Source organism: Spermophilus citellus (genome assembly GCF_964194105.1).
Source record: "Spermophilus citellus genome assembly, contig: SCAFFOLD_142, whole genome shotgun sequence".
In the NCBI taxonomy this organism is placed as follows: domain Eukaryota; kingdom Metazoa; phylum Chordata; class Mammalia; order Rodentia; family Sciuridae; genus Spermophilus; species Spermophilus citellus.
In genome coordinates, this window is record NW_027672820.1 from 232 (window position 1) to 72,320 (window position 72,089).

General features: G+C 38.2%; 2 protein-coding genes across 2 annotated transcripts; one reads left to right on the forward strand and one right to left on the reverse strand.

Annotated features, from left to right (window-relative positions):
- Positions 1-2,031: 2,031 nt before the first annotated feature.
- On the reverse strand, positions 2,032-27,418 carry LOC308640555 (DNA excision repair protein ERCC-8-like; the record flags this gene model as incomplete). The annotated part of the gene is made up of 10 exons (XM_081312421.1): positions 2,032-2,206; positions 7,371-7,451; positions 12,371-12,568; positions 18,753-18,877; positions 20,254-20,354; positions 21,893-21,959; positions 23,084-23,152; positions 25,032-25,113; positions 25,803-25,815; positions 27,375-27,418. 10 exons carry the CDS (start codon positions 27,416-27,418, stop codon positions 2,138-2,140), a joined length of 849 nt encoding a protein of 282 aa, XP_081168547.1. The 3' UTR covers positions 2,032-2,137.
- Positions 27,419-48,828: 21,410 nt separating this feature from the next.
- LOC308640552 (A-kinase anchor protein 9-like) lies at positions 48,829-62,391 on the forward strand. The gene is made up of 6 exons (XM_081312419.1): positions 48,829-49,309; positions 52,207-52,452; positions 52,975-53,019; positions 60,581-60,634; positions 61,011-61,184; positions 62,136-62,391. Exons 1-6 carry the CDS (start codon positions 49,262-49,264, stop codon positions 62,331-62,333), a joined length of 765 nt encoding a protein of 254 aa, XP_081168545.1. The 5' UTR covers positions 48,829-49,261; the 3' UTR covers positions 62,334-62,391.
- The last annotated feature ends 9,698 nt before the right edge of the window (positions 62,392-72,089 follow it).

The window sequence follows — 72,089 nt, forward strand, 5'->3', positions numbered from 1 at the left end:
CTAAGGACATGACCCCTGGGATCTTCTTTCCTCAATGAGGTGCCACCATCTAAAGTTTTTATTCCTTCCATCAAATATGAATCAGTGGCTTAATCACAGATGAGGCCAGAGCCCTCACAATCCAATCAATTCTCAAAAGCCCCACCTGTGAACAATGCTGCGCCAGGGACCAAGCCTTCAACACATGAGTTTTTGGGGGACAGTTTATACCCAAACCACAACACCACCTAAGGAAAATATGGTGCAGTTCATAATCTATACTGTTCTCAAGAATGACTGGAAAAAAACTGTGGCATAATCACAAGATGGAACATTATGCAGTTAGTAACAAGAATGGCTTCTTTATACAAAGATGGCATGGAGGGATGTATGAGTTGTATCTAAAAAAAAAAAAGAAAAAGAACTATGTCTATCTCATTTTTATAAAATTAAAAATACAAACCCACATTTCTCTTTAGGTCTATATAAGATTGTAATATGAAAGAACACACACCAGGTTAATAACCTGGATTGTGGCAAGAGGGGTAAGAGATGAAGAAAGAAGTACTCTAGTTAGAAGAAAGGAGTTTTCTATGATAACACTGGCATGCTGAACATCCGACTATGTAAAACTGTCATAGAGAGATGCATGGAGAATAGCTATCAAAATGTTAGTGATGGTTACCTTAGAGTATTGATTCCAGGTGGCCATTACTTTCTTTCTTTCTTTTTTTTGTTGTTATCAATGAATCTTTATTTTATTAATATGTGGTGTTGAGAATCAAACCCAGTGCCTCACAAGTACTTTACCCCAGGCCCCCATTACATTCTTTTTTTGGTTTTTATGTTGTCTGAATTATTTACAATGAATACATATATTTAGATAACTAGAAAGAAGCAATACAATTCTTTACAGTTTAGAAGACTTCTTTTTTCTTTTTTTAAGAGAGAGGTGTGAGAGAGAGAGAGAATTTTTTTTAATATTTATTTTTTAGTTTTTGGCAGACACAACATCTTTGTTTGTATGTGGTGCTGAGGATCGAACCCGGGCCGCACGCACACCAGGAGAGCGCGCTACCACTTGAGCCACACCCCCAGCCCCAAGACTTATTTTTTCTTAAAATTAAAAAAAGATCCTATTTTAATACCTTTCTCAAAGGTCAAAAGCATCCCCATCAGGAGGGGAAAAAAGTGAGAGTAGAATACTCTGGGTTTCAGAAAACTCTTGTTATGGAAAATATTTGACCAGAAAGGTCTGACATGAGGTCTAACAGTTATATACTTTAAAAACTCAACACACTGAAAAATAATCATGAACTTAGTATCCAAGTTCACAAAAACCTCTTTTTCTAGTCTCCTGCTGGTTAAAGAATCAGGAAGAAAGAAAATATAAGATTAGCTTCTTAGAGGCTAGGGATGGTCATTGATAAAGTACTTAACCAACATGTGTGAGTCCTTGGGTTTAATCCCCAGCAAAATTTTTTTAAAAAAGAAAAGTTAGCTTCATAATAATCATTTGTGGGTTGACACAGGAAGAAGGGAGAATAAAATAGAAATTTTATGATAACATTTTATGTTTAAGCCAGATTCCCTCCTGGGACATTTTTTTGCTTGGATGAATGAGGGAGGACATGGTAAATCTTAGCTAGTTTCATAGAAAGGAGTTTAAGCTTGAGCGTACAAGCTGCTTCTGACTTCAAGCAAACATGAGATGTCACCAGTTAAAAGCCTACTGTGATGTACTGTTTGGATGGCAGGAGATAATAAGTCCAAAACTGTTTAACATAAAGCTAGATGATCCACAGTTAAATAAAATCATAGCAAAATAAGAATATATCAATAAGAAAAAAATTTACACAGGTTTGACAATCTGTTACAATCTCACCTGAGATACAACTTCTGCTATTGTATTGTAGCAACAGTGGCTGCTCCTGGCCACAGCAACTGAGATTAAATAGCCAAATTCTGATTAAATAAACAGGTATGGAAGACTGTTTCGGGACTTTATACAAATAGTAAACTCATTTTAAAAAATGAGGAAAAACTATCATCCAAATTTGAAGCTAATTTAATTGTCAGTAACTGAACAGTTTAAAAAAATCTCACACAAACAGTGGTGTTTTAAAAGTTTCATCAGTAGAGACAAAAACGTTGATATTCATCCTTCCTCATCACTGCTGCTCCAGGCATCTTCAAAAGCTGGATTTAACTGCGATTTGGTTGTAGTCTAAACAAAGAAAAAGAAAGAGGAAGATATTGTTTTTTCCACTGCATAATTTTAGGCTCAGATGAACAGCAATTAGATTATTTTGAAAGAAACTGTATAATTGCTAATTTCAAAACAAAAGTAACATATGAAATGCCCCCCAATACAATAAGATAATGTAACTCCATTTAAAACAGATATATCAGCCAGGTGTGGTGCTTCATGCCTGTAATTCCAGCAACTCGGAAAGCTGAGGCAGGAGGATCACTCGTTCAAAGCCATCCTCAGTAAAAGTGAGGCCCTGTCTCTAAATAAAATACAAAATAGGGCTGAGGATGTGGTCCAGTGGTTGAGTGCCCCTGAGTTCAATCCCCAGTACCCACCCCCTAAAAAACAGATATATGGGACATTATCCAAATAATCTGAATTTCTCTGAAAGTGATCACCTCCAAATACATATATATATATATGCATTATAATATATATATATGTATATATATATATATATACATATATATATATTATAATGATGCTATTATTCAAGGTATTTCTGCAACTCTTAAGAATTATCTGCAGAAAGTTGAACATTGACTTCCATGGGGTGAAGACTGGACTCCAGGTCTACAGTTTAACTTGACATTACTATATATTAATACTGCCAACTTTTTACTGTTTGGATGGGCTTGACATTCATAAATAAACAAACATCCACATATGAGGAATAAGCTGTTCATCAAGCTGAATAATACCATTTTTAGTCCAAAGGTTATTAAATGGTGAGGTTTGTTTATTTGTATATGGTTAGAAATACATGCAATATTCATCAAAAATGGTAATATGTCTGTAATTATCACATAGGATTTCCTGGAAGATTTCTCTAAAGAGTAACAAGGATTTGAAAAGTCTTTACTTAAAATAACAAGAAAACATTACAGTATTCTCATAAGTTTAGTGCCATACCTAATAAAGGTAATCAGCATCTTGAGAAATTTTAATTATCTGTGAATTATCAAATCAACTCCTTTGGGAAACTAGTGTGGCTACCTTCTTATTATCTAGCAAATAACTAGAAGACTTTTAAGTTTTTTTTTAAGTTTCTTGACATATGAATCAGATCTGCTGCTTACTCTGCAGCTTTTACATTTGCTATGGTTTGTTCAGATCCAAATTCCAATAACATATTAGTGCCAAGAGTACTGTTAATTTAACAACTTATGTTTGGTGAACAAGACGACTTAGAATCTTATAATGAAAAGAATAGAAAAAGCCAATAGTCCAAATAAATTTCCAGGATGGCTGGAAAGCAATATATTAACTTAGCTATTCTTTTTTAGTTGTTACAGCAATCAGACTGCATTGCTAACCCTATTTTGCTATGGTAAACAAAAGAACACTAGAAATACATTTTATTACTAAAACAATCACAAATAAGATGTCATACTTGCAGTTAAAAGCTCCAATAAAAATGTAGATGGACTTAGTACACATTACCATTTGAGATTCCCAAAGAGTAATATGTATATTAAATCCACCCACATTTTTATTACATGTTTTATTACATATTTTATTTTACTACAACTTTATGTGTAACCACCTTCAATTTCTTCAGTTTTCTCTACAACATCTCCTCCTAGTGGACATCCAATCTAAGCTTGAACAGAGTCATCTCTATCTCACCAGGTTGGTTGTACTTGTCAGAGTTGTTAGTGCTATGGGAATGAAGAAGGGGCATCTACTCTAGAGTCCAAATAATGGAAAGGAGAAATGAGACCAAAATAAACATTTGTCAGGATTATATTTTGATACTTTCAAATTTCTGAGTGATAATTACTGGAAAATTTCAGGGTTTTCTGTGTCAGTAAGTATTATGTATCTACATAAGATAGATGTGAAACAGTTCTATATTATGTGACTGTCAAACTAAAGTAGGAGTCTTGATGAGAAGTCAGATTTAAGCTGTACCTGTCCTATGAATCTCCAGAAGGAAAAAGTGATTAGGAGTTCAGATAAGCTTAACTTGACCATAACCAAGTAGGAAGTGGGAGAGGAGCAGATTCCTCAGGATTTAATAAAACAGCCTGACAATTAAGTAACAAAAATTATGCTTGAAGACCATAAAACCTGACTGACCCTATCACTCAATACCCTTCAGTTTCTTTAAATAGAATTAAAGTCTTCCTCTATTTTGGATATTGGGAGAAGTAACCCAAGGGATTATATTTTGGTTAATGAAGAAATAAAATCTCATCAGAAGTATAAAATTTGAAAGGAAACCTAAGAACAACTTTGGCAATTCTGATATTTGAAAATGTCATAAACTTGGGGCTGGGGTTGTGGCTCAGTGGTAAGAGCGCTTGCATTGCATGTGTGAGGCACTGGGTCAGATCCTCAGCACCACATACCTACATAAAATGAAGGTGTTGTGTTATGTACAGCTAAATTTTTTTAAAAAAATGTCATAAACTTGTCCCATAATACACTGGCAGAACTCGGAAACAAATGGCAAAACTGGAATTCAAACCCAGGTTTACCTAAAACTAAAAACCTAGTACATATGTGCATATGTATCGGTGTGAATTGTTTTGTATTATTCTACACTGCTCCCCTGTGAATCTACAATACTCATTTATTTGATAGTCAAGATGAAAACACTTTTGAATATGAGTTAAATGGTAAGAAAAAAGGTTTTTGTGTAGACGAACTTTTCTACTGGAATTTGCATCATGGTCATATTCATATTCTACCTACATTCACAGGAATCTTTCAAACTAAATTTTTATGGAAATAACCTTAGCACATACTACTTTATACTAATATGAGAATGACTGCTATTCTAAAGTGAAAGCATATAAATAGATATTTTAAAAGATAAGGCTTAGCCAGACACAGCAGCATACACCTGTAATCTCAGCGGCTTGGGAGGCTGAGGCAGGAGGATCAGGAGTCTAAAGCCAGCCTCAGCAAAATCAAGTTGCTAAGCAACTCATTAAGACCCTATCTCTAAATGAGTGCCCCTAAGTTCAAACCCTGGATCCCCACCCCACCCCACTCTCGCCAAAAACATATAAGGCTGTACAGCTCTAAGAGTTGAATATAAAGCTCAGCTTGTTTTCAGTGTTCTTCTAATTGTTTTGCTTAATTTTCATACATAAAAGCAAGTCTTTTAGATGAGCTTAAATTGTCAGTATAACTACAAAACAAGGAAATGAAGAAACCATCAAAGTTACAAATTATCTTTATAATAAGCAATTTAGATTTACTTTAATATTCTTTTATTTATGTCATAATAGATTTTCTTTAAATTTATTTTTATTATTTTGATTTGGTGATTATATACTTCCTAACATGGCTTGTAGTGTTATAATTTTGATTTAATGTGTACTGTAATTCCCACAGAGCAGATACAACACTTAATAATAAAAAATAAATGGCTAACTAAATTTTTTGACCATATTAAGCTTTCTACAGAATATTCAGCCATCAAAAACAGTTGTTGCTAAAATCAATCAAGCCACAATGAACCAAATTAGACATGTGATGAATTCTGGAAACATTCATATGGCATTTGGCCAGATGCTCAAAGATTTGTCAATATGTATTTTTTTCTCCCTTTCATTTGGATTAGGCCAAAAGAAAACAATTCACAGTTCAGAGGCTTTATGCCACAGTAAACCATAGCAACTACAAATTTAGGCATGAAATATATTCTGTCAACAGCTGTTAGCTAGATGCTATTAACTATCCCTGTTAAATTTTTATTTCATGTGGCTTTTGACATAGTCCTATATTCATAAAGGAACTAAACATATGAAAAATGTTTTTAGAATATCAATGGTTTTATCAATAACTTCCTTCCACCTCTATTTAAGATACTTTGTTTTTACTATCATTTGGGTTAAGATCACCTTAATGTATTTCTAAATGTATTTGTACTGCCAGTTTAAAAAATTATATAAGCATTCTTTTAGACACCAAACTTTTAAAAAAATATTTATTTTTTAGTTGTCAATACCTTTATTTTAATTTGTTTTCATGTGGTGCTGAGGATCGAACCCAGGGCCTCACACGTGCTAGACAAGTGGTCTACTACTGAGCCACAACCCCAGCCCCTAGACACCAAACTTTTTATATCCTAGAAATTAATATAAATGGAAATTATTAATAGTACTGATTAGAATAATCTTTGAAGAAAGAGAAAGCATCTTTAGACAACTTTTATTTTACTACAGCTTGACATACAGTAAAAATAATAATAATTTTGAAAAAAGAAGCTACTAAAGGGTAGGGATCATGTCTTACTCATCTTTGTTTACCCATTATACTTTTAAGGCTCTTTATTCATGCTGTCCTATTTATTCTAATTTACACTCTAAGATAGGTACAGTTAGATTATAAAATATTAGAAGTTTAAATTGGTAAAATCTAGCAGCATGAAATTGAGACTTAATTATGTCATACATGGTAACTCAAGAGGTTCCAGGAATGTTAGCCTAAGAAATAATCATAAATATCTGTAGTAGAGGCTGAGAGAGGACAATTGCAAGTTTGAGGCAAGTCTGGGCAACTTAGTGGGACCTATCTCAAAATGAAAATAAAAGGATGAAAGGGCTGGGGATGTTGCTCAGTGGTAAAGTACCCCTAGGTTCAACCCCCAATATAAGGAAGGAAGAAAAGAAGAATAAAAAATTTGTGAATAGATATTTACCTTGATGCTGTTTATAAACAATAGATATAAATATTTAAATTTGTGGTATACAGATGATGCAACACTATATCATTAAAGATACAGTTTAAAATAGATACCAAGTTATATGTCCAATAATGATATTAACTGTGTTTAAAAAAAAAAGCAGTGTCTAGGAGGGTATCTCAGTGGTAGAACAGTTAGTTGCCTGGAAAGCTTGGGGTCCTTGGCTAAAAATAAGAAGAAAGAAATATATGCATAGGAAAAAACCAAGAATGAAGTAAATAAAAAAAAATACTATGATTTAATCCAACCTGAGAAATTTAATATTCTTCTTATGATATTTTTTTCCTAAATTTTTCAAATGTGTTATATCAAGTTATTTTTATAATCAGAAAACAGCAAGAAATACTTTAAAAAAGCTCTCTTGTATAAACTAATAAAACTTTATTTCTTATGATTTAGGAATAACTATATACCATTTGTACAAATAATATTTACCTCATCATCATCAGGAACTGGTTCATATAAGGATGGTACCCAAGCAAGAATATTGCAGTCTCTGCTACCACTATAAAGTTCCTACAGCAAAGAAAGCAAAGACGTACCAATTTGAAATTAACGATATCAGTTTTAAAAATGATTAATTCCTAAACTAATCAGATCATTTCTATTTCTATGACTTAAACTATGCTAATGCCCGTTTTTTTCTTTTTCTTTTTAAGATGCAGTAAAGTTTTGTTTTGTATTTAAAATACTATTGGGGCTGGAGTTTTGGCACAGGGACAGAGCACATGCCTAGCGTGTGTGAGGCACTGGGTTTGATCCTCAGCACTATATAAAAATAAATAAATAAAATAAAGGTATGCTATCTCCAAAAATTTTTTTTGAAAAAAGAAAAAAAATACTATCAAGTTTTGTTTGAGCTTATTAATGGGGTGAAAATTTTACAAGTACATTCAATGTCTTAGCAGTTTTATTAATCATAGTATCCATATATTTCAAGTGTCATAACAGAGAAAGAAAAAAATAGAATAAAGGGCTTGTCTTTCTCTGTCAAAAGCAGGTGTTTTGTTGTTGTTCTTGTTCTGTTTGTTTTTTCCAGTACTGGGGAGTGAACCCAGGGCCTTGTATATGCTAGGCAAGTGTTCTATCACTTAACCAAATTCTCAATAATAACTGCATTTTAATAACGATTTCAATGAAGAAACCATAAGAATTTCTACTAAAATAGACCAAGAGTTTACAAAAAAGTTTTGTAGCTTCTTTCTGTCTGGTTGCCTGCTATTCAACACAACAGCTTAAAGACCCATACCTTGCCTGTTGAGATGATTACTTCATAAAAGGAAGCTTGGCTTAATGTATACTCTATGTTAATGTCTTTATGGACAAGTTATTAGCTCTTATCTGAACAATGATCACTCCCTTCCCTAACAAAACTGAAGAAATGTTGCATTGGCTATTACTGAAAACATTCCAATGGGATAGTGAAATAAATACTTTCTATACAGGGGATATAAACTGGTACAATAATTGAGAGAATGGATTCTCAGTATATAGCCCAAGCTTTTGTGTGCATTTCTGAGGTTATGCCAGAGTCACAAATAAAATTTAAGGCTATCATCCAATTATGAAGTCAAACAACAAGTCCTGGCGAGGATGTGGGGAAAAGGGTACTCTTGTACATTGCTGGTGGGACTGCAAATTGGTGCTGCCAATTTGGAAAGCAGTATGGAGATTCCTGGGAAAGCTGGGAATGGAACCACCATTTGACCCAGCTATTGCCCTTCTCGGACTATTCCCTGAAGACCTTAAAAGAGCGTACTACAGGGATACTGCCACATCAATGCTCATAGCAGCACAATTCACAATAGCTAGACTGTGGAACCAACCTAGATGCCCTTCAATAGATGAATAGATAAAAAAAAGTGGCATTTATACACAATGGAGTATTACGCAGCACTAAAAATGACAAAATCATGGAATTTGCAGGGAAATGGATGGCACTAGAGCAGATTATGCTCAGTGAAGCTAGCCAATCCCTAAAAAACAAATGCCAAATGTCTTCTTTGATATAACGAGAGCAACTAAGAACAGAGCAGGGAGGAAGAGCAGGAGGAAAAGATTAACATTAAACAGAGACATGAGGTGGGAGGGAAAGGGACAGAAAAGGGAAATTGCATGGAAATGGAAGGAGACCCTCACTGTCATACAAAATTACATATAAGAGGTTGTGTGGGGAATGGGGAAAAAAAACAAGGAGAGAAATGAATTACAGTAGATGGGGTAGAGAGAGAAGATGGTAGGGGAGGGGAGGGGGGTAGTAGAGGATAGGAAAGGTAGCAGAATACAACAGTTACTAATATGGCATTATGTAAAAATGTGGATGTGTAACCGATGTGATTCTGTAATCTGTATTTGGGGTAAAAATGGGAGTTCATAACCCACTTGAATCTAATGTATGAAATATGATATGTCAAGAGCTTTGTAATGTTTTGAACAACCAATAAAAAAAAACTCAAAAAAATAATAAAAAAAATTTAAGGCTATCATCCAAATACAACTTATAACAAAAATAGAAATATTCATGAAGGAACAGAAAAATGATTATTAGCAAATTAACATTGCATTTATATGAGAAAATATTATTTGTTGTCAAAGAACATTTAATGACATTGGAAAATATTCATCAAGAGAAAAGAAAAGGATTTAAACCAAATACTCAAAATGTAAAGGGGAAAAACCAGGATATAAAACAGTAGGTCAATAATAATAAAAAATACTGTGCAAAGGAGAATGGGCTTAAAAAAATGGCTAAAAAGGCAACAAAATGTAGGTGGTTACAAAACTCTTAATGACTAAATGGCATTTTTCTCCCCTCACAACTGTGTTTCTGTAGATCGGAATAAATAATCCTAACAATAGGCATTTTCCCTTGCTTTAGAATGCAATTATTTATTATTCCACATCTTAAAAACATTTGAAGCATCGTATAATTGGTATTGTTTAAGAGAAGATTTTGAGTAAAGAAAAAAAATAATATGAAGTTTTTTAATGAGAAATGTAGACATATAAAATATCAAATCAGTTAAACAATATCAAATTTCCTAAATAAAATGGCAGACTGAGACATAAAAGAAATCCCACAAAGGACTTAAAATCAGCATACTACAGGGCTGGGGTTGTGGCTCAGTGGTAAAGTGCTTGCCTAGCATGTGTGAGGCATTGGGTTCGATCCTCAGCACCACATAAAAATAAATAAAGGTACATTGTGTACATTTACAACTAAAATAAATAGATAAAAATCAGCATGCTATAGTGATGCAGCCACATCAATGTTTACAGTAGCTCAATTCATATTAGCTAAGCTATGGAACCAACCTAGGTGCCCTCCAAATGTGGTTTATATATATTTTCAAAGTGAAATATTACTCAGCCATAAAGAAGAATGAAATTATGGCAATTGCCAGTAAAGATGGATCTGGAGACTATGATGCTAAATGAAATAAGCCAAACCCAAAAAACCAAAGGCCAAACATTCTCTGATACGTAGATGCTAACACACAATAAGGGGCAGGGGAAAATAGAAGTTCATTGGATCAGACAAAGGGGAATGAAGGAAAGAGAGGGAATGGGATAGGAAAGACAGAAGAATAAACTGGACACAATTTTCCTACGTTCATATATGAATACATGGTCATTCCACATCATGTACAACCACAGAATGAAAAGTTATATACCATGCGTGTATAGTATGTCAAAATACATTCAACTGTCATGTATAACTAAAAAGAATAAATAAAAAAAAGATATCCCATATATGTTCCAAAAAAAAAAACAGCTTGGAAAAGACAGCACTTATGAATGGTTAATAAAGAGCACTTGGATGGAGAGATCAGAATTGAGCCCTGAGGTTTTTAGGATAAATGTAAAGATTCATTTGGGAAATTTGATTTAAAAATATCAAAAATTATGTTACAAGTTCAGGACAAGTAATTTTTTTCCAAAACCATAAGAGAGTAAATTGTTAACATAAGTTTCTGTTGACTTTGAATAATTTAGTATATATTTTCTGTGAAAAAGGACGTTTATATATAGTTACAATGTAACCCATAAAATCAGAAAATCAACATTGCTATTTTACTAGCATCTAATTCTTAAGTCCCATTTAAGTGTTACCATTTGTATTAATAATGTCCTTTTTAGTAAAAGGATCCAGTTAAAAATCAAGTGCTGCACTTGGTCTCAAGTTTTCAATCTGGAATAGTTCTTTGATTTCTTTGGCTTTCCTGACCTAGACAATTTTGAAAACACAAACTAGTTACTTAGTAGAATGTCCTTCAAATTTGGATTGTGTTAATGTTTCCTCATGATTAAAACTGAATGATGCAAGTTTGCCAGGAATTTCATAGATGTGATGACTCATAATTAGAATGTTAACTTTGATCATTTGATTAAGGAAAAATATTCCAGGCTTCTTCAAAGTAAAATTACATTTTACCTTTGTACATAATATTTTGTAGGCTAGCACTTAGGCTATGTAAATATCCCTTTCCTTACCAAATTTTCAACCTAATCTACTTGTTGATATCAGTATAACTTCAGAGATTTCCATTTTTGCCAATAGGTTATAATCCATTGCTATAATTATTCATTTTAATGTTAAGTTTATCTTGTCATATTGGTATGTTTATGGTAGAATTAATATAACGTTTTCCAGATAGTAAGTTTTACATATTTAATTTGCTAAAAGGAATTCTGCTGCTAAATGGATGCAAAAGTACTACCCTCTTTGTTTTTAAGATTTATAATTATTTTCATTTTCAGCATAATAGTAGGTGATTTAGAATAAAAAGTGGGGAGCTTCCTGATATAGTGTTTTTTATTTTTCTTTATTGTCAATGGATCTTTATTTTGCTTATTTATTTACTTAATATTTTATTTTTTAGTTGTAGTTGTACACAACACCTTTTATTCTATTTATTTTTATGTGGTGCTGAGGATCGAACCCAGGGCCTCGCACGTGCTAGGCAAGCACTCTACCCACTGCTCAGCCACAACCCCAGCTAACTTAAAGGCAGGCTGTTATTAGCCATTGGTAGAAAATAAGGAAGAAATAAAATTTCAGACATACCCACACGTACATAAACCAAGATACACTACAATTTAAGTTAAATACCTATACTTATTCATTTATTTTACACAAAAGATTGAAAGAAAATATTTTATTTCATCAGAAATTTTCAATAGCTAAATGGAGCCCATATGCAAAAGAAAGACAATTTGTCCCAATTAATTGCATAGTATTATAATGATTTATACATATATTTTACACCACCTAAAAATCTAGGCTGCATTATTTTCTATTAAATAAATCTTAGTTCAAAGGTGGATTATAAATACAAACCTTCAGAATGAAATCACAATGTAACTTTTATATGCTACTAATCTAGCAAGCTAGCCACTTGAACATCTTAAATTCCCTTAAGTATCATTCTTACCTGGAAATTAGATTGAAATACACAGCAGTCAACATTTTTATAATGTCCCTTAAGCATAGTTATCTGTTCTCCTGAGTAAACTGTATAAACAGCAATGGTGCTACCATATGGCACAAAAACAAATTCTGAACTGCAGCCGCAGGAGACAGTGAATTTCAATCCTTTTCTGCTGTCGTTACAAACTTTTCCATAATTTACCTGCAGGATGGATTAAAATCATAAAGTTAATTATTTCTTAAATCTAAATTAATAAGGACAATGAAGACTGGGAGAAATACTTTCTCCAAATACTATGACATAACATTATAACACTGTATAGAAAGAGCTCTTAAATTTAAAAATGCTTAATATTCTAAGAGAAATGAGGGCCAATGACATGAATGTATATTTCACGTAAGAGGACTATAAATAGTGAAAAAAATCCAGAAGGGCAAATGTTCACATTTTAGTCTTGACAAAAATAAAAAGGCAAATTAAGGCAAACTTGAAGAATTACACTATTTGGCAATTTGTTTTTTTCTTTTTGTGGTGCTGGGGACTGAACCCAGGACCTTGTGCATGCTAGGTAAGTTCTCTACCACTGAGCTACATCCTCAGACCCTGGTTTAGCAAAAATTTTAAGAAACAGACACACAATACTGGCACAAATGAGGTAAACATTATAATTTGGTTTTCCTTTTAAAAAGTCAAGGGTTTATTATGCAACAAAATACAAAGATATTCTTTGTTTTTTGGGAGGGATGGGTTATATATAACCTTCTACTGTTTTCATTTTAAAAGAACTTAAATTGTGGTCAAACAAAAATAAAGAATTTGCTATCTCAATCATTTTAAGCATACAGTTAATGGCATTAAATATATTCACATTGTTGGGCAACCATCCCCAAAGTCCATCTTTAAAACTTTTCCCATCTTGCAAAACTACCTATTAAACAACAAAGATATGTTTACTCCTTGACCTAGTAATTTCTCCTGGGAATTTATCTTAAGGAAATAATTAAAAAGGCAAAAAATAATATGGCCAAGGGAATTGAATGCAGCATTATCTAGAATGGTGAAATAATTGAGAATGATGTATATTACTAATATAATATTAACTCTACAGCTTATGTAAATCATAATTATGAAAACTATATCGGAAATAAGGGTAAAGGCTAAATACATAAAACCACAGAACAAAATAGTATGTATAATTATAATTTCAGCTTTGTACAACCAATATGTATTTGCGATAAAAATTTAAATTCTGTTCTTGTACTCAAAAGGGGTAGTCTGCAAGCTCAGTGGCACAAGAATCACCTGAGCAGTTAGACTTACAGTCTTCCAGGCCCCATCCCAACCTTACTGAAGAAGAATTTTCATTTTAACAAATTCCCCAGGTGCCTGAGATGCCTTGGGCTAAAGAAGTCTGACAGGTTCACTTTCTGCTAATAATTAAAACCAATATCTAATCATTTGGGAATTATGAGTATGCAGATCATCAAAATCTCCGTTTTTTGTCACGGGTAATAGGAAATTTAAATGGTAATTTACTCTTTTCTCTTTCTCTAAAGTTTGGGTAGAGGTGTGTATGCGTGTGTGTTGTGCATGTGTGCGCATGTACGTGCTTGTCTGTGTGAATATATGTGTACATAAAAACAGAAATACTGAGGCTCAAATGGATACATGCTGATAAGCTGTGGATCTAACAGCTTATTGTCCCTTTAGAATAACATCTAATGGAAGTGAGCATATGCATTTAGATACCCCAAGGCAGCAGTTTTATAACTGGGTTAAACATTAAACTTATATTCAGCAGACTTGAGCTTTAAAGTCCATCATTTTTTTGATCCCTTATCAGTAATGATTTAGCCTTTGAGTTTTATTCTTCTAATCGGTCAAGTGGAAATAACACAATTTACCACAGAGTTATTATGAAAGAGCAAGTGAAATAATGCATATGAGAGTACCTGAGGCATAAAAGTAGTCAGTAAGTGCCTGGACTTATTAACTCCTATAAATGTTTAAAAGTATAACATTCTCTCACTTGCATATTCACATTGTTGGGCAACCATGTGCAAAAATTTGCAGAATGATATGGAGACAAGATTTAAAAAACACTACTTCTCAACTAGTGAACACTGGAAAAATTATCAACTGTTAGACTACAATGGCTTTATTTATTTATGAGAATACCTAGTTACAAAACCTATACTCTTTCAATTATACCACATTTCTTCCCAAATTTTAATTGAAACTTGTTGAATAAGTTATGAATATAGAACTAGCTTATTAAATTTTGTCTTTGTCTTTAGGCCTTCCTACTCCAACTTATCCTTCACTTTAACATCACATTAATCCTTCTAAATCACTGCTGTGATCAAATCATCTATGAACTCAAAAACTATCACTATCTTTTCAATGTCTATAGAATGAAGTTCAAATTACAGAGTAAGGAAGGGAGGGATTAACCATTTATTAAGTGTTTACTATGTGTAATATATCGGGCTAGGTAATTATCTAAGATCCTCAATAAATATAAATGCTAACCATAAAAGTAATGTGTGGTAAATGGCATGTTATAATATGAAAGTATCAAAGAAGGCTACTTTGGGCTATGATGTCTTAAAGGTGATATTTAAGGCAGAATTAAAAAGATTTTGATAGATTTCGTAGATTTGGGATAGAAAATATGAATCCCTTTTGTTGCACCAAGAAAGAGATCCATCTATTTAATAAGGGAAAACCTAAAGCAATGTAGATTCTATCACAAGGCAGCTCATTTTATTGTCAAATAACTATCAGCATAATTAATAATAATCACAGATAGCATTTACTCAATGTCAATATCTGCTGTACCAGATAATGTGCTAAGTGTTTTACATGTATTATTTCACACAGTTTTCAAAACAATGCTACAAGATGGGTGGCATTATTATACAAAAAGAAAATTCTTAGAAAGGCTAAGTAATATGATCAAGATCTCTTGGCTAGAAAATGATAGAATCAGAAGCTCGATCTAGACTACACCAATCAAAAACAACTGTGCCCTGTGCATTATTTTTCTTTGATTCCATGAAGTGATGATCATAGTACACTGTAATACAAGTGAGCATAAGGTAATTTTGGGGGCATTAAGCTCGAATAGGAGAGTTAAAGAGATGAATCTCTTGGGCTGGGGATGTGGCTTAAGTGGTAACACGCTTGCCTAGCATGCGTGAGGCACTGGGTTCGATTCTCAGCACCACATAGAAACAAAATAAAAATATTGTGTTCACCTAAAACTAAAAAGTAAATATTTTTTTTTTAAAAAAAAGAGACGAATCTTAAAAGCTGAGGAGCAGCTAGAACAGGAAGGAGAAAGGGTATTCTAAAGCAAAGGCAGCAGTCCCTACAGCAGAATGTAAGGGTGAAAGAGTATGGTATATTTAAAGTGATTCAGTCTGGCTAAAGACCAGGAAAAACGGGAAAGTGAAGCTATTGAGCTAGAAGGCACAGCTTATGAAGGCCTTGTACACAAAAGGTAAAGTCATTCAGTTTTAATAATCTGAAAACAGAGGTTTCAAAGACAGACTTCCACTGGGAGATGAATTTAGGAATAGTTAGAAGGACATTAGAGTAATTAGAAAGACTAGCCCAGTAGTGAGACTGGAAAGAGAGACAGATATGGAAAAAAAAAAAAAAATATATATATATATATATATATATATATATATATAAAAGGAGGAGTAAAATTTGTGTTTGATTTAATAGCTGATCCACTGACAGGGAAGAATATTAGATGGGTTTCTAGTTTCCTGGTGTTATCAATCACAAGATGAATGATAATGCTAGTAACTAAAGCAAGAGAAATATCAGAAGGTCTACTTGGAATTTTTTCTCTTGTTTTGGCAAAAGCTGCTTCCCTGTGAACTTTCCCTGTAATACTTGTTCTAAACTCTATGGCAATGGTCTCCAGAGTGCAGTTCACAAATCTCAGGGAGTGTGCAATATGATCCATTAAGGTGTGAAAAATTTCTATTTCTACTTCACTTTTATCCAAAAAATAAGAAATTAAGTTTTATCAAGTTTAATATATAGACATACTAGCATTTTAATATAATTTATAATTATATATACATTGGAAGTGTGTATTTACACTTTCTCTAAACTAAAAAGGGTACTACTAATAAGGCAAAAACACACAATAAAAATAGTTAATATTTATGATATATGCCTTTATTTGGCAGGTAGATACTACTTTTTTGCATACTTCTGTTTTCCCCTTATCATTGCTTTTTTAGACTGATGATATTCTCAATTTACAAAATGAGGACACTAAAACCCTGACAATAGTCTCAAACAAATTGCCTAACATCCTCAATTACTAAATAGTAGGACTAAAACTTGGTATTTGTTCTGATATCCCTTCAAAAACTTTAAGGCAGCATGTTTCCCCCTAGAGTTACTTTTTCTGAGATCAATGTTCCAAGTTTCTCTAAATGCCCTCTATAGGTGAGTTTTTGGGCCCTGATCATCTGCTTTGATCAAGTCCATTTAAAAATGTATTGCTTAGTCCAAACACACTATTCTAGATGTGTACTTATTGGCAAAACCCCTGCAGTATGTAAATATCACCTTCAAGGAGAGAAAAATGGAATACATCTGCATTAACAATGTAAATACATTCAGTAACATTTATATTTATTCACATTAAACACTGACACTTTTCTAGGATACTTTTCTAGAATTATCTTGTCACTATTTGAATCAAAATCCTTTAGTGGCTTTCCATCTCACCCAGAGAAAAACCTATGCTCTTATACAGGCCTCTAAGGTGATATTTAAGGCAGAATTGAAACGGCTCCTCCTCAGGCATCCTGTTCTTTTTTGTTCCTTTTTTTTCCTGTTATTCTTCCTCCATTGCAACAAAAGAGCCTCTTAGCTATTCCCTGAGCTTCTCATGCATGATTTCACCTCAGACTTTGTTACTTTCCTTGTTCCTCTGCCTAGAATGCCCTCTATCCCATGTAACTGATGGGTTATTTTCTCTAGGTCAAATGTCACCTTCTCAGTGAGACCTACCCTGGTTGTCCTATGAAATATAGCAACTTCAACTTCCCAATATTTCCTATGCTCCTTTCCTTATTTTGCTTTTCTTTACGGTGCTCACACTATTTAAATAGTTTATCCATCTCTCCCATCTACTAATTGATTGATGTCTTTCATCTTCTCTCTGAGAATAGGCCTTTTCTGTTTTATCCACTACTATATAATACTGCCTGGTAAATAAGTTGTTTTTTTTTTCTACTTATAAATGGAAGATTCTAACTTTTTTTTTCCTACTTACAAATCACAAGGCTTGGGTTTCTATGAAGAGAATCATAAAGCGGAGAGAGGAGTTGGGGGTGGCACTCAGAGATAAGAGCACATGCCCTTCATACATAAGGCCCCGAGTTTCATTCCCAGCATGGGGGATAAAAAGACTAGCAAATCCTGAAATATTCTAGACACACTTTTGATCTTTTAGTAGTTTTAGTATTAATAATCAAAGTGACACCTAGGGTATTTTAAAGAGAATTATTAGCTAGAAAGGATGAGTAAAGAAAGGACTATGAATAATACCTACACACATGCATTAAGGAGTCTAGATATAATAGGGATTATGTTAAGTGTAGAATTTAGAGTCAAACTGTTCCTTTCTAGGTATGCAAACCTAGGCAAGTTACATAACCATTATATGCATCATTTACCTCAAGTGTAAACGGGTATTGTAACAGTTCCTATCATTACAATATTGATACAATGTTAAATATATATTCCTGCATATGTATTAAATGCTAATTATTATCAGCACTGTAAATCTGGCATATAAACTCAATGAAAGCATAAACTTTTCATAGTTTATTCTGAAAGGTATTAAACCATCGGCTTATCTGATAAAGACTATAACACATAAAAACAAGTACTACAAATTAACTGCTACATGAGAATCTAGGACTTACAAAACACATTTATTCCACTATTTTCTAGTATTAACTAAAGTACTATATATTCTGGTATAATACTCACTTTGAGTTTTATTTACAAGTCATTTATAGTATAAAACAGAAATATTTAACTTCATACCTTTTACTTTTACCAATAATTCTCAATCTTTTATTCTCCAACATACATGAGCAATACAGCACACTCCCATTAGGAGCAGTGTCACAGGAGAACAATAATTCTCTAAGTAGGGGGAGAATAGCAACGGTTGGGTAAAGGTGGGTTTTCAGGATTTGAAAATTACGAGTTTGCATAGTGGGAAAATATATTTGTCTAAAAAACAGCTATTTTTCAAACTCAAGAAATGGAGGTAAATCTATAGAAAAATATAAAGTATATCTCACAGATCCAAAAAAGATATATAAAAATCTCTTACTAGTGTGTTTTCTCCATTGGAACTATTCCAGAGCCTCATTCGATTATCTGTACCAACAGTGAGGAGGTGAAGCCCATCACTTGTAAAACATAAGCCATTAACTTTCCCGTTATGAGCAGTGTTTGCTGCAATGAAAAATACAGTTCGGTTCTTTTCCTGTATTTGGCATATATTTAATGTGAAAGATAAAATTATTTAAACATATTAAGGAAAACTACCTGAGTTACTTAAATTATATATAAATTGATTACATTTAAAATTAACTAACACTTCAGATTATTTGAATATGATAGGCCACATGAATCAGAATGATAAAAATATAGGAAAATCAAAGGGAGAAATATCTTGCCAAGTATAATTATTTTCAGCAAGTAACTATACTATTCAAATTCAACTAAATGCATAGCTTAACACTAAAACTTTAATCACCTTTCATCCCTCTTACATATTATTTTCATTTCTAATAAAAAAATCATTCATAGACTCTTAAAAATCATTAAAAAGAAAAGTTTAATGGAAACAGCTGGGCATGGTGGCACTCACCTTTAATCCAGCTTGGAAGCTGAGGCAAGAGGACTGCAAGTTCAAAGCCAGCCTCAGAAACTTAGCAAGGGCCTAAAAGAGATTCTGTCTCAAAATAAAAAATAAAAATAAAAGGAACTTGGATGTGATTCAGTAGTTAAGAGCTGCCTCAGGGCTCAATCCTGCTAAAAAAATAAGAATAAAAAAGTTCCATAGAAAGAATAACTGATCATTTCAAATCAAAATTTATTACCACTTTCAAAATTAGTTTGAGAAAGCACAATTCCTAATAGTCTGTTACCACAATGTTTCATGTACTTCATCCTAATATACTTCCAGTCCAGAATTAATTCTGAGTGAAAGTTTTTATATAGAGTTAAATTCTAATATAAAAATACAGTTGAGGGCTAAGCCTGTAGCTCAGAGGCAGAGCCCTTGTCTAGCATGTGTGAAGCACTGGGTTTGAGCCTTAGCATCACATAAAAATAAATAAAAGCATTCTGTCCAATTACAACTACAAAAAAAATTAAAAGAAAAAATATAGTTGAGATACATTGTCACAGGGATTGCAGCTGACTCACATTTAATACAACTTGCAGTTTTTATGTTGACACAATGGCACAAATGCTACTGATTCAGTAATTTATTGTAGTTTCCTACTTGCCATTTAATTTGTATAGCTAGTCTCAATGGGGGTAAAAATCAGTAAAGCAAATTAATCTAGAAAAGCTTCTTTTTGAAAGTTTGGAGGCAAGAGAAAATGCCAAAATTATTTTATTTTTGAGAAAGACAATGGACAACCATAATTTAGTTTAAGTAATTTAAAACATGATTCATGGTAAATATCTTCCAAAAAAAATCATAGTTTATGATATATATCATATATTTACCAACATATATTTATTATTTGGCTTCAATTTAAAACCTTAGTATAAAAATTATTATTATCTTATTTCTGTATTATTATAATCTTAATTACCTGATTCAGCAGCTTGTGACTTTTTCCCATTATGCTGATCAAGATTAATCAAACATCCTGAAGCTCTCCTCACATCCCATAGTTTTACTCTACTGTCAGCACTGGAAAGAAATAAACGTTACTGAATACACGCAGCTAGAATAGTAATTGTACACCTCATGCACATTTCTAGCACTGACACATAGTTTTCATTATATTAACATGAATGTATTTGTACAATTGGATTGTTATTCTTTTGCCTTTTTAGCAAATAATCAATACATAATAGTAGCATGAAGATGAGAAACACAGCAAAAGAAAGGACAAAAATTGTGCTTTTATGCTGTTTTTAACTATAGGAGCATCTTCCCTACAAGGTCCTTGCAAGTTTGTTACTACATCTTTTCTATTATTGTTATTCAAATACTACCTAGACAATAAAGCAGTTAACTAATTTCACTTTCAGAATCTATGTGGGATAAATTAGGTGATTTTCCTTTTTATATAAAACTTGAGAATAAGGTGAATAATGAGAACAATGTATTTTCATTTTTTTTAGTTATATATAACACTAGGATTCATTTTGACAAAATTATAAAAGCATGGAATATAATTTGTTCTAATTCAGTCCCCAGTACTGCCCTTTCTCTTCCCTCCCCCGCCTTCCCTTCCCTTTACTCTACTGATCTTTCTGCTATTCCTTCCTTCCGCCCTTCCTCTCTCCCTTCCTTTCAAAATATCCCTTCTAGCCAGAAAGGGGCACACCTAGAGGCTGGAACAGAAGGATTGTGAGTTCAAAGCCATCTTCAGCAAAGGCTAGGCGCTAAGCAATTCAGTGAGACCCTGTTATATAAAATACAAAATAGGGATGGGGTTGTGGCTCAGTGGACAGAGTGCCCCTGAGTTCAATCCCTAGTATGTGCCCTCCCTCCCTGCCCAAATCCCTTCATTTCTATTTCTACCTATTTCTCTCTGCTGGTACTTTCTTCCCATAATATTAAATATTCAATATTCTTCCCTTCAACAAACAACCCACTAAATCTTTTGACCCTTTCACAGTCAAAAGTTTCTGCTTTCCTTTCCTATATTACACCTACCAAAGATGTACCTGTACTAAAGCATCTTTCCAAATGTCCTATGATCACTTATTTTCCCCTCGTTAGATTCTTAGCTCCAGAAAGTCTTAGTTACCTCTGTGGCACTAGAACTATGTTTGGCACATGGTAGGTAGCCATCAAATGCTGGTAAGTTGAATCAATGAATAAATAGATGTTTTGTATTAGAGTTGAAATAATTCTAGGTTAAAGAAGATGAATAAAAATGCCACTATTAAATTAATATAGTGTTGTACTTTTGTGTGCAAAAATGATACCACACAACTATTTCATTAGTAGTGCTAGTTGATTTAGATTATTATATAGTTTGTGTTTTCTCTATTCTAAAAGACAAATACCCTCAAGATGGTTAGTTAGGATTAGGATTACAATGAAAAATTTCTTTACTGATATGAATTAAAAATCTGAAAAAGCATTTCATTTTTAAGGGCTAATTAATGAGTACATATGCTAAATAAAATGTGTATCCTACATAAATATATTTTTTAAAATGCTAATTATTAATTACTAACATAAACACCAAAATCAAATAAGTTGCATTTTACCTTGCAGTAGCCAAGATATACTCATAACGTGGTGACCAGGAAACTGCCAAGATTTCCTGTCTGTGACCTGCAAACATAACTATATGAAAAGTCTTATACAATATTCAAAAATCAGAAGATAAAGTGTCAATAATTGCCTGATTCTGAAGAAACTAATCATAAATATTAGGAGTGAATGGATACTCTTATTAGTTTTCACATTTATAATAATCTATGTTTAAATGTTACATATTATTTAATATAAAAGGACTGGTTTTGCTTTGGAAAGAACAAAGCAAGTGAATCTTTTATTAAAAAAAAATACAGTTGTTAGCCTATGTCAGTCAATTCATACAACTCAAGCTTAATTACTTAGTTCTATGATAAAAAGCCACACAATAAAACATAAGACAAACATTTCAAAGGAATACAAATATTTCCTAATTGCTCATAAAGTTGTAACAAAAAAAAAATGTGATTGTAAGCAAGCAAGTGTATACATTTTTTTTCCAGAAAGCACAATTTTTTTCTAGGTTCACAGGGTGATTTCAACATTTTAGCTCACTATTATCACCTAAATGAATTATTCAAATCTGACATATTCATCTGCCAAGCTTACCTCAATAGAAATTCATAATAATATAAAAAATGCTAAACATCCCACCAAATTTTCTTGATATATTTAGTATCCTTTCCTCAGAGATGAATAAAAATATACATTTCTGGATTATATTTCATGTTTTCATTGTTTAGAATTCAAATCTAATACTGATGAAAAAGTAGCAAAAAATTTCAATCAATATACTTTTTTCAAAGAAGTTTAATTTTTTCTAAAATATTTTTGAAGAAAAAATACACTTAATTAAGAACAATGTTTACTCATTAGATGAAACAATATTAGGCAATGCTAATGACACAAATTACTGACATAAGTTTAATCAGCAGTTTATTGTTTTAAATGTAGAAGTAATATAAGGTTTTGAGTTAGACCTATTTTCCCTATCCTTTGAGCTTCCCCTATGGCCACTTGTCAATAGTTCAGTTTTATAAGAACAATGCACAGAAGGATCCTTATTTCACTGTTGACTTTTAACAACTAGTACAAAATACATCACTCATGTCACTTACAAAGAATACATTGTTAGTAATGTTTCTTTTTACTGAATGGTTTACTCAAAGTAATAGTTGTTTCAAATTAAGAAAAAAAAATACCCTGTAGAATATGAGAACAGGATCCAGACTTTAAGTCACAAAGTTTTACTTTGGGTCCTCTAGTACCAACTGTAAAAACAAACAAAAAAATGGTTTAATATAATGCTATTATAAATCATCATCAAAAGGAAACAACGACATTAACAGGAATCATGACATTTTCATTGTATCCATGCATAGATATAAAAATGTATGCCAAATATACATTTCAAATCATCCCGAATGCTTGTAATTAGAAAAAATATTTTATAGTTATACTTTAGTAGAAAGAGAACTCTATTAGTGCATCATTTTAAAGTTTAAACTAATTACAGATTTGCAGAAAGCTGCAAAACTATTATAAAGAGGCCTGTGTACCCTTTACCCAGATTCCTCAAATCACTTAGTTGACTAAAGTACAATGTCAAAATCAGAAAATTTATCTGGAAATTTAAATGTGTGTGTATAATTCTATCCCATATTTCCCACATCAGATCATTTATTTTAATAGCTTACTTTTTCCAAGTTAACGATATACTTCGAATTGTAACAGATTCACAGAAAATGTGGACAGAGACTGAATCTCAAAGACAAATTAGTGCCTAGCTCTTCTTTATAGATGAAGCATCTGAATGTCTAGAGGTGAAGAGACTTCTGTAGTTCCATAGAAATAACTGAATCATAGTAAACAGATATCCAACACTAGGAAACCTGTTTTTCTTCTATACATATGAAAACGTATAGCACGTGCTTTCATATAAATGGATTTAAAATTTTAATTTCCTTGTTTTTAAATGTCAAATTGAAAAAGTTGTCAAATTTTGTTCATGTAAAATTTTTGAGCTGGGCATGGTGGCACATGCCTATAATCCCTGCAAGTTGGGAGGGTGAGACAGGAAGATCTCAAGTTTGAAACCAGCCTTAGCAACCCAGTGGGGCCCTTAGCAATTTAGTGAGACCCTGTCTCAAAACTGAAAAAAAAAATTAGAAATGGCTGGAGATGTGGCTTAGTAGTAAAACACCCCGGGGCCCAATCTCCAGTATCAAAAAAATTAGGAAAAAAAAAATATTTGGGCTGGGGCTATAGCTCAGTGGTAGAGCATTTGCCTTGCACATATGAGGCACTGGGTTCAATCCTTAGCACCATAAAAAAATAAATAAATAAAGGCATTATGTTCATATACAACTAAAAAAATAATTTGAGACTTTAATGACTTAAAAGCAACTTTTTTAAATATTTATTTTTTAGTTATAGGTGGACACAGTATCTTTACTTTATTTTTATGTGGTACTGAGGATCAAACCAAGTGCCTCATGCATGCTAGGCAAGCACTCTACCTCTGAGCCACAACCGCAGCATCTTTTAGGGAACAAAAAAATATGACTTTTTTTTTTTTGGTAGTACTGGGGATAGAACCTAGGAACATTCTAGCACTGAGCTGCAACCCCAGCCCTTTTTATTTTGAGACAGGGTCTTCCTAAGCTGCCAAGGCTGGCCTTGAATTTGTGATCCTCCTGCCTTAGCCTCCCTAGTTCTTGGGATTACAGTCATACAACACTGTGCCCATTCAGAAATAGGCTTTCTTAATCTTTGCATCTCGCCCTTAGCAAGTGCTTGACTTCACATTATCTACTGAACCAAACATAAATAGTAACATACTTAAAAAAAAGAAACTGTGTGGCTGGGAACTGTGACACATGCCTATGATTTCAGCAACTCAGGAAGCTGAGGTAGACTGGCAAGTTTTAGGCCAGCCTCTGCAATTTAGGGAGGCCCTGTCTCAAAATATAAAAATAAAAAGGGCTGGGGATATACCTCAGTAGTACTATACCCCTAGTTCAATCCCCAATAGTGCAATGGGGAAAAAAAGAACTGTCATCATCTGGGTTAAAATGTCTATCACAGCTAAGTAGATAAAAAAGGGAGAAAACTAAGTATGTTAAAAGACAAAAGAACATACATACAAACCTGCTACCAAAGAGTGCTTGGTCGCAACTGGAGACATATGATGACTATAAACTGTTTCTTCAAAATTAAATACATCTGCAGTCTGATAAAAAAAAGGATATTTAAAAAGTATAAGTTGTAATGATAAAATCTAAGGAACAGGGATGGGGTTGTAGCTCAGTGGTGGAGTGCTTGTCTTGCATGTATGAGGCATTGGGTTCAATCCTCAGCACCATATACAAATAAATTTTTTTTTAAAAAGGCCTTGTGTTCATTTAAAAATAAAAAAAACAATTTTTCAAAAATCAAAGGAACAAATTTTCTTTTTTTCCACATTTTAGCAATTTTTAAATTGACTATTAGCAATTTATTTAGCTTAAACATACAATAAATCCTAGAAATTAAAAAAAGACAGCTACCTGGCTCACCATCTTCCTCTCTACTCACTCTAAGGACTTTCGGTATCCACATGGATGACCTCACCAGCCATCTGCCTTTCAGTACCCTATGGCCTTAGCCACCTCAGGACATGCTGTTCTATAATTTCTCCACCTCTGAAATCATTTATTTCAGTTATCCATGACAATAATCACTCTGAATTTTTTCCTTAACTCTTACATTTTAATTAACACTAGGACTCTTATCAGCAGCTCATCCTGTCCCCTTGTTTTCCTTTCCAGCTTGGATTCCAAAGTGTAACACCCTACCAGTATCTTCCATTCTTTGCTGTTAGCTTTCCATTTGTCAAGATGCCTCTGAATAATTCCAAATGTCAACCTTTTCTGAACCTACATCCAAGGTAATCCTATAAAGGGGTTGACAAACGTTTTCTGTAAAGGATAAGACAGTAAAAATTTTAGGCTTTGAGGACCACATAGTTATCTGGGCCATAGTTATGGTAAAGCATCTATAGACAACTAATGAGAATGTTTATGTTCCAGTAATATTTTATTTATAAAAAGAGGCCACTAGTAAGACTTGCTATAGTCACAGACTTGGCCAATCCCTGTTCTACCTTAGTAAGATGAAGAATATCTTACAGTTAGCAAACTGGTTATCACTATATAAGACTATTCATTTCAACAGGACTTTTAATCATGACTGTAAGTCCTACTAGTCACTATTTCAGTAGTATTCGCCATAATATTCTGCAGCTATTTCAAACTTGATTCACTCCCCACTCATTCACTGCAGGTGATCTGATTTTTCAATTCAAATAGAAAATAGGAGCCACTCAATCAGAATGGCTTACCAACAAAACTACAAAACAATAACCCTGCTTCTACCTACCCTTTTTCCTTTTCACTCTTGTTATGCAAAAATGATTCCTCTCCATTCCAAAAGTTAATTTCCCTACTTCTGTTCAGACCCTCTTCAGCAGACAGAAATCTCACTCTACAGATTACCTCCCAGGTAGCTATGAATTCTCTCCTTACTGGCTCACTCCAAATAGCACTGAAAGTTCAAATCTCTTATTTTCACACTTCCCCAAGATAAAAAAAAAAAAAATTAAAACCCCAAATACCTTTCACCTTACATTCCCCTTAGTCTTCTTTCCTCCTCTGCAACATCTAAACTTTGGCTATCTTTAATTCCTTACCTTTTATGTACTTCTCAATTCACTGAAATCTTATTTTCAATAGTAGAAGTTTCACTACTGTATTCACACTACTACTCCAATATCATGGGTTATACGTAGACACAATATCTTTATTTTATTTTACCTAATTTGTCTGCAACATTCAACACAACTGACTACTCCACAGTCTTTAAAACAATCTCTTGGGCTAGGGTTGTGGTTCAGTGGTAGAGCGCTCTCCTAGCATATGTGAGCCACTGGGTTCCATCCTCAGCACCACGTAAAATAAAAGAAATATATATATAAATCTCTTTCACTGGTGTCATATGCTCATAAGCTGTTAATTTTACTCTTTGGCTATTCCTTTCATTGCTTTTGCAGGCTTTGTTGTTCCTTTTTTTGTCCTATTAATTCTGAGTTCTGGTCGTGAGCTCTTCCAACTTCATTTCATTAAAAGAAAGCCTTATCTCTGCATTTTCATATAAACATTAGAATTAGCTACTCAATTTCCAAGATTTTGATTGGAATCTTATTCAGAGCATTCAGTCATCTGTAAAATCACATACTTCCACTGCTGGAAGGGATAGTAGCAATCTATATATTCAACACCTTTAAAATGAGGTACAAAGGATTATGAAATTTGCTTAGTGTTAAATACATACAGAGTGGCAAAGTTAGGAGCAGAAGTCAAGTGCAAGTAACAGTGCTGTTTCTGGAAGGAACACAGAAACCATTTTTTTTCCAATTTTTGTGCGTAAAGGCAGATGGGTGGAGGGGGCTCTTACCTCCAGCGCTTCAAAAGGGACAAAGCTGGTCCTGGAAAACCCATCGATGATGTCCTCTTTGGCCAAGGTGGACTCGCTACGCTTCCTCGGCGGGGGTCTGGGCAGGACCGGGCGGAAAACCGGGCTTCCCATTGTCTTCCTTGTGGGAGCAGGTCGACAAAGCGAGAGAGGGCGCCCGAGTCCAGCCGGCCCCGCCGCCCGCCAAGCCGGCCCCCAGACCAACCCGGGAGCGCATCTCCCGGTCTCGCTGCGACCGTGACCGCAGCTTTTTGCGGAGTCCAAGGCCCCAATCCGGTCCATCCATGGCTCTACCACGTCGGGGTCCCCGCGCTTGCCGCCCGCGCGCCACAGGCTCTGGGAGCGGTTGGTCGCACAAAAAAATTGACACGGAGCCCTCCCTCCCGCAGCACAGCGTCCCTCCCCCCGCGCAGACGCTTGCCGCCGCACCCGCCGGGGAGCCCGCAAAGGTCGCAGCAAAGTAGGGACGCGGAACTTCGCCCGCAACGGCGCGGGAGAACGCCCCGCCGCTGCTCACGCAGGAACTCACCGCCGGGCAGCAAGAGGTCCAAGCCGAGCAGCCAGCAGCCACCGGGGCGGGCAGCGGCCAACAGGATCACGTGGGCGGCTGGGGGCCCGCAGCGCTCCCGAGCCCAGGTCATGCGCGCTGGGGCGGCCGGGCCTGCGCACTGGGGGTAGCGGGGCGCCGCGCGGGGGGCGGGGGCGAGGACCGCGCGGGGGCTGCCCTCCGGAGCGCCCCACCGGGCGCCCCCGACCTTCCTCGCGCACCGTGCGTCTTCCCGGGACACTTGCTCCTCGACCCGCCCGAGGAGCCCCAAGGCGTTTCCCCCAGGCGACCCTTGGGGTCGGAGGAGGAGGCTGGGGCGGGGATGCCGCGGGGCGCTCGGGCCTGGGCGTGACCAGGCGCCGCAGAGGGAGCGGGCATCAGGTCGCGCGAGGCCCCCGCGGCGCTCCTGCAAACTTTTCCCCACGTGGCGCCACCGCGCTAGGCCGAGCCTCTCCGCGCCGGGCGGCCTCCAGTACGGCCAGGGGGCGGGCAGCCGCGAACTTGACCCATGGGAGCCGCTGCCGCCGTGGGCTTTCACCGCGTCCCTGCGCAAGAAAGCAGCTGGTGCTTGTGGAGAGTTGTCCTGAGGAGCCCAGGGATGCAGGGCCACCGCCCTCCAATGGGTTGGGATCCCGCGGGCCATCACCAGCCCCTTGGCACCTCATTGTCCGTGCGAGCAGAACCCCACCGCCTGTCACCCTATCGCCCTGGACAGCCCACTCGGGGAGGAAGGGAAGGGAAGTGACCGGGTCTCCAGGCTCTGTGTAGGACCCTTCTTAATTTAGAATTCCGACTTATGTGTTCATTAGTTCTATGGGAAAGAGGTGGAAGGAAACAGCAGAGGACCGAGTTTTCTGGATACACCCCGGACTGACTGGCTGCTTTTCTTTTTCCTTTATCCCCCACGCTGCCCCTCCCTATCCCATTTCAGTTTTACCTACCATAACACACTTTGATTTGTAAACATATCACATGCCTGAGAGAGCTAATGCAAAGGGCATGCTACATTTCTTCAGAGAATTTATTTAAAATAGCTTCATAGATAAAGAAATTTGGAAATTTAATGATCACGAAGTTAACACTAACACTTATATTTAAATTAAGAGCTAAGAACGTTTGTGTTTACTATAAACTGAACATTTAATGGCACATAGAAAATGTAATATTCAATTAAAACCTAAGTTGTCCTTGTTGGACATATTTATTTCGAAGTCCAACACTGAATGGCTGTTCACTTTTCTCTATTGCCAATTTGTCTGCTTCAGTAGGTTCTGGATCTGGAATTTCAAATCTAAGAAGAAAACCAAAAGGAAAGGAATTTGTTGATACATAAATTTTAAAAAAAACATTTTAAATACAACAGAGAAAACTAATCAACTGAAGATTCCAGTTTCCTATCATTTTATAGAACATACAAATTCTATAAAACCTTTTCTACAGTACTGCATACATAGAACTACAAAAAAAAATTGCCTTCAGCTATATGATCCTTAATTAAGAGAAGCAAGGGCTGCCATCCAATTATTTTTCTCTTCTTCAGACTTAGCAGCAAATATGATACTGTTGTCATTTGGGGGTACTAATGCAAAGGCATGTCTGCCCCACAAGTATCTTCCTTATCACAGATTTCTACTCTCCACATAAAAGAAAACTTTTCTTTTAATCTATAGTCTGCACTACTGTACCCTGGAAGCTGGTCTGGCCATGATTAAGTTTACTTCTGATCATTAAGCCATCAAAGAAAAAAATATGTCTTTCTTCTTAGCACCAATTCTTGTCATTTGTCCTTCCATTAGGAATTCATTGAAGCACTCTGCAATATCTTTGCTTATCCATCCATCTATTTTTCCCAATTTCTGTCATTTTTCTGTTGGTCCAGTTCTTCCTAATTAATTGATGATTATAAAAAGGGCAAACTGGATCCCTAATTTTTTTTAAAAAAGATAAGAATTTAAGTTTAATCAATAATTGCACAATCCCAATTCCTAATTGCCTCAAGGGCAAACTTTCAAATCAAGTTGCAAAAATATTGCATTGGGCTAATGGTGTTATTCAGTGGTACAAAACAAGTTATCAGTATAAATAAAACCATGGGTATAATCCACAGACTTTTAAAAGAAAAAATAAATAACAAAATACTAAAGTTTATAAACAAAATTTATGTTCTTTTAACTTTGTCACTAATACATATATGCCCTGTTTCATTGCTGTGAAAAAGAACTACTACAGACTCTATATTTCAAAATTCCTATTACCCTAAGTAGTAAAATTACAAAGAAAATTAAACTCTTGTATTTATTATAAAAATAATTAAACACATTTTAGTTGTATTAGCTGTGAAAGAGCTAATAAAAAGTAAAACAAACAGAAAATTGAAAGAAAAGCACGACTTTTAAAATTGCAAATTTCATTATAATTTATATTTTTTGAGAAAACCAAGCACCAAATACAATGAAGCATGAAGAAATATTCATTGTTTCATCAGTTTGGAATTAAGAAGATTGGTGTCTAGATGAATACAGTTTTTACATTATGTCCATTCTACGTTGAAGATTCATGAGAGAAGTAACAGCTTGGTTCAAATCTTCTCTGTCTTCTGGCTCCTCACCACATGCTTCCAATTGCTAAGAATATCCAAAAAGATAAATTAAAACTGCATTGTTTAATTCTTGCCTCAATTTTTTACTAGAGAAAGCATAATCAAGCATTTAAATCTTTAAATACAGTTTAAATACATTTAATAAAACAGTTATTTTACACTACTCTGTTGACTTTATTATCCCTTAAACCAATCCTCTTTCTACAAATACAATATACATGTAAATTATTACTAGCAAAACAAACAGTAAAAAACTGAATATCATTTAAACATCTTCTAGATTTACAAAAATAATTTAAAATATCTAAAACAAGAAAACTATGTTACTTTTATTTCTTAGTAACTGTGACTGCATGAAACAGGATAAACTCCTACAAATGATTTCATATTCTTTTAAGGATAACATACTTGAGTTTCAGCAATTTCAAATAATTTACATATCTTTTTTTTACAACAAAATAAAGTAGAAAACCTTTACCACTTCAAATCTTCAGAAACTTTTCTGCATACAGAGTCCATAAAGGATTCTCCTAAAATTTTTATAAGAAAAAATAAAACCAGTATAGTCAGTATCAAGAAACCATGAAAATAAATATTCTATGTTATAATCCTGAGAAATCATAGTTAAAAATCAGTTTGTTAGTCTGCAAATCTCTGGTTTTATTTCATTTTCCAAAACTTCTCTTGTATCTCCCTCTCAAAAAGAAAGAAATTTTATTTTTTCTAAATAAATTACATTGGACTATGCTTCTATATTTCAGCTCTTTTGACAGAAAAATTCAAAGTGGAATAATGCATAAATATCATATAAAATTATATAAAGGTATGTTTATGCAAGAACAAATGTAACAAATTATTATCACTTCTTTCAGAAAAAAATAAAACTTAAATCTATTTAATGATTTTAAGTGTCTAGAAAATGTGTGCAAAGTTTATATTTTCCCCATATTTCAATCAATATCTCAAAAGCATCCAGGGATATTTTTTCTCAGTAAGGAAATGGTGAAATATTATTTGAGAACTTGGTCCATTAACTTTAATTCATCTCCTAATAATTATTCTATGTATGAAACACAGAGGCACTTACCTGGAGAAGTTTTGCTATTAAGAGATTAGCAATAAAAATAATTTAAGTGACTACCCCATTCCTATGATCAAACCCAGAGGCTTGATGCATGCCAACCAAGTGGTTTTATCAGAGTTAACAAGAGTTAAAAATAAGAATAATTTATTTTAAATTTAAAAATGCTTAGGGAAGACTGATGCCCTTCACAAAGGTTGTACTTACCTTTTCTTCTCCAGTGAACTTTTTGAAATTTTCCTGTTATTGATCTTTCTCCTGTTTCCTAGAATACAGACATCATTGGAGATTGCTCTGTCATGGTTGGTCAGGAGTGAGCCCTCCAATATACCTGTATGAGAATCAATTAGAGTGCTTATTAAAGTGCATACTTTAATACTCTTTTACCTGAACTATTTACTTTTTCCCATTCATATCATTTTGTTCCTTTTGTTCTTTTGTCACACTGCTGGTCCATTCTTTTATCAACTTTGAAACCCTTCCTATTTTCCCTTATTTTTTTGCATACAATTCTTAATTCGCCTTTATACCACCATTTATCATATCTCTGTTTGTATATAAGGTATGTCAACACCAAATTCACATCTTCATACAAGTATTTTGTATTTTAATGACCCTCTCCTTCCTGTTTTCTAAAGCTATAGTTAGTTGCACATAAAGCAATTTTAGGGTGCTGGTTAGGAATATAGGCTGTGGATATATGCTGTTCATTTTAAAATTTTTAATTTTTTTTTCTTTTACAAGATAAAAAAAACTAGTTACCTAAAAATACTTCTGTGCTTCATTGTCATAGTAATTATATATATATATTGCATAGTGCTGTTTTTATATATATCCATATAAAATTAATATGCATATTAATTTACAAATCCCCTATTAGATTACAAATTTCTTGAAGGGAGGGCCTGATCTATTAATTTAATGGATTTTACATAATAAAGGGTTCGGTAAATAGTGTATCAAGTAATAGGATGGTGGCAAAATTCTGTGACCATTGTGTCCAAAGTAGCAGGTTTTAGCAAGGGGCAAAGGAGGATAAGAAAAATAAAAACACACACACAGACAAATGTTTTTGAAGATAAAGCTGGGGTCAGGTGGAATGCTGCTCTCTGATGGAGAAGCAGGTCTAAAGAAATCTTCCAGCAATCTCTATTTATATATGCCTCATCAGCATCTTTCTTTGTACTCATATCTTTATATGGCTAACAATATCATGCAACTATTCACAGTTGCATTCCACAATTGCAGTGTGCAATGTTAGGAGCTTTGTGTAGTTCTCAAGAAAGTCCATTGTCTGAAGTTACTGTTAGGTGCACAGGTCCAGGTGCAGCAGACTGGTGAAACATGGAGGTTTTCTAGCAAGAGAGTTCCTCTGTTCCCAGTAGCTGTGTGTCTGAGATCAAGATTGAGGCTGGTAAGTCTCTAGGACAGAGTCTCCTCATGCAGTGTATAGCCACTGGGACTCTGGCACCTTTGCACAGAAACATTCCCAGGTAACAGGTATGCCACAGCCATGAGGTCATCAGAGACCCCAATCTCAGACACAGCTCTCCCATTCTCTGTCACTGCTCTCCACAGCAACCACTTTAAGATTGTTTTTCTGAGGCTATTTACTTAATGTAAATTTTAACAGAAGGTTATTTAATATTCTCTATTATATTTCAGAAATTCTAATAAATCATTGATTGACCAGCACCATTTTACCAGTTGGAATGAGTTGTCAGAAATGGTAATAGTGCTTTTAGATCCAACATGTGACAGACAGGTGTTGTGTAAGGTGTCTGTTCATCTTTGAATTTGATTGCTAGCAAATAATGTAAAAATTTGTGGTTTTTTTCCAAGTTTAAGTCACCATGAGTTAGTAGTTTAGGGAAATAAAACACTCTAAAAAGAAAGAGCCCAAAGTACCATCAGTCAAGGAAAGAAAAAAGGTGGCAAAGGCCTTTGGAGATTTGGGGACAGAAAGCCATGAAAAAGAATCTAAAACCAAAGGGAAAGATGACAAAGACAAAAATCTCCAGTGTTGCCCAACTAGGGATGGCTTTTTCAGTTGACAATACGATTGAGTGGCCAAGTCCTGCACATGGGACTAGGAAAAAAATCCAGTAATGCAGAAGTGACTAAAGAGCAATATATGCCTGGAAGAGAATTCAGTGTGTTTGGACTTATCCAAGAGGTCTATGCACATATTGCCAGCATCAATCAAACACTTGACTCAATTAACAGAACTTTACATATACAGTAGCAAACTGCAGTCCCTCCCAGCAGTGGTGGGCTGTCTAGTAAATCTCATGATACTGTCTCTAAGTAAAAATTAACTTACCAGTCTGCCTGACTCTCTTGATAACATGAAGAAGCTGCAGTTGCTTGATTTACAGCATAATAAACTGAGAGAAATCCCTTCAGTGGTGTATAGGTTAGATTCTCTCACCACTCTCTACCTTTGCTTTAATCGTATAACTAATGTAGAAAAGGACATAAGAAACCTGTCAAGACTCAGAGAAATTAGCATTTGAGGGAACAAAATCAGACCTGCTGAAATTGGTAAGAGGATTTGAATTATTGCTTTTGATTTTAGTATGTGTTATGATTAATAATTTTTGAGTGCTTTTCCATATCAGAGAATTCCTAATATGGGTTAGGGTTATGGCTCAGTGATCGAATGCTTGCCTAGTATACATGAGGCCCTGGGTTCAGTACTCAGTGCCATATATAAATAAAGTAATTAAGTAAAGTTATGATGTAAAAAATCTTAAACAAAAATTCTCTATACTTTTTTATAAGTTCTATTTTCCCTGTGATTTACTTAATGCTACATTACTTGAGATTATTTCATAGGCTTAAAAATAAGATAGAAAGTAGATGTAATTAGACATTTATCACAAACTGAATCTGCTCTGATTTTCATTGGAGAAAATGAATTTGAAAATGTTTGACTAATTTTAAGTTGTCATTTGTTTTTAAAGCATCTAACTATTTATACAATATATATTATGGCTCTACTTGCCTATTTTCTGACTTTCTTTTTTATCTGAAGACTTTAAATTCATATCACTTTCTACTTAGTGTATCACTGAAGGTTGTCATATTAGAGCTTTGTGAAACAGCAATGCCATAGGAAAATATATACTTTTTATTTTGAAAGTTCTTACATTTTCATTCAAAAGTCTAATATTAATATAGTACAGTGTATATCCACAATAATACAGTGTATATCCATATGTATATCCACAAGACAGTAATTAAGAAAAATAAATGTAAGTAACTAGCAGAAAAATCATTAAAGGAAAAGGAGCAGGAGGAGGAGAGGATGAGGGTAAGAATTTAGTACAGAACTGGAGCAAATCATACCCCATGCATTTGTAATCATGTCAAAAGGAATTCTAATGTATCACTAATATCTTTAATTTATTTTTCATTTTGAGTGAATTTTAGATTTACAGCAAAACTGTAAAACCAGTAGAAGGTTCTCATATATCCTGCAGTGAACTTGCCCTAATATCAACAAAAATGGTAAAAATCAAGAAATTAATATCGCTACAATCATTTTAACTTAATGATTTGTTTTATTGCACTTGCTTTTTTTATCTAATGTCCAATTTATGTTTCAAAATTCCACATTACATTTAATAGTCATGTGTCTGTAGCCTCCTCCAATCTGTGAAAATTTGAAACGATAAAAGTCTTTTAGTTGAAGAACTAAAAGTCTTTCCTTTTTTTAAATATTTTTCAGTTGTAGATGGACACAATATTTTTATTTTGTTTGTTTATATTTTTTATGTGGTGCCAGGGATCAAACCCAGTGCCTCATGCATACTAGTCAAGCATTCTACAAATGAGCCACAACCACGGCTCCTTTCTTTTTCTTTTATGACCTTGCTATGTTAAAAAGTCCTGCTCAGATATTTTGGACTGTGTCACTCATTTTTGGTTTCTGTGGTATTTTTTGTGACTACTTTGAGTATATTTGTTTCTGCTGAGAATAACATAATAGTAACTATGGTGCCCTTCTCAATGAATTATATCAGAGGATATATAATGTTGATAAGTCATATACTGGTGATTTCTTTTTTTTGGGTACTGAGATTGAAATCAGGAGCACTTTACCACTGAGCTACATCCTCAGTCCTGTTTATTATTTGAGGCTGGGTCTTGCTTACTTGCTGAGATTCTCACTAATTTACTGAAGCTGGTCTCATACTTGTGATCCTCCTGCTTCAAACTCTCAAGTTATAAGTGTGCACCACCATGCCTGGTTTATTGGTGATTCGTCTAATTCTCCACTTTAAAGTTAATAATTTTCTTTTTTAATTAATAATTGTCTTGGTTGATGTTCATTTTAGTCCATGCAAATATATTGATTTTCCTTAATCTTTTGTCCATTATTTTTAGCACTCATTGTGGTCATTTCCTGCAACAATTATTACAGTATTGTAATGGTGATTTTTTTAAAGAATTGCCTATTTCATTCATTAATGTGAATTCTGTAAGGAAGACCTCTCCTATAGCAGTTTACATATCAGTTTATACTCATTTTTTCCATTCTGTGAAATATAATTCGCTATTTATATACATTTTATCATTCAAGCTATTCTGTCTTTTGTTAGTGTAAACTCTTATGAGTCCATTCATGTGATTTTCGATGTATTATCATTTTTCAGTTGAGTTTTTTTTTTACTATTACTTACATTTATCTATTTCAATTTTAATGAGTTTTTTATTTATTTTAATTATATATGACATTAGAATGCAGTTATGTACTTTGCTATGTCATACAAAGATGTGATATAATTTCTCATTTTTCTGAGTGTACATGTTTCAGAGTTATATTGGTCATGTAATCATATATATACCTACAGTAATAATGTCTGTTTCATTCTACTATTTTTTCCTAGCTTCACATGCCCTCCCCTCTCCTCCAACCACTTCTCTCTATCTAATCTAAGGTAATACAATTCTTCCCTAGTGCCACCACCTTATTGTGAAATAACATCCACATATTAGAGAAAACATTCAGCCTTTTGTTATGTGAGTTTGTCTTATTTCGCTTAGCATGATATTCTCCAACTCCAGTCATTACTACTAAATGCCATAATCTCACTCTTCTTTAAAGCTAAGTAATATTTCATTGAAACACACACACACACACACACACACACACACACATATATATATATATATATATTACATTTTATTTATCCATTCATCTATTCAGGAACTATAGTATGCTGATTTTAAGTTCTTTGGATATAAACTAAGGAGTGGGATGGCTGGGTCAAATGCTGGTTCCATTCCCAGTTTTCTGAGGACTCTCCATACTGCTTTACATAGTGGTTGCACCAATTTTCAATTTCACCAGCAATGTATGAGTGTGGCTTTTTCACCACATCCTCACAAACATTAATTGTTGCCTGTATTCTTGATGATTGCAATTCTGACAGGAGTGAGAGGAAATCTTAGAGCAGTTTTCATTTGTATTTCTCTAATTGCTAGAGGTGTTGGAACACTTTTTCTTGTATTTGTTGATCAATTGTATTTCTTTTTCTATAAAGTATCTGTTCAGTTCCTTAGCCCATTTATTCGTTGGTTTATTTACTTTTATGGTTCTAAGTTTATTGAGTTCTTAATATATCTTAGAGATGAGGGCTTTATCAGAGGTGCATGTGGTAAAGATTTTCTCCCAGTCTGGAGGTGCTCTCCTCACTTTACTGGTTCCTTTGCTGAGAAGAAGCTTTTTAATTGGAACCCATCCCATTTATTTATTCTTGATTTTACTTCTTGCACTTTATGAGTCTTGTTAAGGAAGTCAGATCCTAGGCTGAAGTGGTGAAGATTTGTGCTTATTTTTTTTTTCTATTAGGTTCAGGGTCTCTGTTCTAGTGCCTAAAACTTTGATGCTCTTTGATTTGATTTTTGTGCAGGGTGAGAGATGTAGGTTTAATTTCATTTGGCTACATGTGGATTTCCAGTTTTGCCAGCACCATCTGTTGAAAGAATAGGCTATCTTTTTTTTTTTCCAGTGAATGTTTTGTCTAGTATGAGATAACCATATTTAAATTATGTGGGTTTGTCTCTGTGTCCTCTATTTTATACCATTGATCTACATGTCTATTTTGGTGCCAACACCATGCCATTTTTGTTACTATAGCTCTGTAGTATAGTTTAAGGTCTGGTATTATGTTGCCTCCTGTTTCAGTTTTCTCACTAAAGATTGCTTTTACTATTCTGAGTCTCTTATTTTACCAAAAAATATATAATAATTGCCATTTCTATTATAACGAAGACTGTCATAAGGATTTTAATAGAAATTGGATTATTTCTGTATGATGTTTTTGGTAGTATGGCCTTTTAAACTATTAATTCTGCCTATTGAGGAGCATCTTTCCATCTTCAGAGGTTTTCTTCAATATCTTTATTTAGGTTCTGTACTTTTTATTGTAGAGCTTTTTTACCTTTTTATTCGATTTTTTCCAGATATTTAATTTTTGAGGCTACTGTGAATGGAATCATTTACATAATTTCTTTTTCAGTGGATTCATCGATGATATATAGGAATGCATTTGATTTTTGGGTGTTGATTTTGTATCCTGATACTTTGCTGAATTCATTTATTAGTTCTAGAAGTTTTCTGGTGAAATTTTTTTGGGTATTATAAATGTCATCAGCAAATAGTGATAGTTTGAATTCTTCTTTTCCTTGTGTGTCCATTTAATTTCTTTTGCTTACCTGATTTCTCTGGCTACAATTTCAATGATTATGTTGAATAGAAGTGGTGAAAGAGGGCATTCCTGACTAGTTCCAGTTTTTAGAGGAATGCTTCCAATTTTTCTCCATTTATAGTGATGCTGGCATTGGGCTTAGTGTAGACAGCTTTTACAATGTTGAAGTATGATCCTACTATTCCTAGTTTTTCTATTGTTTTGAACATGAAATGATTCTATATTTTTCAGCATCTATAGAGAAAATTTTGTGATTCTTTTCTTTAAGTCTATTGATGTGATGTATTATATTTATTGCTTTCCATATGTTGAACCAAACTTTCATCCCTGGGATGAACACCACGTGGTCATGGTGCACTGTATTTTAGTGTGTTTTTTGTATACAATTTGTCAGGAATTTATTGAGAATTTTTGTGTCTATGTTCATCAGGGGTATTGGTCTTAAGTTTTTTCCTTGATGTGTCTTTTTTTTTAAAAGAGAGAGGAGAGAGAGAGAGAGAGAGAGAGAGAGAGAGAGAGAGAGAGATATTTTAATATTTATTTATTTATTTATTTTTTAGTTCTGGGCGGACACAACATCTTTGTTGGTATGTGGTGCTGAGGATCGAACCCTGGCCGCACGCATGCCAGGCGATCTCCCTACCGCTTGAGCCACATCCCCAGCCCTCCTTGATGTGTCTTTGTCTGCAATTGGTGTCAGAGTGATAACAGCCTCATAGAATGAGTTCAGAAGGGTTCCCTCCTTTTCTATTTCACAGAATATTTTAAGGAATATTGGTATTAGTTATTCTTGCAAGGTCTGGTGGAACTCAGCTGAGAATCTATCTGCTTTTGGGCTTTTCTTGGATGATAGGCTTTTGATGGCATCTTCTATTTCCTTGCCTAAAATTGATCTATTTAAGGGCTGAGGTTGTGGCTCAGTGGTACAGTGCTCAACTGCACATGTGAGGCACTGGGTTTGATGTTTAGCATCACATAAGTAAATAAATAAAATAAAGGCACTGTGTCCACCTACAAAACAAAATCTTAAAACTTGATATATTTTAATTGTATATGTCCACCTGATTGAGTTATGTTTGTAGAAATCATGGTTTGTAGAAATTTGTTGATGCTTGAATCAAATGTATGAAATATGATATGTCAAGAGCTTTGTAATGTTTTGAACAACTAATAATAAAAAATTAGAAAACAACAAAAAAAGATTTTCTCTTTTATTTGAAACTAAAATATATATAAATATATAAAACATTTAATTATATTACATTGAATGATTTCCAAATATTAAGCCATGTTGTGTATCTGGAATAAGTCTCACTTGATCAGGATGGAGAGATCTATAATTTCCATTTTGCTATTGCCTCTTTAATATCAAGGTAATGTGTTTGGAAATGCCCTGGGTACGCTGGGGAGCTCACACTGACACCCAGGTTAGAGGGGCCTCCCCCCTGGAGGGGGCAGTGCCCCTCTGCACTGGATGTATTGGGGAGCTCCCCCAACACCCAGGTTGGAGGGGACTCACCCCTGGAGGAGGGAGTGCCATCTATCCTGTGTGCAGAGAGGGGATCTCCCCCAAACACACATTCAGGTTAGAGGACAAGTGCCCCTGGAGGGGGGAGTGCCCACTCCCCTGGGTGTGGAGGGGTGAGATCCCCCAGGACACCAAGGTTAGAGGGGCCTCCCCCCTGGAGGGGGGAGAGCCCTGTCCCCTGGGTGCAGAGGGGGGTGAGCTACCCCCCCAACACCCAGCTAGAGGGGCCTTCCACTTGGAGGCAGGAATGTGCTCTACTTGGGTGTGGAGGTGGAGCTCCCACCTCCAGGACACCCAGGTCAGAGGGGCCTCCCTCCTGGAAGGGGGAGTGCCCTCTCCCCTAGGTGCGGGGTGGGTGGTGGGAGCTAACCCCCACCTGGACACCCAGCTCAGAGGGGCCTCCCACACAGGGGTGAGTGCCCTCTCCCCTGGGTGTGGAGGTTGGGATTTCCCCCCCCAACACCCAGGTTAGAGTGCCCTCTCCACTGGGAGCAGAAGGCGGAGCTCCCCCAAACACCCAGGTTAGAGGGGTCTCGCCCCTTGAGTCAGGAGAGCCCTCTTCCCCAGGTGTGGAGGGGAGCTCCCCCCAAAAAACCGAGGTTAGAGGGGGCTCCACACCAGGAGGGAATGCCCTCTCCCCTGGGTGCAGAGGGGGAGCTCCCCCACCCACACCCAGGTTAGTGGGGCATCACCCCAGAAGGGGGAATGTCCTCTAATTCTACCAGACTGGGGAGTGCCCTCTCCCCTAGGTGAGGGGTTAGGGGCGGGAGCTCCTCCCCCCACCCCAACACCCAGCATGGAGAGGCCTCACCCCCCCAGGGGGTAGTGCCCTCTCCCCTGGGTACAGAGGCAGGAGCTCCCCCCCACACACCCAGGTTAGAGGGGCGTCCCCCCTTGAGTCTGGAGAGCCCTCTTCCCCAGGTGTGGAGGGGAGCTCCCCCCCCAAACCGAGGTTAGAGGGGCCTCCACTCCAGGAGGGAATGCACTCTCTACTGGGTGCTGAGGTGGAGCTCCCACCCCCCCTCACAAACAGGTCAGAGTGGCCACCCTCCCAGGGTGGAGTGCACTCTCCCCTAGGTGCCCAGTGGGGGCGGGAGCTACTCCCCCCACCCTGACACCCAGGTTGGTGAAGCTTCCCCTGCGGAGGGGGGAGTGCCCTCTGTCCTGGGTGAGGGGTGGAGGGGGAGCTCAACCCCCTACTCCAACACCCAGCTTCCAGAGGCCTCCCCCAGGAGGGTTAAGGTTAGGGTTAGAATGGGGAGTGGCCCTCTTGGTGGGTGCACAAGGGAGCTCCCCTGGACACCCAGGTTAGAGGCTCCTCCCCCCTGGAGAGGGGAGTTCCCCTGTGCCCCCGGTGCACTGGGGAACTCCCCCGGACACCCAGGTTAGAGGGGACTAGCCCCTGGAGGGGGGAGTGCCCTCTCCCCTGGGTGTGGAGGGGGGGGAGCTCCCCTCCAACACCCAAGTTAGAGGGGCCTACCCCTGGAGTCAGGAGAGCCCTCTCCCCTGGGTGCCCAGGGGGAGCTCCCCCACCCACACCGAGGTTAGTGGAGCATCCACCCCAGAGAGGGAATGTCCTCTACCTCTACCAGACTGGGGAGTGCCCTCTCCCCTAGGTGAGGGGTTAGGGGCAGGAGCTCCTCCCCCCACCCCAACACCCAGGATGGAGAGGCCTCACCCCCCCAGGGGGTATTGCCCTCTCCCTTGTGTGCAGAGGGGGGAGCTCCCCCCACACACCCAGGTTAGTGGGCCCTCCCCCCTTGAGTCGGGGGAGCCCTCTTCCCCAGCTGTGGAGGGGAGCTCCCCCCCCAAATGCAGGTTACAGGGGCCTCCACACCAAGAGGGAATGCCCTCTCTCCTGGGTGCTTAGGTGGACCTCCCACCCCCCCTCGCACCCAGGTCCGAGAGGCCTCCCCCCCTAGGGTGGAGTGCCCTCTCCCCTAGGTGCGGAGTGGGGTCGGAGGCTCCACACCCCACCCTGACACCCAGGTAGGTGAAGCCTCCCCTGTGGAGGGGGGAGTGCCCTCTGCCCTGGGTGAGGGGTGGAGGGGGAGCTCAACCCCCTACTCCAACACCCAGCTTCCGGAGGCCTCCCCCAGGAGGGTAAAGGTCAGGACTAGAGTGGGGAGTGCCCCTCTGTGGTGGGTGCACAAGGCAGCTCCCCCAGACACCCAGGTTAGAGTCTCTGCCTCCTTGGAGACAGGAGTTACCCTGTGCCCTGGGTGCACTAGGGGACTCCCCCAGACACCTAGGTTAGAGGGGACTAGCCCCTGTAGGGGGGAGTGCCCTCTCCCCTGGGTGTGGAGGGGGGGAGCTCCCCTCCAACACCCAAGGTAGAGGGGACTTCCTCTGGAGTCTGGAGAGCCCTCTCCCCTGGGTGCAGAGGGGGAGCTCCCCCACCCACACCCAGGTTAGTGGGGCATCCACCCCAGAAGGGGGAATGTCCTCTACCTCTACCAGACTGGGGAGTGCCCTCTCCCCTAGGTGAGGGGTTAGGGGCGGGAGCTCCTCCCCCCACCACAACACCCAGCATGGAGAGGCCTCACCCCCCCAGGGGATAGTGCCCTCTTCCCTTGTTGGGGAGGCGGGAGCCCCCCCCCCACACCCAGGTTAGAGGGGCCTCCCCCCTTGAGATGGGAGAGCCCTCTGCCCAGGTGTGGAGGGGAGCTCCCCCCCCAAACCGAGGTTAGAGGGGCCTCCACCACAGGAGGGAATGCACTCTCTACTGGGTGCTGAGGTGGAGCTCCCACCCCCCCTCACAAACAGGTCGGAGAAGCCACCCCCCCTAGGGTGGAGTGCACTCTCCCCTAGGTGCCCAGTGGTGGCTGGAGCTTCAACCCCCACCCTTACACCCAGGTTGGTGAAGCTTCCCCTGCAGAGGGGGGAGTGCCCTCTGCCCTGGGTGAGGGGTGGAGGGGGAGCTCAACCCCCTTCTCCAACTCCCAGCTTCCATAGTCCTCCACAAAGAGGGTTAAGGTTAGGTTTAGCGTGGGGAGTGCCCCTCTGAGGTAGGTGCACAAGGCAGCTCCCCTGGACACCCAGGTTAGAGGCTCCGCCTACTAGGAGACAGGAGTTCCCCTGTGTCCTGGGTGCACTGGGGAACTCCCCTGGACACCCAGGTTAGAGGGGACTAGCCCCTGGAAGGGGGAGTGCCCTCTCCCCTGGGTGTGGAGGGGGGGGAGCTCCCCTCCAACACCCAAGTTAGAGGGGCCTTCCCCTGGAGTCGGGAGAGCCCTCTCCCCTGGGTGCCCAGGGGGAGCTCCCCCACCCACACCCAGGTTAGTGGGGCATCCACCCCAGAGAGGGAATGTCCTCTACCTCTACCAGACTGGGGAGTGCCCTCTCCCATAGGTGAGGGGTTAGGGGCGGGAGCTCCTCCCCCCACCCCAACACCCAGGATGGAGAGGCCTCACCCCCCCAGGGGGTATTGCCCTCTCCCTTGTGTGCAGAGGGGGGAGCTCCCCCCACACACCCAGGTTAGTGGGGCCTCCCCCCTTGAGTCAGGGGAGCCCTCTTCCCGAGCTGTGGAGGGGAGCTCCACCCCCAAATGCAGGTTACAGGGGCCTCCACACCAAGAGGGAATGCCCTCTCTCCTGGGTGCTTAGGTGGACCTCCCACCCCCCCTCGCACCCAGGTCCGAGAGGCCTCCCCTCCTAGGGTGGAGTGCCCTCTCCCCTAGGTGCGGAGTGGGGGCGGAGGCTCCACACCCCACCCTGACACCTAGGTAGGTGAAGCCTCCCCTGCGGAGGGGGGAGTGCCCTCTGCCCTGGTGACGGGTGGAGGGGGAGCTCAACCCCCTACTCCAACACCCCGCTTCCACAGTCCTCCCCAAGGAGGGTTAAGGTTAGGGATAGAGTGGGGAGTGCCCCTCTGTGGTAGGCGCACAAGGCAGCTCCCCTGGACACCCACGTTAGAGGCTCCGCCTCCTTGGAGACAGGAGTTCCCCTGTGCCCTGGGGAACTCCCCTGGACACCCAGGTTAGAGGAGAGTATCCCCTGGAGGGGGGAGTGCCCTCTCCCCTGGGTGTGGAGGGGGGGGAGCTCCCCTCCAACACCCAAGTTAGAGGGGCCATCCTCTGGAGTCAGGAGAGCCCTCTCCCCTGGGTGCTGATGGGGAGCTCCCCCACCCACACCCAGGTTAGTGGGGCCTCCCTCCTTGAGTCGGGAGAGCCCTCTTTCCCAGCTGTGGAGGGGAGCTCCCCCCCCAAACGCAGGTTACAGGGGCCTCCACCCCAAGAGGGAATGCCCTCTCCCCTGGGTGCTGAGGTGGAGCTCCCACCCACCCTCACACCCAGGTTGGAGAGGCCTCCCCCCCTAGGGTGGAGTGCCCTCTCCCCTAGGTGTGGAGTGAGGGCGGGAGCTCCACCCCCCACCCCTACACCCAAGTGGGTGAAGCCACCCCTGTGGAGGTTGGAGTGCCCTCTGCCCAGGGTGAGGGGTGGAGGGGGAGCTCAACCCCCTACTCCAACACCCAGCTTCCAGAGGCCTCCGCAAGGAGGGTTAAGGTTAGGGTTAGAGTGGGGAGTGCACCTCTGTGGTGGGTGCACAAGGGAGCTCCCCCAGACACCCAGGTTAGAGGTTCCTCCCCCCTGGAGAGTGGAGTTCCCCTGTGCCCTGGGTGCACTGGGGAACTCCCCCAGACACCCAGGTTATAAGGGACTAGCCGCTTGAGGCGGGAGTGCCCTCTCCCCTGGGTGTGGAGGGGGGAGCTCCCCTCCAACACCCAAGTTAGAGGGGCCTTCCCCTGGAATCTGGAGAGCCCTCTCCCCTGGGTGCTGAGGGGGAGCTCCCCCAACCACACCCAGGTTAGTGGGGCATCCACCCCAGATGGGGGAATGTCATCTACCTCTACCAGACTGGGGAGTGCCCTCTCTCCTAGGTGAGGGGTTAGGGGCGGAAGCTCCTCCCTCCACCCCAACACCCAAGATGGAGAGGCCTCACCCCCCAGGGGGTATTGCCCCCTCCCTTGTGTGCAGAGGGGGGAGCTCCCCCCCACACACCCAGGTTAGTGGGGCCTCCCTCCTTGATTCTGGAGAGCCCTCTTCCCCAGCTGTGGAGGGGAGATCCCACCCCAAAGGCAGGTTACAGGGGCCTCCACCCCAAGAGGGAATGCCATCTCTCCTGGGTGCTGAGGTGCAGCTCCCTCCCCCCCTCACACCCAGGTCTGAGAGGCCTTCCCCCCTTGGGTGGAGTGCCCTCTCCCCTAGGTGTGGAGTGAGGGCAGGACCTCCACCCCCCACTCCTCCACCCAAGTTGGTGAAGCCACCCCTGTGGAGGTTGGAGTGCCCTCTGCCCTGGGTGAGGGGTGGAGGGGGAGCTCAACCCCCTACTCCAACACCCAGCTTTCAGAGGCCTCCCCCAGGAGGGTTAAGTTTAGGGTTAGAGTGGGGAGTGCACCTCTGTGGTGGGTGCACAAGGGAGCTCCCCCAGATATCCAGGTTAGAGGCTCCTCCCCCCTGGAGAGGGGAGTTCCCCTGTGCCCCCAGTGCACTGGGGAACTCCCCCGGACACCCAGGTTAGAGGGGACTAGCCCCTGGAGGGGGGAGTGCCCTCTCCCCTGGGAGTGGAGGGGGGGTAGCTCCCCTCCAACACCCAAGTTAGAGGGGCCTTCCCCTGGAGTCAGGAGAGACCTCTCCCCTGGGTGCGGAGGGGGAGCTCCCCCACCCACACCCAGGTTAGTGGGGCATCCACCCCAGAGGGGGGAATGTCCTCTACCTCTACCAGACTGGGGAGTGCCCTCTCCCCTAGGTGAGGGGTTAGGGGCGGGAGCTCCTCCCCCCACCCCAACACCCAGCATGGAGAGGCCTCACCCCCCCAGGGGATAGTGCCCTCTCCCCTGGGTATGGAGGCAGGAGCTCCCCCCCACACACCCAGGTTAGAAGGGCCTCCCCCCTTGAGACGGGAGAGCCCTCTTCCCCAGGTGTGGAGGGGAGCTCCCCCCCCAAACCGAGGTTAGAGGGGCCTCCACCCAGGGAGGGAATGCACTCTCTACTGGGTGCTGAGGTGGAGCTCCCACCCCCCCTCACACCCAGGTTGGAGCGGCCACCTCCCCTAGGGTGGAGTGCACTCTCCCCTAGGTGCCGAGTGGGGCTGGGAGCTCCACCCCCCACCCTGACAGCCAGGTTGGTGAAGCTTCCCCTGCGGAGGGGGGAGTGACCTCTGCCCTGGGTGAGGGGTGGAGGGGGAGCTCAACCCCCTACTCCAACACCCAGCTTCCAGAGGCCTCCCCCAGGAGGGTTAAGGTTAAGGTTAGAGTGGGGAGTGCCCCTCTGTGGTGGGTGCAGAAGGGAGCTCCCCCAGACACCCAGGTTAGAGGCTCCTCCCCCCTGGAGAGGGGAGTTCCCCTGTGCCCAGGGTGCACTGGGGAACTCCCCCGGAGAAACAGGTTAGAAGGGACTAGCCCCTGGAGGGGGGAGTGCCCTCACTCCTGGGTGTGGAAGGGGGGGAGCTCCCCTCCAACACCCAAGGTAGAGGGGCTTTCCCCTGGAGTCAGGAGAGCCCTCTCCCCTGGGTGCGGAGCGGGAGCTCCCCCACCCACACCCAGGTTAGTGGGGCATCCACCCCAGAGGGGGGAATGTCCTCTACCTCTACCAGACTGGGGAGTGCCCTCTCCCCTAGGTGAGGGGTTAGGGGCGGGAGCTCCTCCCCCCACCCCAACACCCAGCATGGAGAGGCCTCACTCCCCAGGGGGTATTGCCCTCTCCCTTGTGTGCAGAGGGGGGAGCTCCCCCACACACCCAGGTTAGTGGGCCTCCCCCCTTGAGTCTGATGAGCCCTCTTCCCCAGATGTGGAGGGGAGCTCCCCCCCCAAACACGGGTTACAGTGGCCTCCACCACAAGAGGGAATGCCCTCTCTCCTGGGTGCTGAGGTGGAGCTCCCACCCCCCCTCACACCCAGGTCTGAGAGGCCTCCCCCCCTAGGGTGGAGTGCTCTCTCCCCTAGGTGTGGAGTGAGGGCAGGAGCTCCACCCCCCACCCCTCCACCCAAGTTGGTGAAGCCACCCCTGTGGAGGTTGGAGTGCCCTCTGCCCAGGGTGAGGGGTGGAGGGGGAGCTCAACCCCCTACTCCAACACCCAGCTTCCAGAGGCCTCCCGCAGGAGGGTTAAGGTTAGGGTTAGAGTGGGGAGTGCACCTCTGTGGTGGGTGCACAAGGGAGCTCCCCCAGACACCCAGGTTATAGGCTCCTCCCCCCTGGAGAGGGGAGTTCCCCTGTGCCCCCAGTGCACTGGGGAACTCCCCCAGACACCCAGGTTAGAGGGGACTAGCCCCTGGAGGGGGAGTGCCCTCTTCCCTGGGTGTGGAGGGGGGGGGAGCTCCCCTCCAACACCCAAGTTAGAGGGGCCTTCCCCTGGAGTCAGGAGAGCCCTCTCCCCTGGGTGCCGAGTGGGAGCTCCCCCACCCACACCCAGGATCGTGGCGCATCCACCCCAGAGGGGGGAATGTCCTCTACCTCTAACAGACTGCAGAGTGCCCTCTCCCCTAGGTGCAGAGTGGAGGCGGGAGCTCCACCCCCCACCCTGACACCCAGGTTGGTGAAGCCTCCCCTGCGGAGGGGGGAGTGACCTCTGCCCTGGGTGAGGGGTGGACTGGGAGCTCAACCCCCTACTCCAACACCCAGCTTCCTGGGACAGGGACCTGGCAAAGAGGGCCTGGCAAGGGACGGGGGCCTGGAGGAGGGCGATGGGAGGGCTCTCGGCGCGGGGGGTCGCGGTAAAGGCGGAGAGGGGTGAGTGCCAGGACCCAAGCAAGGGGCCCAGGCAGGGGACGGACCCTACGCAGGAGGACGCCCACACCGACCGAGCGCACCGACCCCAGGACCGCGCGCGCGAGGGGAATGCAGGGAAGGGAAGGATGGGGGCGGCGCAAGGATGAGGGGTACGGAGGGAGGCGCGGGGGACACCGAGGGCAGCGCGGTAGGGGGCCCAAGCAAGGGGCCCCCAGTGCAGACGCGACGCCAAGCCGCGCCACGCGACACGAGGAACGTGGTCAGGGGCTCAGGGGACTTGAGCGCGAAGGGTCAGGCTTGGGGAGGGCTCCGCGGGGGTAGGGGGCAGCATGCAAGGCCAGAGGGTGGGGGCGGCGGTAGGGAGGGCACGTCGCGGGGGAGAGCGGCAGCGCAAGGCCAGGCCCAATGTCCACTGCCAGGTGTCAGGGTGCGGGCAGCAAGGGGGCCCGGGGAGGGGCAGGACTGTGTTTCCCATTGGGAGTCTGCAGGGCGCACAGGCCAGACAAGGCCACTTCGCTGCCCCAGGGGACTAGTTGCTCACCAAGGGACCAGGGGACCAACTGTGGAGGGCCAACAAGGGCCAAAGGAGGGCACCGTGAGGGGGAGACATTGGGTCCCAAGCCGGGGTGCGGGGAGAGCCAGGACCCGATCCAAGAGCCCAGGCGAGGGGCAAGCAGGGGAGGGGGTGTTTCTCGGCAGGGCAAGGACACACAGAGCACCAGGGGACCAGAGGGCAGGCACAGGAGGGGGCCCAAGCAAGGGGCCTGAGAGGATGGGACAGGGACAGGGTCCTCCTGAAGAGCGGCCTGGGCTCAAGCAAGGAGCCAGGCCCTGCAACGGGAGACCAGAGTGATGGCGAGGGGTCCCGGCGGGACTCAGGGACTCAAGGGAAAGGACAGGGCCTGGGAGGGAATGCAGGGGATGGGGTGGACAGGAGGGACGGCAGAGGAGGGCACTGGACGGGTAGGGTCAGCGTGGCGGGGCGGGCTGGCCCGGGTCGGGTCGGGTCGGCGTGGCGGGCCGGGGCGGGCCGGCCCTGGTGGGGTGGGCGGGGCGGGGCGGGTCGGGTCGGCATGGCGGGGCGGGCGGGCCGGCCCGGGTCGGTCCGGTCGGCATGGCGGGGCGGGCGGGGCCGGCCTGGGGCGGGTCGGGTCGGCGTGGCGGGGCAGGCGGGGCCGGCCTGGATCGGATCGGGGCGGGGCGGGTCGGGTCGGCGTGGCGGGGCGGCACGGGCCAGCTGTGTTCTGGAAGCACTGAATCCCCTGCACGGTGGGGGTCACCTGGGAGGCTGGAGCCCCCCCCTCCCCCGCGCTAAGGACTGGGTTAGAATGTTCGGCCCCGCGAGGTGGGTGGGGAGGGGCCGCGGGCGCACCTGCCAGGCAACGAGGCGTTTGAGGCGCCTGCACACTGTGACGTGTCTTGACTCCCGCCTCACTCTGTGTTTACATGGAGAGGAAGATGGCGGTGACTGCTGCTGTACTGGTGTGGACTAGGACGACTCGCCAGTGATTGCAGCGACTGACTGGTTTTGTTCAGGCGGGGAGGCAGCTCCCGGCTGGGCTCTGCGGCCTGGATCGCGGAGCTAGCCGTCCCACCTCGGTCTGAACCGGTTTTTCCTTTCTACCCCCGACCCCCTCCCTGTTCTTTCCCTGCCTACCCCGGAGAAGCCATGGAGGACGAAGAAAGAAGGAGAAAGATAGAAGCTGGTAGAAAGAAGGTAGGAGAGCAGGGGACCGCCGGGCCAGAGGTGGGAGGCGGTGGCCGGGAAAGGGTGGGAGGAGGCCTGGGGAACGAGTTTGCGGCAGCCGGGTGCGCTGCGCTCGGGGGGAGGTGCTGCAGGGTCTGGGTTATAATCTTTTTGTTTCCATGGTTAGGCCACCAAAGTTTTTCTGTGACAGTTTATATAGCTTCTTGTTTATCATCCATGAAGGAATATTGAAAGGCTTAATGACAGCCCTGAAAAGAACAAATAGTCACCATAATTAGAATTATTTGGGATTTCTTCCATTTTCTACAGGAAAAACATAAAAATCACTTTTTATAGTTATTTTTAAATACTATAGAGATTACCAGATTACATATTTTTGTAACATTCTCTTTGAGGTATGTGCATTTTCACGTTTGTTTTTCCTCTCGTCAAAAAACACTTGTCAGTTTGGCGATTTCATTTGTTCATGTCTTTAAAATTAATGTTCTAGGATTGTGAAATACTATGAAAAAGGACCTAAAAATACATTGAAAGCAAATTAGTATAATGAAAGGTTGGATTTGGAGTCAGATACTCTAGTTCTGTTTTGTTTTGCCACTGATTATGATATTGATCAGGTAACATTGATTTTTAAAATATTTTTTATTTCTACACAATACATTTATTTTGTTTATTTACTTTTATGTGGTGCTGAGGGCCTCGCATGTGCTAGGCGAGCGCTTTACCGCTGAACCACAACCCCAGCCCCTAACAAATTGATTTTTATATATCAGCTTCTACATTTTTGTCTCAGTAAGATGTTTTCTGACCTCTCCCCACAGTCCCACAAATTGAATTTCCATTGTATGCTGTCTTTAATGCATATACTTTCTCTTCAAAGCACTTTTGATAACTTGAATGTACATATTTCTTTATTTGTTTAATATTATCTTTCTTACTGGATTACAATTCATGAGAGTTCATATGTGTTATTTATCACCGCATGCCCTGTCATAGCTCATAATAGGCAGTCAATAACTATTTGTTAAATAACTGAACTATATACTTACAACCTGACATAAATCCAATTTTTATGCTTTCCAGGCATAAAACTACAACACATCTCTTTCAGAAGGCCTTTTTAAAGAAAATCAGGAAAATACAGTTTCCTATAACACAATACACCTCTTCTCTCTCTTCTCGCTGTCCATATATGTATATATGAATGACTGTCAGGCTTAAGAAATTGTGCTTTAACCCTTATTTCTAACTCCATTTAATAATAGTTTGGCATTGTACTGTGAAGTTCTACTTTTGAGACCATGTGTTTCATTGATGTCCAGCACAGTGCCTGGCATGTAGTAAATAGTCAATGGACACACAAAAATACACAAAACAGACTTCAATTAGTCATTTATTTTTGAAGGAACATTATAAAAACTTGGCATGTTTTTATATATAACATTTTGAAAATGTATTGTTTTATTGAGAATGATCATTTATAAAATTATAAATATTGAGTTGAAGGAACTCAATATATTTATATTCAGTTGTCTATTCATGTTCTTCTGGTCAAGATAAGACATTTACTTGTGATCTGGTCTACTTTTGAAAGATAAATATGTGAACATAATATCTTTCCAGTAAATCTTGCAACTATTTCTGTGACTACACATGTTAACACTTTTATAATTGGCTTCCAAATGACAAACACAGATGGCTGTAGTCTGAATTTTCAGCATGTTTTAGAATAAATGTTTTCTCAGTAATTTAAAGTGCATCATTTCAGTATCAGATGGTTATCTAATTGATTCAGATTTTTTTGCTTATCTGCTAGCTTGCCATTTTTCAAATTTAAAATAAAACTAAATAGCTATAAATAATTGAATATGTGATACGATCTTATTCCTTTCACATTTTTATAAAACAGTAGTCTTGCCAGAAAGCTATTGTGGATATTATTTTTATGAGAAACTTTTTGTTCTGTTTTGGTTTTCTTGGTGGAGGGAGGGAGGTTATAGTGAGAAGGATTCTTTTTATGTTCTTATTCATTTATTAGCCATTTTTGTATTTGGTCTATTTAATAGTTACAGTAATTCCAATCATATATTTCCTCTTTTTAAGGAACAAAGAAATTTACTTAGTCTCATTCTTTTATCTTTCACCTTTTAAGAGTGATTCAAGTAATTTGAAAATTGTTCATTTTAATTTTGAAACCATGGAACATTTTAATAAAGTAGAATTAGATATGCCTTTTATATGATCTTGCTTAGTGTGGTGACTTTTCAATAAAAGATAAATTATCCTTTTAAAAAATTCAACATAGGGGCTGGGGATGTGGCTCAAGCCATAGCATGCTTGCCTGGCATGCGTGCGGCCCGGGTTCGATCCTCAACACCACATACAAACAAAGATGTTGTGTCTGCCGATAACTAAAAAATAAATATTAAAATATTCTCTCTCTCTCTCTCTCTCTCTCTCTCTCTGTCTCTCTCTCTTTTAAAAAAATAGATAAAAAATTCAACATACATTTATTTAATATTGCTCTAGGCTTTTAATATATAGAAGTAGGGAGGAAAAAAAGTCCTTGCCCTCATGGGGTTTACCTTCTGGTTAATTTTTCTGAAAAAATAATATAACTCATATAATGAGTAATATAGGCCTAGAACATTATCTTTTTAATTTCTAATTTCCTCTTCTTTAGACTTGACATGTTCATTTCTTACCCCTCAATATTTAATAAGTTCATTCACAAGTACCTAGTGTTACAAACTTTACAACCCGAATATTCAATCCAATAGTTATTCTGAAACTGTGAAGTCATCTATATTATTATCATCATTTTAATTTGGTGATAGTTTGATCTTTTAAAGAAAGTGATCCCAAAGAAAAATTATCATTGATGTTAATGATACTTTTTCCTGTAGCTTGCCGAGTTTCGAGAAAGAAGAGCTCGATTGGATGGACAAAACCCTCATAAGAAGCCAAAAAAGAAGAAAACCTCAAGCAATAAAAATGATGTTCATGGCTTGAATATTGATCAATCAAAGAGTGAGGAGATGTTCATAAATAGTTCTCAGGGTGTTGGATCGGCCGTGATGCCTGAATCCACAATAATGAGAACTCTAAACAATGAAGAAACGCTTAAACATGAACAAGTCTTTTCTGGTGATGTAAGTATTCATCCAGATTTTAAAACATTCTACCTCTAACTAGAAAGTAGTGGCAGTGAAAAGTCATTAGCATCCACCTGAGGGAAGCTTGACAAAGTCATTGACTTTTTAGCATCAAGAACTGATAATTCTTTTAAAGAACTTGAATTTTTCTGATGGCATGTTAAGGATTTAGTTTTATTTAAAAGAGTTACATAAATTAGAGGAATGGTGTCTTTGATGCTTTTGGCTTACAGATGACATCTACTATATATGTAAAAGTTCTTGGTACTTTTGTATTTATAACAATGCCTTGTGATAAATTTTATATGCATTATTATAAGTCATTGTAATTCATAATGAAATGAAATTTTTAAAGATTTGGATAATTTTTACTAGTTTTTTAATAGTATTTTTGTGAATTTTCTATCATTGTTACTAACAGCAATGTCTTAGTAAAGCAGGATTTGTTTTTTTTGTAAAGTATGATATTTAGCAGGGGAAAAATGTCATAATTGTAATCATGTTTTACTTTTGTTTTAGCTGGAAAGTGAGATTTCAACCACAGCAGATGATTACACTTCGGAGGTAAGACTAACATATCCCAATTAAAAATGTCATAGATAAAATTGATATTTTTTTGAAATTATTGATTGTTGGTACTTTATTTCTTATAAATTTATATGCTTCTGTATATATTTAATATAACTTAACATAATATAATATAAATGGATTGAAAAACTGAAAATCATATTTTACTGCTGTATCTTTTCCCAGTGGTTAGCTAAAGTCTTAACTGTTTGAATTGCTTAATCCTTAATTATATAGCAGCCCTATTTTGGTTTTTAGGAAAGTGAGTCTGCATTTCTAGGACCCATGACCGTTTTAAGATAGCCATTTAGCACAGTAAAAATTTTATAATTTAGTATGATTTTTATAGTAATGCTTTTTACAAATGTTTGGATACTAGTTTTATAAAATGTGTTTATTGGAATTAATGTTGCTGTAGTGTTGTGTATGTGTGCATGTGTGTACGTGTGTGTTACTGGGCATTGAACTCGGGGCCTTGTACATGCTAGGAAAGCACTTTGTCACCAAGCTACATTCCCAGCCCCTTTTCAGTTTTATTTTAAGATAGATTCTCACTAAGTTGCCCAGGCTATCTTTGAACTTGTGATCCTCCTGATGCACGGTGTGCATCACCATGCCTGACAATGATGATTTTTATTTTAGGTGATAAACTGTAAAATAGGCATTGGTCTCTTAAGAAATACCTGCCTTCTTTATATGTTTGCAATAAGTATCACTTTGTTATCTTATTCTTTTTAGATATGATTGTCATTTCTTTGCTCCCAAATTTAGAGTACATGGAAAATTATTTACTCTGAATGTTTAAGCAACTTAGTATATTTCATAAGTCTGAATTTATTGTAGGCTTCTAATAGAAAAACTAGGTTCTTTTTTTTTAAGAGAGAGAGAGAGAATGAATATGAACCTTTTTTTGTAGATGGACACAACACGATGCCTTTATTTTATTTTATTTTTTTTAATGTGGTGCTGAGAAACAAACCCAGGTCCTGCCCATGCTAGGCGAGCGCTCTACCACTGAGCCACAATCCCAGCTCGAAAAACTATGTTCTTAAATTAACATATTACAGTTTTTATTTTTGTTGTTTGGGTGTGGGTGTATGTTTGTTACTGGGGATTAAATCCAGGGATGCTCTACCACTGAGCTACATTCCCAGCTGTTTTTATCTGAAACTGACTTGCTAAGTTGCTCAGGCTAGCCTTGTACTTGCAAACCAGAATTATCTCAACTTTATCCATGGTGTGGTTGACTCTGAGGACCTGCCTTTGAACATCTCCCAAGAAAATGCTCCAGCAGAGCAAAATCTTGAAAGTCATTCACAAAGACATTGTTAAAATTTGCCTTGAGCTTTTTTCTGAGCTGGCGCAAAATAAAGAAAACTACAGGAAAAAAAAAATGTCAGAGGCATTCTCTAAAACTCTCTAAAACCTGGAAGCTCTGAGGACTCCCAATAACTACTGATGCCTTTCTGAGCTGCTTGACTATCATACCTCCCAGTCTGGAGGTGAGATCACTTTTCTGTCAAAAATGTCTGTTGCCTGAAGGAGACTCAGGTCTCATCACTGAAGAGAGCAAAGATCAGATAGCAACTCTGCTTTTGTGGAGTGGAGAAACAGGGCTTTCAGGTTGTGTATTGGTGAGTATTGCATGCTGTAGCTTGGGGGATTTGGTGGGAAGGCCTGCAACTAGCTAAAGATGAGGATGAGAAGAATGAAATGGAGGGGAGTGAGGTGAAGTTTGAGAACTCTTCTGCAAACTTATGAAAGAAATCTTAGATAAGAAGTTGAGAATCTTAGTTATGAAGGTTGTGACAATCCTCCAGTAGGCTGTCTTCAACCTGCTGCATTGTGACTAGTACTCAGGGCTGAACAGCAAACTCAGAGCAGATCATAACAGTCCAGGCACTTCAAGAGAACTCTACAGTGGGCAACATGATGACCAGAAAGTACTTGGAGATAGATCCTAACCAACTCATTGTGGGGCATTATAAATATGTTTAAACTGAATTAGAGGAGAACTAACTGAATATTTGCTGTAGAGGTATTAGATATAATTATTATACTGGATAAATAATTTATGTAATACTGATAACATGATATTTGACATGATCTTTGATGGATATTTACAAATATTCATTTTATTACACTGTTACTTCAAAATAGAAATTTTAGTGTGTACTAAAATCAGAATGTGTCATTTCTGAGTCATGAAAAACTAATTGAAATTTAGAAGTATTATAATTTGAAAATTATCACAAGTGACTTTATATCTAGAATTAGTATTCCTACATTCTTGTGGTTTTTCACCAATTGCAATAATGTGTTAACAGAAGTTGGTTTTTTGCCTTCCCTTTAGCTTTATTTCGCTGCCTACCCCGCAGAAGCCAAAGAGGACGAAGAAAGAAGGAGAAAGATAGAAGCTGGTAGAAAGAAGGTAGGAGAGCAGAGGACCGCTGGGCCAGAGGTGGGAGGCGGTGGCCTGGAAAGGGTGGGAGGAGGCCTGGGGAACGAGTTTGCGGCAGCCAGGTGCGCTGCGCTCCGAGGGAGGTGCTGCAGGGTCTGGGTTTCCTCCCCTCCCTCCTGTCCCTTTTCCTTTTAAAAAATTCAACATAGGGGCTGGGGATGTGGCTCAAGCCGTAGCGTGCTTGCCTGGCATGCGTGCGGCCTGGGTTCGATCCTCAACACCACATACAAACAAAGATGTTGTGTCTGCCGATAACTAAAAAATAAATATTAAAATATTCTCTCTCTCTCTCTCTCTCTCTCTCTCTCTCTCTCTCTCTCTCTGTCTCTCTCTCTTTTAAAAAAATAGATAAAAAATTCAACATACATTTATTTAATATTGCTCTAGGCTTTTAATATATAGAAGTAGGGAGGAAAAAAGTCCTTGCCCTCATGGGGTTTACCTTCTGGTTAATTTTTCTGAAAAAATAATATAACTCATATAATGAGTAATATAGGCCTAGAACATTATCTTTTTAATTATGTCTGTAGTAGTGATTCATTCTAAATACTATAATGGAACTACTTCTACTTTTTATTCCATATCTGTGTGCTACTTTTTGCATTTAGTAACAGATATTCTTATTTTGGAGGGTTTTTGTTGTTGTTGTTGTTGTTGTTGTTTAAATCAAACTTTCCATTCTTTATTTATTTATCTTTCATTTTGTGCTGACGGTTTAACCTGGGCCCTGTGTGCATGCTAGGCAAGCACTCTACCACTGAGCCACATCCCCAGACCTAAGTCATTCTTTCTATAATGCAAAGTTAATAATTTTTTCCTTTGTTATATATTTGACATTTGAATAAATATTAGATATAAATTATTGATATAATCTGACACTTGGAATTTTAAGCAAAATCTTCATCTTTGCCTTGATAAATTTTGCTGACTAAATATATTCTAACGCAGAAACATGATATTTCAAGAAGTTTCTGAAATTGAGTATATTAGAAATCTCATTATTAGTATTTATTTTTTGGCATTGCATTCTCTCTAAGGGATGTTTTAAAATAATGCTCCTGGATTTTTGATTCTATTTATAGATAAAGTATTTGCCAATATTCTAGTTAGTTTATTTTTAAGAATGATCTGCTATGCTTCAAGTAGTTCAAGTACATTCCAGCAGCTTAATAATGTGCAAATAGAGGCAACTGGTCTTGCACCTGTTCCTCAATGCACTGGGTAGTTACTAAATAACTGGGAAAAATGTTAAATGTGAAATATTTTTATACTTTGTAAGTATAATCATGAGCTATTTTTGACTTATGAATTAAATATCTTCATTAAGGGAATAGGACATGTTTATATGCTTTTCTTCATCTACAGCAGATAATTTAAGTATAAAATGTTATTTATAAATAATATATTTGCCACATATTTTGATAGTAACATTAGCAAGATTGCTTTAATACTTTAGATAATAAGAAATTTATTTGCTGTCTTTGTAATTGGTCTGGTTAATAGTTATGGTAATTCTAAGCATATATTTCCTCTTTTTAAGGCGGAAAGGAACTTACATGTGGTCTTCTTTTTTCTCCTCTTAAGAGTGATTCAGGAGCTCAAATTAAATTTAAGAAGTCTTTGTCAGTAGTTGCTTTATATAAAAATCAGAAAACTTAACTCTATTTAAAAAAATACAGTAATAGCTCAGCAATAGATCCTTTGCCTAGCACGTACAAGGCTGTGGGTTTGATCCCCAGTACTACATAAAAATAAATAAAATAAAGGTATTGTGTCCATCAAAAAAAAATCATAAGAATAAATAAATAAAATGTAAGTGAGCAATAGGAAAAATACCTGTAATCTGAACTCCAAATGTAAACAAAAGTTGTTAAGGTTGTAGTTTTCCAGAATTTATCTATGCCTATGAATATAATGATATTTAAATTCATACTGGATATAATCATTGAAAGCTATGAGCCTGAGACTTGCCTTATCTTTTTAAAAATGAAGTATAATTTTCCTTTCATGAAAAGAAATAGATATGCTACAATACTACTTTATACCTGCTATTATATCACAAAGTCTTTAATAGCAATTGCTTGCATTGGTATTTTTAATATAAGTTCACCATAATTAGTCTAGTGTTACCTGGTATATAATGTGTACTTCTGATTTTAGGTGGTAAGAAAATATTTTAGGTCTTAAAAAACTTTGGATAGTATTGTAAGAAAGTTTTTACCATTTTCAGTTTTCTTTCTGCTTATGATAACGAAAATCTGTTTGATGCTTGTCTGTCTTTAACAGTCTTTTATTTTGTCCATTTTTTTCATAGCCTTCAGCAACCTCTAACTAAAATTTCAAGAATAGATTTATCATTTCTTTTATTTTCAATTTATCTCTTAAAAGAAATAACAAGTGATATTAACTTTCAATTTAAAGAAAATACACTGTTTAAAATATATTAAGTAAATGATAACGTATCGATGACTAGGGTTTGGTACAAATTCTGATGATGACAGACAAATGATAAAACACTGCTGTTTAAAATTTTAAGTTACTTGTAAGTTTTTCCCACTATAAATATGGCTGCAGTGAGCATTTGTATAGCTAATAGGCTAATTATCTTTTTTGTATAAAAGATAATTATAGACGATATCTTTTGTATAAAGTAGTAGAACAGAACAAGTGTGTTTGGAGCTCCTTGTTTTTGTGTGTATTTTCATATAATCTTAAATCCAGAGATTATACTGTGAATGAGAGTCCCTCTATTCCCCTGTTCTAGTTATAGAATAGTTATTCCCCTAACTCAGCTAATTTCCTCTTCTTTAGGCAGAAGCCATGGAGGACGAAGAAAGAAGGAGAATGATAGAAGCTGGTAGAAAGAAGGTAGGAGAGCAGGGGACCGCCGGGCCACAGGTGGGAGGCGGTGGCCTGGAAAGGGTGGGAGGAGGCCTGGGGAACGAGTTTGCGGCAGCCGGGTGCGCTCAAGCCGTAGCATGCTTGCCTGGCATGCGTGCGGCCCGGGTTCGATCCTCAACACCACATACAAACAAAGATGTTGTGTCTGCCGATAACTAAAAAATAAATATTAAAATATTCTCTCTCTCTCTCTCTCTCTCTCTCTCTCTCTCTCTCTGTCTCTCTCTCTTTTAAAAAATAGATAAAAAATTCAACATACATTTATTTAATATTGCTCTAGGCTCCTAATATATAGAAGTAGGGAGGAAAAAAAGTCCTTGCCCTCATGGGGTTTACCTTCTGGTTAATTTTTCTGAAAAAATAATATAACTCATATAATGAGTAATATAGGCCTAGAACATTATCTTTTTAATTTCTAATTTCCTCTTCTTTAGACTTGACATGTTCATTTCTTACCCCTCAATATTTAATAAGTTCATTCACAAGTACCTAGTGTTACAAACTTTACAACCCGAATATTCAATCCAATAGTTATTCTGAAACTGTGAAGTCATCTATATTATTATCATCATTTTAATTTGGTGATAGTTTGATCTTTTAAAGAAAGTGATCCCAAAGAAAAATTATCATTGATGTTAATGATACTTTTTCCTGTAGCTTGCCGAGTTTCGAGAAAGAAGAGCTCGATTGGATGGACAAAACCCTCATAAGAAGCCAAAAAAGAAGAAAACCTCAAGCAATAAAAATGATGTTCATGGCTTGAATATTGATCAATCAAAGAGTGAGGAGATGTTCATAAATAGTTCTCAGGGTGTTGGATCGGCCGTGATGCCTGAATCCACAATAATGAGAACTCTAAACAATGAAGAAACGCTTAAACATGAACAAGTCTTTTCTGGTGATGTAAGTATTCATCCAGATTTTAAAACATTCTACCCCTAACTAGAAAGTAGTGGCAGTGAAAAGTCATTAGCATCCACCTGAGGGAAGCTTGACAAAGTCATTGACTTTTTAGCATCAAGAACTGATAATTCTTTTAAAGAACTTGAATTTTTCTGATGGCATGTTAAGGATTTAGTTTTATTTAAAAGAGTTACATAAATTAGAGGAATGGTGTCTTTGATGCTTTTGGCTTACAGATGACATCTACTATATATGTAAAAGTTCTTGGTACTTTTGTATTTATAACAATGCCTTGTGATAAATTTTATATGCATTATTATAAGTCATTGTAATTCATAATGAAATGAAAAGTTGGTTTTTTGCCTTCCCTTTAGCTTTATTTCTCAGAAATTATTCTTATAATAAAAGTAGAGCAATCAAACTGATTTTTAAAAAGTCTCTTAGTTAGGACCCTCTCCCCCTTTTATTTGGCAGTTGTGGGTATTGGGCCTTGCACATACTAGGCAGATGCTCTACAACTGGGCTACATCTTCAGTACTAGGATTTGTACTTTTTAAAGTGTCATGGCTCATATAGTCTTAATCCTAACTCTAGACATTCTGAGTAGTCTGTCCTACATATTTCAGTGTTAACAATTTCATTCTCCTGGGTTCTATTAACATAGAATCGTGAAGGCTTAAGATATGGGCAGGAATGTGTGCAGGAATGAAGGTGGTTTTTGTACTCTATCATCCTCCTTTCTCTTACTACAACATATCTGTGCTACAGACAAGTGGTGATATGTTAAAGAAAACCCCCTCATCTGTCTGGATGGCGTGACTAGTAGTAGTACTATCCCCAGAGGAAAGTTCTTAGGGGAGTGTTCTTTACCTCTTTATTTCCCTTGGTTTGCTTACTAGCCTTTAATTAAATTTATACCAGTAAATGGTTTTATTTGAAAATAAATAGGGCTTAATTTTAAAAATATATTTAGCTAATTTTAAGGAAGCATTTTGTAAAAGAAGATCTAGTAACTTGAAGCGTTTAGTTATCTTTCTGAAGACTAAATAGGAACTGCACTTAGAACTTCAGTTACTTAAATGAAAGTGTCTTTTGCATTGTAAGAACTTAGATGTTTGAGGAATGATTGACATTTGATATGCCTCTTAGATACTTCAGTTAAATATAATCACCATATTTGTTTTGCTATTAAGGCATTTTCCCTAGATGTAAAAGATACAGTTAGTAGAAATATTATTGTTAGGTAAATAAAATTTGGTCTATCATAATATATCAGGAAATTTTTTTATACAGGTAAATGATTGCTGTAATGTGGTGAAAACAGAAAAGCCTACCAATTTATTAATGGTACAGTATATAAAACTACTCATGATACTAATGTTTTTTATTATTTAAAACCAGTTGACTTACTAACCAAGCTTTCTCCTGTATGTAATTCTTTCTGTATGTGATTTCTAAAAGTTACTAGATCTTCTTTACTGCTTAACAAAACAAAGTTACCTCATTTTCATTATAACATTGAATTGGAACAAAATTTGCAGATATGCTGTTTAGGTGCTTTTAAGGTAATATCACATTAATAGCAAACCAGATTGCTATAGAAGTGAACTTCAAAGTGAAGAGTGATGTTTTAAAGTGGATTTTGTTATGGAATTCAATATTCGAATTCCTATCTCAGGAATGTTGCTAGTACTGAATCATTAAAAATATTGGTTTGATTTAGGAAGAAGAATTTGGTGTCGTTGATTCTTATTCTGAACAAGGCACACACTATAGTGAGACTCGCCTAGAGTTGATAGAAAACGAATTAGTTGGGAAACCTGAACATGAGCCCGAAGAACTGAACAGAGAACTGGAAGAAATGAGGGCCACCTATGGGACTGAAGGATTGCATCAGGTACATTTACCTTCTGTGGCCTTTGTTTGCTACTCACAAAAACAAAAAAGGACATTTTTTAAAAAATATTTATTTTTTAGTTTTTTTTAGGTAGACACAATATCTTTATTTTACATTTATGTGGTGCTGAGAATCGAACCCAGTGCCTCACGCATGCTAGGCGAGGCACTACCACTTGAGCCACATTCCCAGCCCTCCAGGAAATTTTAATGATAGTTTATGTATTTAATGAGAATTACAGGTGTTAACTTAAGATTATCTCATTCATGAGAAAAATGGGGTTCTTGCGCATAGTATTAAGAATCCCATTTTACAACTAGAATTCTACTAATAGGGGTAACATGTATGTTACTTTGTTTATTTAACTTAATAAGATAGAGTAAAATAACTTTAGTGATTTCAGGATAGATGTTTTTCTAATGAGCCTGAAAGAAAATTGTGGTATAAATCACATTTTTTTTTAAAAAATGATGACTTAAACCCATTAAGAATATCAGCAAGTCCCTGTAAATATTCTCTGCAGTTAGAGTGACCTCTCTTGTATTAAGTAATCAGTTATGAACTCAAGATGAAAATGGGACATTAATGAGGACGACAGAATAGATTTCAGTTTCATCCTCTCCAAAAACAAGTTTGTGGTGTTGCCTGGTAACAGATTGGGGGAGCTCCCCAATATAAAGGCATTTGCTTCTAGAATTAGATATATAGAAAAGCCAGAACAAGTGAAAATTTTTTGCATGTGCACATTAATTTCTTTGAGATTGATTTGGAAGTAAAACAAATTTCTTAAAGCTCATAGCTTTCAAATGTGGGAGATAGCATATAAATTGTAAGAATTCCACTAATGTGCTTTGAATCTCATATTTTTTAAAAAGTTGCTTGTAATAATGATAATCAGTTTTATGTAAAATATAAGCCTAGAATGTAATTCTTTTCTCTGATTTCCTTTAGTTACAAGAATTTGAAGCAGCAGTTAAACAAAGAGATGCTATTATCACACAGCTCACCGCCAATATACAACAGGCAAGAAGGGAAAGGGATGAAACGGTGAGAGAATTTTTAGCATTGACGGAGCAAAGTCAAAAATTGCAGATTCAATTCCAACAAGTAAGTATTACAAGTAGAACAAGACTTACTCGATTTTTATAACGAATTTTTAAATTTTTTCACTTTCTAGAACAAATCTGTTATAAAGCCATTTGTTTATTCGTACTGGAAAAACTAGTGAATAAGTGTTATGTTAATCAAGAATTTAATTTATACTTCTTGGGTAGTTTCTTGCTGTTATTTTCTTTGTACTTTTCCCTGTCTCTATTTAAAAATTCTAAAAAGTCTTATCAGGTGTATTTTTGCAGAAATTAACCTGCAGTTACACCCTACTTTTTCCAACCCTGGTATGGTTTTATGTTAATTAGGTTCTCAATTATAACTAGACTGACAACTGGATATATTCCATTAATCTTTAGTTGGAACTATAATCTAATTGGGGAATAATTGATTAGATGTTAGTAGCCATTCTTTAATTTGTATTCAACTAGGGTCACTTTGATCCATTTCTCTTTTGATTATGATTATGAAAAAATCCCAGGAGAAATGAATGAGATGAAAATTTGATTAAGACATTGCATTGTTTCGCTAATGGCTTTATTCAGCTTCTGTACTACTTCTTGCTTGCTTGCTTGCTGGTTGCCAAGTCAATCTGGATGTGGTTTTTGCCTTTAAATATCCTAAAATGTTGAGGCTCTAGGCTGTTTCCTGCAGAGACAACTTGTTCCTGTAGGGAGCAGTCCCAGACAGTCAGAATAAAGACTCTCCAATATGGACAAATTATAAGCTATACCAAATATCAAAATTTGCTATAAAATTGAGGTAATGATACTACTCTCCTTGAAAAAAGAAGTAGCTCAGTATAACTGAATGAAGAATGAAGAAAAAAATGTCATTGGTTCTCTTATGAAGTTTTAAACTATAATTTATTTCTCCTCTTGTTTTAGTATATGCAAAAAGTAAATTATTTTATAGTAAATTATTTTAAATTTTTCTAATATATATTCACTTTCAGAATGATTTAAGGCTACAGATGGAAGCTCAGCGCATATGCCTTTCAGTGGTTTATTCAGCTCATGTGGATCAGGTTCATGAATATATGGAAAATGAAAAAGATAAAGCTCTTTGCAGTCTTAAAGAGGAGCTTATTTCTACTCAAGAGGAAAAGATCAACGAACTTCAGAAAATATACCAGTTAGAACTACAGAATGTAAAAACACAAGAAACAGGTAAATAGTTTCTGACTTATAATTACCATGAAGCATCACTTAGAGTCCACCATTTCATAATTCTGTCCTTAGAACTCACAGGGGAAGGTGACTTGTGTATCTAAGCCCTAGTCTTATTTGTTCATATAATCATTGGATATTCATTCAAGTGCTAGAGAAAACTAAAATTACTGAGTCATTTTCCCATAGGAAATCATAATCTATTGGGAAAGCATATATAAAATAAACTGAAAATTTATGAAATATAATGAATGGAGGGAGAAAAAAGAGTCTTGTCTTTCCTGGGGAGATGACTAGGATGAGGGTATGGACAAGAGTAATTAGGTTGGAAATTTGGGGAAGGCTATGGAGTCTTAAGCATTGAGCTCTATCTAAGATTGCATCCATTTGGGAGAACTGGGAATTCAGGTCGTGTTAGATAGAAAAAACTGGAGAGATTGGAAGGAGCTTGATCAGGAAAGGTTTTATGTACCCTGATGAAACATGTTTATGTTTTATGCTATTGGTGATAAGACCTACAGCAGGATTTTAAATAGTGGGAGTAACAATAAGATTTTTATTTTAAGGTGATACCATTAGGATCAGTTGGAAAGGATGAAATTATTGATGGGAAGACCAGCCAGATTGAATTGAGTATGATAGAAAGTTAAGTTCAACACTTAGAGTTAGGTTTTAGTTTGTCGTTAATGTTAGCAGAAATTAAGGATGATACCCAAGTTTCTAGCTTAAGAAACTAGAGTATGGTTCTAGTCATAAAAAGGAACCAATTTGTGGAAAAAATAATAAATTCAGTTTTAAATATATTGAGTTAAGAATAGAATACTTACTGACTTTGAAAAATATATAGGAGTTAGTTGAAAATAGAAGTCTGAAACCTGGGAGAAAAATTTTAAGTATGAGGCAAAGATTTATAATCAACATGAATGTCAAGGACAAGAGGTCAAGGACAAGAATGAGTTATCCTGGGAAACTAGAGAGTGAGTTAAAAGACCAAGATGGCATAATGGAAAGCAACAATGTTAAGGGACCATACAATGAACCATAAACAATTAGTCACAGTTAATGTTTTTCTTTCATGAATATTTGGCCAGTTAACTAGACTTCTTGTGTTCACGGTATCTCTAGGCCTTTACTTTTGCTTTTAGGAATGAGTTTTATTATTGGAATTGCTTTGGTGAACAGAATAGAATTTCAAGCATATCAGATAATACCATGCTTTTTCACTTCAGGGGTTCTTTGAATATAGTAATATTTTAAGTTTGTATTTTTTTAATTGATATCTTCTTGAGGTAGTCTGTCCACTATTTCCCAAATTTCATGTTAACTAATGGTTCATTTAATTGGCAAAAAAGTTAGTGATTAACTATCAGCATTTTTTAGAAATAAAAATAAAAGAGGAAAGTGAAAGGTATGAACTACTCTCCTCTGGTCCCTTTTCAACACCTCTTTTGTTTCATGTTTCTGAATTGTTTTAATGATATAAAATTGTTGAATTTAGAGATACTATACCATAAGGATAGGAGAAATGATATTGAATCACACTGTTTTCTTGTTTTCATCAGTCAGAATGAGTCAAATTAAAACCTGAGTTTCACTCAAAACATTTTTCAAAGAATAAATATTTTTATACATTGAAATAAAATGATTGTTATTTCACTGAGAAGTTTGTATTGAAATGTGTATTGTCTTCTCTTCCTGTTATCTTCTCTGTAAGATACCAAAAAAATTAAACAACTTGAAGAACAAATTCAAGAATTAGAAAACTTCATATGCTTTTTGCACCAACAATTGAAAGAAACTGAAGAAAATCATAGGGCAGAAATTTATTCTCTACAGAAGAAGCTTCAAGCCATTAGTGAGGCCATGGTGGATCCAAGGTATCTATTTACTTAAAACTTCATTCAGCGGTATTTGTAGCGTAGTAACAATGATAGTATCATCTGGAATGGTTATTTTAAGAATAAAATATAACTTTAACAAAGAGATAGGATGTAACATTTTTGAGAAATAAGAGCAGGAGATAATTCTGTAACATTGAAATGTGTGAAATAAATGTTGGTATAAACCAAAGACATTTTGTTATAGGAATTTTACTTATACTCTTATAAAGATGTTATTATTAATCTATTTTCTGAATTAAAATAAGTCAGGTAGTAGACATTTACTTGTTTATTCTATGCCTAGGCTTTGATATGTTGATGTGGTGAATACTTAAATAGTCTAAGTATGATCATTCCACTATGACTTGAACATACTCCATTTGATTGTCTAATTGCTCAAATTCATCATGTCCCAAATAGAACCCTGATCTATGAGGAGAGAAGAAATGATCTTGAATTACCACTATTTATGTTTTCTTGGATCAGGATCTTCTAAAATTTGCTCCTTCTGTAGCCATCTTCATCCATCATGACTCCTTTCTGTCATAACTCTCTGCCATTCTATGAAAAAATCTTGGTTTTTTTTTAACCTTCAACGTACATCAAAACTGTGCCACTCCTTACTGCTCCACTGGTCCCTGCCATTGTTGTGTGTTTCACCTGGATTACTCAACTTCTGTTTACAGTCTGTTCTCTATATAGTCAACACAAGCGCCAGAACCTTTGCTTTTATAATTTCAGTTACATCATGTTACTCTAATCCTCTTCTGCTCTTTACAGTCTCACTAGGTCCTGAGGACCATGACATCTTTGACTTTCATTTCCTACTGTCTTTCTTATCACTTACTATTCTCAAACCATATAATCCCATGGGGTTGGGGTTGGAGCTCAGCGGTAAAGCCCTTGCCTGGCTTGTGTGAGGCCCTGGGTTTGATTCTCAGCACCACATATAAATAAACAAAGTAAAGGTCCATTGACAACTAAAAACAATTTTAAAAGATTAAAAAAAACCTCATACAACCCCACTGTGATCCTCAAATATATCACATATCAGTACGCTTCTGCTTTAGGGATTCATTGGCTTTTTCTTCTACCTAGAATGATTATTCTCCAGGTATTTGTATGCCCACACCCTCATCTCCTTTTGGATCTTTACTTAGATGTCATGTTCTTACATAAATTGAAATTGTCCCCAAAGAGTCTGTGTCTTACTTTTCTACTTCATTTTATCTTAAAATTATTTGTTTTATATGTACACATACATTATAATCACTGTGTGTGTGCATGTATGTGTATATATAAATAATGTATGTATGCACTTTATATATCCAAATGTATGTAAATTTAGAGGAAGTATTGTTTCATTTTGTTTGTCTTCAATTAAGGAATTTAAGCCTTTTTAAAAAATATTTTTATTAGTTGTCATTTTATTTATTTATTTACATGCAGTGCTAAGAATTGAACCCAGTGCCTCATACACGCTAGGCAAGTACTTTACCACTGAGCCACAACCCCAGCCTAGGAATTTAAGCTTATCTTTGTCTATTTAAGTCACTGATATATTCTAAATCCACATGATTCCTAAATACTAATCTTACCTTATTGTATAAGATTAGACATTTTAAGAAAACATTTTTACAAAGTATTGAATGCTTATATAACAATACAGAATTCAGACATACATACCAAAAGATATGTGGGTAGATAAAATTAAAATTAAACTAATTGTAAGTTAAAATTAAACTAACTAAGTTAAGAATCTTCTCTTTACTGTTGCCACACTTCATTTCCAATATAGACAATCACTGTTACTTTTGATATGTATTCTTTCAGACATTTTCCTATTTATATAGACATATATGTTAAAACAGGTTTTTAATGCAAGTGAGAATTTACAAACTTTTTTTAAACTCAGTAATATATCTTAGATATATCTTTATATACACACATACATGCGCGCATGCACACACACGTGTGTGTGTGTGTGTGTGTGTGTGTGTGTGTGTGTGTGTGTGTATATATATATATAGTATCAGGGATTGAATTCAGGGGCTCTTAATCACCAAGCCACATCCTCACCCCTCTTCTTTTTTTTCGGAACTACTGTTTTTATTTAAAATAACTCATGTTCAGATCTACCACATAGCAGTTGGGTAATGTTAGAGAAATCAAATTTAATGAACTATTATTTCTATATATGTAGTTTCAATAACTAATTATTTTTTTTTAGTTCTAGCAATTTTTTTTCTTCTAACTAGTTATCTAAGACAGTAGGATGCATTTTGACATCATACATAAATGAAGTATAACTTCTCATTCTTTGGTTGTACATGATGTAGAATATGTGATGTAATCATATATGCACCTAGGGTAATAATATCTGATTCATTCTACTATCCTTTCTTCCCTCATAACCCTTCCCCTCCCCTCATTGCCTGTTGTCTAATCCAAAGTACGTTTATTCTTCCCTATCCCCCCCACCCCATTGTGAATTAATATCCACACATCAGACAAAATATTCAGCCTTTGGTTCTTTGGGATTGGCTTATTTAGCTTAGCATGATATTCTCCAGGTCCATCCATTTGCCACCAAATGCCCTAATTTCATTCTTCTTTAAGGCTGAGTAATACTCCATTGGGGAGATATATATCACACTTTCTTTATCCATTCATCTGTTGAAGGACACCTGGGTTGGTTCCCTAGTTTAGCTATTGTTAATTTAGCTGCTATAAACATGATGTGGCTGCATCACTGTATTATGCTGATTTAAAGTCCTTTGAGTATAAACCTAGGAGTGGGATAACTGGATCAAATGGTGGTTCCATCCCAAGTTTTCTTAGGAATCTCCATGCTGCTTTCTATAGTAGTTGCACCAATTTGCAGTCCCACCAGCAATGTATGAGTGTATCTTTACCCCCACATGCTTGCCAACATTTATTGTTGCATATTTTTTCTTTCTTTTTTTTTTTTTTTGTGGTGCTGAGTATTGAACTAGGGCCTTGTGCATTCGAGGCAAGCACTCTACCAACTAAGCTATGTCCCTAGGCCTGTTGCTCATATTCTTGATAGTTGCCATTCTAACTGGAGTGAGATGGAATCTCGTTGTAGTTTTGATTTGCATTTCTCTAATTGCTAGAGATGTTGAACGTATTTTCACATATTTGTTGATCGATTGTATGTCTTCTGTGAAGTGTCTGTTCAGTTCCTTAGCCCATTTATTGATTGGTTTGTTTTTCTGGTGTTTTTATTGTTTTTTAATTTTTTTTTTTTTAGTTGTCAAACCTTTATTTTTTAAATTTATTTATATGTGGTGCTGAGAATCAAACCCTAGGTCCCTCGCACATGCCAGGCAAGCGCTGTACCACTGAACCACAACCCTAGCCCCTGGTGTTAAGTTTCTTGAGTTTTTTATATATCCTGGAGATTAATGCTCTGGGGTGTATGTGGTAAAGGTTTTCTCCCATTCTGTAGGCTCTCTCTTCATGTTCTTGATTGTTTGATGTGAAGAACCATTTTAGTTTGAATCTTTTTATTGATTCTTGCTTATAGTTCTTGTGCTCTAGAAGTCTTGTTAAGGAAGTCAGTTCCTAAGCTGAGATGGTAGAGTTTGGACCTACTTTTTCTTCTGTTAAGTGCATGGTCTCTGTTCTAGTGCCTAAATCCTTGATCCACTTTGAATTGAGTTTTGTGCAAGATTAGAGATAGAGGTTTAATTTCATTTTGCTTCATGTGGATTTTCAGTTTTCCCAGCACCATTTTTTAGGCTATCTTTTCTCCAGTGAGTATTTTTGGCACCTTTGTCTAGTATGAGATAACTGTATTTATATGGGTTTGTCTCTGTGTCTTCTATTCTGTATCATTGGTCTATGTGTCAGTTTTGGTGCCAGTGTCATCCCATTTTTTTTGTTGTTGTTGTTATTGTTGTTATGGCTCTGTAGTATAATTTAAGTTCTGGTATCATGATGCCTCTTGCTTCACTTTTCTTGCTAAGGATTGCTTTGGCTATTCTGGGTCTCTTTTTTCCAAATGAATTTCATGATTGCTTTTTCTAGTTCTACAAAGAATGTCATTGGAATTTTAATAGGAATTTCATTAAATCTATATAATTTGCTTTTGGTAGTATGGCCATTTTGACAATGTTAATTCTGCCTATCCAAGAACATGGGAGATATTTTCATCTTCTAAGGTCTTCAATTTTTTTCTTTAGTGTTCTGTGGTTTTCACTGTAGAGGTCTTTCACCTCTTTTGTTAGATTGATTCCAAATATTCTGTTTTATTTTTTGACTATAGTGTGAATGGGGTAGTTTTCCTAATTTCTTTTTCAGTGCCTTTATCACTGATTTGATGTATCATGCATTTGATGTATGGTTGTTAATTTTATGTCCTGCTGCTTTGCTGAATTTCATTCATTAATTCTAGAAGTTTTCTGGTGGATTTTTTAGGTCTTCTAAATATAGAATCATATTGTCGGCAAATAGTAATAATTTGAGTTCTTTTTCTATTCGTATCCCTTTAATTTCTTTCTTCTGTCTACTTGCCCTGGCTAGTTTCCAGGATTATATTGAATAAAAGTGGTAAAAAGAGGGTTTTCTTGTCTTACTACAGTTCTTAGATGGAATGCCTTCAGTTTTTCTCCATTTAGAATGATTTTGGTCTTGGGTTTAGCATGTGTAGCTTTTACAGTGTTGAGATATGTTTCTATTATCCCTAGTTTTTCTAGTGTTTTAAACATGAAAGGGTGCTTTATTTTGTCAAATGCTTTTTGTTCTCCTATTGAAATGATCATATGATTCTTCTTGAAGTCTATTAATGTGGTGAATTACATTTATTTATTTCTGTATGTTGAACCAACCTTGAATCCCACTTGAATATGGTGCACTATTGTTTTAGTCAGCTTTTTTATTTCTGTTACTAAAGGATCTGACCAGAACAATTTTAGGAGAGGAAAAGGGCTCATGGTGTTATTTGAGGGCTCATGGTGTTTAGACACCTTAGTCCATAGAAAGCCAGCTCCATCCCTTGGGCTTTGAGGTAAGGCAGAACATCTGGAAGAAGAGTGTGGCAGAGGGAAGGAGCTCACATAGTGATCAGGAAACAGAGACAGAGACGACTCCACTCTCCAGATAAAAAATGTATACTCCATAGCCATCCCCTCAGTTCCCATCTCCTCCAGCCATACCCTACCACTTCATTTAATTCCTATCAGGGGATTAATTCACTGATTGGGTTAGTCATTTCTCCTCTGAATCTTCTTGCATTGTCTTATGTGAACTTTTGGGGGATACCTCACAACCAAACCATAACAACTATATTTTTAATGTTTTTATATGCGAGTTGCCAGAATTGTATACAGAATTTTTGCATCTATGTTCATTAGGGATATTGGTCTGTAGTTATCTTTCCTTAATGTGTTTTTGTCTGATTTTGATATCAGGTGATACTAGCTTCATAGAATGAGTTTGGAAGAGTTCCCTCCTTTTCTGTTTCATGAAATAGTTTGAGGCTTATTGGTGTTAATTCATCAAAGGTCTTGTAGAACTGGTTAAGAATCTGTTTCGTCCTGGGCATTACTTAAATGGTTGGCTTTTGATGGCTTCTTCTATTTTATTGCTTGATATTGATCTGTTTAAATTGTGTATGTCCTCCTAATTCCATTTGGGTAGCTCATTTGTCTCTAGAAATTTGTTGATGTCTTTAAAATTTTCATTTTTATTGGAGTATAAATTTTATTGGAGTATAAAATAGCTTCTGATTCTCTACTGTATTTCAACAGTATCTGTTGTAATATTTTTGGTGACTATGAATTTTAGTGATTTGAGTTTTCTGTCTTCATTAGCACAATTGAGTTTATCAATTTTATTTATTTTTTCAAAGAGCCAACTTTTTGTTTTGTTAATTTTTTAATTGTTCCATTTATTTCAATTTCATTTATTTCAGCTCTGATTTTAATTATTTCCTGTCTTCTACTGCTTTTGGTGTTGATTTGTTTTTCTTTTCTAGGGCTTTGAGATCTTATGTTAGGTCATTTGCTCATTGAGTTTCCATTCTTTTAATGAATTTAGCTTAAATAGTGTCCCAGAGATTTTGATAAGTTGTATCAGTTCTCATTTATCTCTGGTAAGTATTTTAAAAATTTCATCCCTGATTTCTTCTTCTATCCATTGGTTAGTCAATAGCGTATTATTTAGTCTCTAGGTGTTGGAGTAGTTTTTATTTTTTATTGTATCAATGATTTCTAATTTCATTCCATTATGATCTGATAGAATGCAGGGTATTATCTCTTTTTTATTTCATAATTGTTGCTTTGTGGCATAAGATATATCATCTATTTTAGAGAAGGGTCTGTGTGCTGCTGAGAAGAACATGTATTCGTTGATGGATGTAATACTCTTTATATGTCTATTAAGTATAAATTATTGATTATATTATTAAGTTCTATAGTTTTTTTTGTTTAGTTTTTGTTTGACTATCTATCCAGTAGTGAGAAAGGTTTGTTAAAGTCACTCAGTATTATTGTATTATGGTCTATTTAATTCTTGAAATTGAGGGAGGGTTTGTTTGATATATGTAGATGCTCCATTGTTTGGGGCATAAATATTTAACGTATTATGTCTTGTTGATGTATAATTCCCTTAAGCAGTATGACATGTCTTCTTTGTCCCTTCTGATTAACTTTTGGCTTGAAGTACACTTTATCTGACATGGGGATAGAAACCCCTGCTTGTTTACTCAATCCATGTGAGTGATA

Excerpts from the sequence above, each read along its gene's own strand:
- LOC308640552 (XM_081312419.1), top strand. The coding sequence starts at position 49,262 with ATGGAGGACGAAGAAAGAAGGAGAAAGATAGAAGCTGGTAGAAAGAAG. Across the intron at positions 49,310-52,206 it reads TAGAAGCTGGTAGAAAGAAG|CTTGCCGAGTTTCGAGAAAG; the intron begins GTAGGAGAGCAG and ends TTTTTCCTGTAG. Across the intron at positions 52,453-52,974 it reads AACAAGTCTTTTCTGGTGAT|CTGGAAAGTGAGATTTCAAC; the intron begins GTAAGTATTCAT and ends CTTTTGTTTTAG.